Raw genomic sequence first — 72,089 nt, forward strand, 5'->3', positions numbered from 1 at the left:
TGCCATCCACTTACCTTCATCAGCTTGTCTATTGGGATATTATGGGAAAAAGTGTTAGAAGATTTACTTAAGTTAGAGTCGAGTAAATCATCTCATTATAGAAGACAACAGAGTTGGTCAAGCATGCTGACTTCTAATCCATGCTGACTTCAGTCAGTCGCTTTCTTATCCTTAATGTTTCCAGAAGGATTTGCTACATCACCTTCCAAGGATTAAGTGAAGCTGACCAGCTTGTATTCCCTGGGTTCTTCTTCTTGCCCTTCTTGAAGATAAGGGTAACAGGAGGGGGAAAAAAAGCCAACAAAAAGAGACAAAAAAACCCCACAAAATGACACCCTCCTCCCAAAAAACAACAACAACAAAAAACAAGCTAAGAAACAAAACCAAAACACTTCCTTGGACCTCTGTTCTTTCCAGCCAGTTCTCTGATAGGATTCTTCCAAGCAGCTCCCTGAACAGGCCAGGAATACCCAGATAAATGAGCAGCAAGGGGGAAATAGTACAAAGGCTGGGAATGCCTAGGTAGTCTCACCAGAGCATTCCAGATCCAAGCCTCCAAGCAGTAGAAGACAGACCTAGAGAACAAGTCAGGTTAGCAAACAGGGCCTCTGTCCCCTGCAACACGGAGGCTCCCACCACTACCACTCATTGTTTCCTCCTGGTGCTTTTGCAGGGAGCAGGCTCAGCCAGCTCAGATGCTTTATTGACAAGAACTCACTAACCTTATTCTGCCACCAAGGTACTGACCTAATCATTTTGCAGTTGCCAATCTGAAGTGTGGAGCAAGAGCCACCCATCTGGTTTCAGAAGTCCCAGCCTTCACCACTACAGAAGTTTTTGTTTCTCAACCTGACAAGCAGACACTCTGGCTGCCTCTCCTTCATTACAGCTGGGGGTTCAAGCTACTGAAGCTGCACAGCCTCAGAGAAGATCCCATCACTCCTTTTCTCACCACCTTTGATGTTGTGTAGTCTGCTGGCCTCTATCAGCACACACCTCCTGCAGGCAAGGAGCCCACCTACCCCAAGCTCCAGGCACATGCAGCCTCAGGTTTGAAGAGCTGCATACTACTTTAAGAGTTGGGCTGGGTCAAACCCTCCAAGATTACCAGGATAGTGAGCCCATATAGGACATTACTACCATATCTAGATAGATCTCTACTGCTTCAAGCCCCCACCCACAAAACCTGCATCCTCTATGAGCTGCACCCTAGGCTGGCACTTAAATCTAAGACTCTCCCCAGCACCTACTGTGAGGGTGTCTGACCCACCCCAACCTGGAGTCAGCTGGGACAGATGCTTCGAGCACCCTTTAATGAAGAACAGCTGACAGCACTTATTAAAAGCTGCTGGAAGTTATAGAAAGTCACAACCTCCTGCTATTCTTTCCCAGTAGGAGCAAGATGCTTGTGTTCCTTGAAGAGGTTTGTGATGATCCCAGAAGACTTAAGAAGATCTAGGAGATTTCAAGGTAGAGCCTAGAAATGGTGAATATGTTGGCCATGCTCTAGTGAAGGAGGACTTTGGTGTTAACCTGTAACTAAGGCTGTCATCCCTGTAATAGGAGCTGGGCTGGGGACATCTTAAACTGGAACTGAACTACCTTTAGCCATGCTGGTAGCTGCTTGTCTACATTCTAAAGCAACCACAAATTTGCTTGACACAGATTTGCTTCTTTTCAGGCCAAAAACTAGGATTTGCTAAAAGATAGTATCTTGCAAAATTTATGCCCAAACTCACAGTGGTGTTAGTCACTTCTTTATAGAAGTTTCAGAACTTGCCACATCATAAATAATGTGTCTCACCTGACAGCCAGGCAAAACTGGTCTGACAGATTGGAGGCAGTCAGAGGGCAGCAAAGGTAATTACATAGATAAGCAATTACAGAAGAAATGAAGCAACAAAGCCAACCTTGTGAGGCATAATTCCCCAAACAACAAGACAGTGGAAAAAGCTAGCAAAAATACTGGGATAAGAACAATCAGAAAGTAAACTTGGCCATCTTTTGCCTCGGAAGTCCACGTAAGGTTTGTAGTATTCCCATGGTAAGGAGTATTCTTCAGGTATTACTTGTGCTAGATACCAACTTGGTTGCAGAAATTTAATGAGCTGCTTCAAACCTGCCATGTGTTTGCCCAATATTCTGAGACTTCATCATGCTGTGTGAGTTAGTCTGCCATACTGTGAGAGCTGTGCTGTAATTGCAAACCACTTTTTCCACTGGGAAAAGTGAATCTGGCAATGCACAAACATTAGATTTCAGCCTACCTTGCAGAGCCGTGAGAGATTTCCACACACCACACATGTAGCAGCACATATGTGGGAGAGCAGCAATCATCTAGTTTGGTTTTGTGGATTTATTCCACTGTTAATGCTGATTTGTGTGTTCAGGTCTAGTGCAGAAGAAAAATGCCAAACATTGTGTACTGTGTAAAAACCAGTCCTACGTGGTGTTAAACATGAAAACAGTGTCAAACATCTTCCCCAATCTGACTTGCAAGTCAGAAAAGCTAAAAGGATTTTCTGCAATAAAACTATCGGAACCGCCATTGCTCATCTCTTACGGTAATTCTAAGAGAAACCAAGCAAAAATGAGGAGGGTAAGAAGCAATTGAAACTATAAATGATTATTTATAGTTCCTTAGCATGTATGTGAAATCCAGATTGTCAGAATGGTTGAATTATGCTTGGTTTTGGCTGTTATGAACTGGAATAAATTCAATAAATAAATAAATTAAAAAAGTAGTATTTTTCCTTTTGAATTCTATGCTGTCAGACATACAATATATGCATCTTTTATGCTCCTCAGTCCTTACAGGAATTCTGTTTACATTATGGTTGGAAGGCTTGACATGATTTCTGGATGAATGGCTCAGGGGCAGCGTGCCCCTTGCTCAGCCGTGCGGCTGCAGCAGCAGGCTGGGGTGTCTGGGGGTGACGAGCCCCTGGCAGCCTGCGGGGTGCATGGGGGGGCTGGGGCCAGCGAGAGAGCAGTTGCTGCTGAGGGAGTGCTAAAAACGACTGAGTGCTTGCTATCTGATGAGGGAAAAGCTTCATCCCTGTTTTCTGTGGATGGCTATGTGACATAATTGCCTCCAGACTGAGGGGGTTTGACAGCAGTAGCTATCAGCTTTTTCAGGCTGTACCTGAACTGAGCTCCTGCAGTGCTAAGGAACACAAAGTAGGTTTAAACAAATGAGACTGGTCTCAGAGTCAGTCTGCTGAGATAGAGCCTGCAGTACAGACACAGATTTAGATTAATGTTCTGCCTCTCAAACAGATGTAATCATTGTGCTGTGCTGGCAAACTGGGTAAGTCATCGATGTATCTTTGTATCAGTTATCCATCTTCAAAGAAGTGTGTAGGGCTTTATGCCACATCCCAGGCAGAGATGGCTGCCCCTCAGTGCATACAAAGGCTAATCCTTATATGGGATACTAGCTACTACCACAATACAAATACAAATACAAATACAATACAAATTACTACTAAGTGCTGAGTACTCACTCAGTCTACTGTTAACATCATTAGAAATACCAGCAACATCATTTAGCCATGATAAGTTTCCCAACAGAAGGCCAGGCTTGGAAATTGTTGGCTAGCTTTTGTATCTATTTTTATTTGCTGAGGAAGACAGGTTTCTCCCAAACACAGGTTGTTAGATCATCTGAGCTACTGATCTCCATACGATGCCCACAATTCTTGTCCTAGGCTGTTGTGCTGGGGTCATTGTAACAGAATGCATTCAGCCTGAGGAAGAAATAAGGATGAGCAAAGCCTGAGAGGAAATAAGGATGAATATGCAAAATGTGCTTCTGAGCATAAACAACTTGCTGTACGCCAAAGCCCAATGCAAATATCCCTTGTGACCAACAGCCGTGTTAAGCAACTGGGTAACAGAGAGTGTATTCAAGAGAAGGAAAACAGCTGCAAGAATCAAAAGTTATGGAGGATCCATTAGTGAAATCTAGTCCATTAGTGAAATCTAGATATAAGTCTAGAGGTACTTGGTATAAACATATCTTACAGTTTGTATAAATCTAAAAGGCGTACAAAAAGCAGCTCTGTCCATTAATGTTTGAAGAATCAGGAGCATGTAGGTTGTCTACGGAAAAAAAAGAGTGTCATGATTCGAAAGGAGTTGTTTAGGATGACCTCCCTCCTCTTGGGACCAACAACCGTGTTCGTGATTCCCTTGGACTGAATAAGGTGAAACAACATCAACTATCCACTTTTATCATTGATTAATGCAAAATACCAGACGTGGTTAGATACAGTAACTCAGTGGTAACTACTTTGCATAAGCAAGTCCCATGCCACGTGTTTTTACTTAGATCTGGTCACTATTCAATAAAAAGAAAGAGAGGAGACGAGATATCACCACCCGTGGATCCAGCAGTATCCCATTGGCCCTCTTCACCCTGGGTGTCTTGGTGGTGAGGGTCCCACCTGAGCTTTCATCAATTCCAGTTTTATGCTGTCAAAAGAACGCCTCATTTACAAACAGAGCGATGGTGGGTGCAGTCTGTACACAAGCTCAGCGTGTGAGCAGTGGTCGCAGGGGGTCCTCATCAGTGGGTGGTCGTGAGGGGTTTAAGCAGCCCCTGCTGTGCACATCAGCAGTTGCCTTATGTTACCGCAGCAGTTTTTGCCAGGAAACGCTCTCTAGGTCTCGCCTTTGCAAGACCTGGCACCATTCCACCCTGTACCACTTTGTGGTTACAGAGTTAGGAAAACTGTGGCTCACTGTGCAGCTACAGCTCATTACAGTTCCTCTCCAATCTGAGCAGAACAGCTTTTTTTTTTTTTTTTTTTTTTCTTTTCTTTTCAGCAACTCTGCTTGAATTTGTGCACTAAGCCATGTTTAAGGCAATTATCAATATATCAGTTCCTTACAAGAGGCACTCACCAAGGACAGTTGAATGAGATTATATGAGACATTTTGCCTTCTTTATTTCCCCTGCTCAGTTTTTTAACAAGAATTAGGCAAAAGTTTTGTGTGTGTGTATATGTGCATATATATATATATGAAAGAAAAACCCTCATGGCAATCATTACCTTCTGCTGCTGCTATCAGGCAATCACTTCAAAGCCCTGGGGCTTTCAATCACCTGGTCATCCTTATCCATCTCAGTACATTTGTTTGTTAAGATCACTCCAGAAGTGAGGCAAACAGAGGCTAAAATGTAGTTTCAAAGTTAAAGAAAGTGTCAAACTATCATCTTTCTAGGACGACGCTAAATTAAGAGCTGAGATGAAACTACATATCCTTAAATTTCTTTCATTCTATTGCTACAGATTTGCCTATTTTTTGCCTTCTCCCCAGGTACAAACTGATGTGTTTATGGCCTAACCATGATCTTCCTTTCCACATTCAGCAAATTCTGAACTACTGCAAGTCTACTGTCATGTTATTTTCAGAGGGAGGGATAAGTACTTCTCATCATGTCTGTGAAGTCCTCTGTAATTACAGATGCATAGATACTCATCTTTACATCAAATGTAAGCAAGTTCTTACATATATTCCTTTATTAGGTGTCTAAAATACACTTTAGTTATTTCAAATCAAACAGCTAAGGGAAAAATTATGAGAACTATGGATAAAGTTGAGTTTTCAGGTGAAAATTAGTCCAGTGATCAAGGAAATCTACTGTTGATTTACAAAGCTCCGGATAAATTGCTACATCCGTATCTGAGAGCTTCAAAATAATTGCAAGTACTGATATTCTGGCAATCACAGCAATACTAAGGATTATCAAGTGCTACTGAAAGTGGTAGAAGTTGTAGGAAATCCTTCAAGAACAAGGTCTTATCTTCACCTAGATTGCACCTGCAGTCTTGTAGATAGTATGCTGGGGTTTTCTGCCTATTGCTAAAAACTGCAGGAAACTCAGAGCCTGATTTTTCCAGCTAAGCAAGTGCTGGAGATTTCCAATTGACCTCAAGCTCTATGCTGACATAATACAGCTTGTAGTTAACTGTCAAATTCTTTAGAGACTTGTATATATTTTTAAAATGTGTTTTATGGTATAAGTGGCTAAATATATAGGTTTTAATAGGAGTACGTGTGTGTATAACCTGGTTAGTCTATTATAGAATATACTGAACTAAAAATTTATGCTTATATATTGGCTTAGAAGTACATTCAAATTTCTTTTCAACCATTACCTCCTCCAGATGTTATTTTCTCTGACATTTTTAAATAAATGTATAAGACTTTTCTAAGCTATTCCTTAATACAGAAAGTTGGAACTCTTTTTTCCTAATGCAGGAATTTTTAATAATTTCTGTTTGACCAATTTGTGTCTTCTGGGTTGAGGCCTAAGTTTTGAAAATCTTATTTGGAATAAACTTTCTTTTAAGTTAGCATGAGATCAAAGTGAATTTCTAAAATAATTTATTGTGATGTATTTTAATATAATTATCATTCTCTTTCCCCTTATTCCTCCAGATTTTTGCTGAACAAATTAATTTTCTAGGGACCTAAATTAACGCCAAAACCCCATTCTCCTTTAGCACCCAATTTTCTGTCATGTATATGCCTTCCATTCAGAGCTTCCAATGCTTTTATTCCAAACATAGTTTCTGAGATTCTGCTGTCTCATAATGACCGATAGCTAGGAATAAGGAATACTCAAATCAGTAATACCATCCTGTCCAGACTATGCGTACCAGACCAGTATTATCTTTCTTTTTCTTTTTTTCTATAAGCACGATGACTGTGTCAGCATTAGAACAGATAAGGCACAGACTGGCACCAGAGCCAGGCAAGGCAAAAGCAGCCGCATTGCCATGTTGGCTCCATGTCAGCAGCATTGGCAGCAGCAGCCAGGAGCTCAAGGAGACCCAATGTCCTGGAGCGAATATCTCAAAAGTTAGAACTTTCTGTATGAGTGTGCAAACCAGGGGGAATTCATCCTGAGCATGGTATCATACCAGTACTGTTGGCAGGGCTTCCATGCCACAGCTGGCTTAAGCTAATCAGTCAGCCAAAGCGGAATTACCTCTCTGCCTCCCTTGTGCCAGCACTCACATGGCCTGGTGGTGAGCCAAGGCAGTTCTAGCTAGAGACTGTCTGCATCAGGAACACAACCCAGCAAAACAAGGGAAAAAAAAACAAACCAAAAAACAAAAACCAAAGAAAAAAAAGATGGGTTGTTTGCAGCTTCAGCTCTGCTGCCACAGGAGCTGTAGAGGCAAGAGGAAGAATCAGGCTATCCTCAACCTATAGACAAGCTTCTGCTTACTGGATCTCATGTGTGGAGGACATTGCCACCTCTTGCTTTTTTGTGAAGAGGGAAAAGCTGTTTCCAGGCTTCCCATACACTAAGTGCTTTCCTTTCTCCTTCTATTAGCTATCCGTGACCTCTATGTGGAGACTGCAGTGCAGAGGGGAATCCGGGTTAAATTCAGCACCAGAATGGTTTGAAATAAAACAAAGTGAAATTGCTTTAACTGAGACATTTAGGAAAAGAGTGAGAGCAGTCAGAAGCCAAGAGCTTGATGAAGGTAACCACTAACCAGTCAGACAGGCAGAAGATTTAATTCCAGTTTTATATCTGGCTGTCATGTGCTAGGTTTCCTGAGATAAAAAGGAATTATTTTGATCTATAGCTGTGTGAGTCAGTATAACTGTGCTGTTGAAAGGGAAAGGAAGTGCGGTTTCTTTTCACAATGTAAATGTAAGGCTCTGGCAAATTCATATGGTTGCCCAAATGGGTTGTTTTGCACGCTTGTGTAAATCCAAACTTTTGGCTTCAAAATGAGAGTTATAACAAATTTTCCCACAGTGGCTTCCAAAGTGTGTAGAAATTTGTTTGGGTTGGACTGATGCTATAGGGGATCCAAGCGACATAAGGATAAAAGGATTATCATGGATTACACAGTAAATAGAAAATGAACAAAGAGTTTCATGCTCTTTGGATCCCCTGAATTTTTTTTTTCCTCCTTTTTTTAATAAACTTAAAGGTTTGTTTTTTGGTGGGTTTTTTTTTTAATAATTTCTCTTTCAAGTACATAAAATACAAAGAAGAATGGAAAATGTCACAAGTTAAAAGAAAGATTTTGAAGATGGATACAATTTTATACAGAAAGTCCTTGATGTAGTGACAAATGTCTCTCCTTAAATGAAGAAGCAGTTTTGATTGTTCAAAGAGCCAAACAATGAGAGAACTGAGGAGTATGCTATTTGCTCAGAGAATTTTCATATCTTCAGTCTGGATCTGATCTGAGACTACTGGCAACAAAAAACAAAAACCGAAACAAAACAAAAAAGCTACCCAAACCCCAAAAGAAAACAAAAAAGCCCCTTTCCCTGCTCTTGCCCACCTTCCCACCCCGCCATTATTCCATGTATATTCCTTTCAGCGTCTTGACAGTGGATGTTAACTGCTATAGTTGAGTCCACTACATGATGAAAAATATTTTCCCTCCTGTTCTTTTAAGTAAGGTGTGTATCAGTGTGGACATGCTTGATAGCTAAAATCAAAATCACAATCTGAAAAAAGAAAAAAGGTTCCATTTTGTACTACTTGATTAGTATCGTGGTCCAAATCCCCCTCTCCCTTTCAGCTGCAGAGTGAATTCAGAACAGAATTTGGCCTAGTGTGGGTTACGTATAAGCCATCGTGTTAAGAAAAACATTTTCAGGAAAATCAGGTATCAAATCTTCAGTAACTATATATATATATATATAAACATTTGGGATTCATGAAAATGCAATTTTGGGTTAAAAAACTGCTTGGGAAGGGAAATATGCTGACTTTAGGCTCTCTTCAGTCAGAAGAGCCATCATTTGTTCATGTCTGTGCATCTGTTTAAAATTTAGCCATTACTAACTCCTGAATTTTCAGGGCCTTCCCTTTCACAGGATGGTTTAGAGATTTCCACATGCACAAGGCTATTAACCGGCTGGCAGTTTCTTGCTTGACTTGAATGGCCCATTTACCTAAGAGGGTCTTTTTGATCCAAGGTGGGAGAACTGCCCAGAAAAAAGATTCAAGATCTAATGAAATTAAATGTATACATGGATGACCCCTTCCCAACAATTTGAAGCAAAATGTCAGAAGGTCATGCAGAAGAGCAGAATTTAATGAGATTAAACCCAGAATCACTAAAGCTATTAAGGACAAAGAGATTCAAAGCTTCTCTTGCTGTGTTCAGCCATGGCAAGCAATGTTAGTAAGGACTCAGACCCATTATATATGTAAAAATGTAATCAGATTTCATAAAAGTTAGACGGTTTACCCCTGTTTCCACAGAAATAAAGAAAATCCAACAAAACACACAAAGAAAACAATACCAAAAAACCTTTCCTTTTTTTCATAAAGGTCTGATTCAGACTTTTACAAACTACCCATAAAAATTTGCCTTTCTTTTTAAGGGCACAATATGAAATAAAAATAGTTTATTTGAAGCATTACCTTGAGCCATCATTCAAGTTTCTTAGATTTCTTACACACCTGTAAAGGTCAATTTATCTCCATTACTTGGAAAGGAAAATAGTTTCCAAAAGGCTCTTGTGAGCTGGAAAGATGAGGTGTCACCACATTGTAAGTGGCAAGATGAAAAGATGTCTTTGGTTTCTTTTGATATGTATCCCTGACCTGCAATGTAGTATTTCAACATTTTTAAAGCTGTATTTTGAATTGTCAGCTCAAGTGTGCATGTTGTTGATCTCTCAAAAACATTTTTCCCCTTGTTTGGCACTAGATATACCTTCCCACATTCCTTCTGTAACCTGAAAAACATTGTATGATATTGTCCGAAGCAAAACTTTTTATAATTAGAGTAACCTTCACAGATAAAACCTACCAAGCAAGTTCAGACCTGCCACAGAGCCAGCTGTATTTATTATATATAATTATATTATAACTGATAAGATAAATTTCTTGTATAGATGGATCACAGCAGATAGACAAGGTAAAGAAGAGTGCAAAGAAATGCACATGTCCCAGGTAACCACAAACAGGGGCAGTTTGGAAGCACAGATTTTTTTGGTGATTATTTAAACATAACTTGTCTAGGCTAATTTTTGATTTAAATTGGGATGAAAATTTCAGAAAGCATTCCCGCTATAGACAGTTTTGGAACTTTTAGTAGGTTTTTTTAGTAGGTGAACAGGACAGAAATATGATAAAATGAAAGGAAAACATGAATAAACATGTGTTTTTCACCTTTAAATAAAACACCTAGGTCTGATTTAAATTTGTGATTGTAAGTTTATGGAGTTTTCATTTTAGCCAGACTACTAGAAGTGGCAGATAAGGTTTTTTTAGATAAATTAGATACAAGATTTGTTAAATACATGAAAGTATGGCCTTCACCAGCTTAATACTCAAAGTAGATTAAGTTCTGTCTACATCATGTAAAAGGAACAAATGCCTTGAAGTCACCTCAGGGATTGATTGTTTATATGATTTATTTTCTGAGAGAGATTACAGAATTAAGGGAATACCCAAGTAAACCACTGCATTTTTTTAAAGCAGTGCTGCAATATATGCCATAGGTTAGTGAACAATATTTATTTTCTGGAAAATCAGGAAGATCTGAGGTCTACTAATATTACTGCAAATGTCAAAATTTTCCACTTCATTCAGAAGGGGAAAAAAAAGAAGAAAAAAAAAAAAGAAAAGAAAAGAAAAAAAAAAGCCAAATAGCAGAGTATTTTCTCAAGGCCTGTCTAATCAGCATTTGGTAAGACTAGATATTTTAGCGTTTCTGTTGGTTAGCTATTGGTTTACATTGTAAATGACAGTTGCTGCTTGTTTAAATATTACTTTTGCAGGGCCTGGGAAAGAAAACTTCAGGGATGCCATATTTCTGCAGAGTTTACAGATATTGAAATACTGGTGGTTGAGCTGATTAATGAACACATCTGTAAGTTAAATTCTCAGAGGCTGTTTTCAGGCTGGCTGAAACCAGAAAGTGTTGGGAATCTATTGAGAAGGTTTAAGATTCCCAGCTCAAAATCCAAAGCACACAATTTGCCTAAGGATCTGAATGGAAATATTTGAAACCAGATTGCTGCTACCAGTCTATTCATGTTCAGCGTTATAGAATTTGGAGATTAAGATAGACTTAATTTATAAGATAGAGTCACATTGTGTTCTGTTCAGCCCAAACCACATGATAAGCATATGGGAAAGGTTTTTTTCATTTGTATGTCTTTTTTTCTCCCGCCTCTAATTTACCCATAGTTTTCTTTCATTTTGTGTGCCATCTCATCACTTAAAACAATCAACAAATACAAAAACACTTCCAGTAGAATAAGGCAGTGGGTGATTGCAGCATCAGATTATATTCCTGATGCTTAAAGTAAAAGGAGTAATTGAAATTCCAAGTGATACCCATATCTGAGTAGGGCTGAAAAATAGTACTCTACCGCAAAGCAGGAGGATGAAGAGCTAACATAATTTCATTAGATAAAATGAAGTTAAGAGTATATTCTTTTGCATTTTCGGTAATGATTTCCTGGTTTGAATGACTTTAGAAATGTTGTAATAAAGTTATTTTCCTTTTCAAATATACTTTTGGAATACTTACAAGACTGATCTAGTTTAATTGATCTTGTTCCCTTGCTACACCTAATGGCTTTAGAAGGCAAAGACAATCTGATGGGAAGGTGGCACACAGGAATTAAAGAATATTTTCCTACAACTGAATGCCTTTTGAATCCTAGGTTATCTTATCAAGCACCATTCTGCTTTTGAGTCCAACTCAAGTTCAAGATATGAACAGCTCAGAAGCCATGAAAATCACAGAGAACGTTCTCTCCAGAAGCTCTACTGTGTCTTTGTTTGAACTAGACCTTTTAAAGTTTCATTTGTTTCCAGCTTTGCTCTTGCTACAAAAATCATGAAAATGCCTTCAGATCTTAGGCTGAATGAATTATTGAAGCAAGACTTATTTATATTTTTTTTTCTTCTGAGTGCTACCTAGTTTGTCCAGTGGCTACATAAATCCAAAGAAACTGATAAATTAACTAACCACATACTTTCCAGTGAGATACTTACCTTAACCTACTTTTCATTCAAAACCTGTTTTCACAATCTCTTTCAAGCTTTGATGACAATCTCTAAAACTGAAAAAAACCAAACAACCCTGTTTCTTATTCCCTTTCTGAGTTAAAGGTGATCCTTACCTGCACAATGATGTCAGAGAGAGACATTGATTTATCTAAACCATAAAATGAATCTGAGCAAAAAAATATACATTATTTTATTAGAGAAAGGTTCACACAGGAAGCAAGCAGCATGTCATGGGTCTGAAAGCCTCTGCTCTAGGACAGGAAATTTATAGGAAATAAGGAGCAGCTATACCTAATAAAACTTGGCCTTAGACTGAAATTCAGACCTTGATCTTTGCAATTGAAAGGCAATTCTACAAGATCATTTGCTGATAATGTTGCTTATTGGATTTAAAAATATAGGATTCTTTTTTGTAGAACAGTACTTTGAAGGTCAGGTCGCTATTCCCCCTGGTTCACTTTCATTTTCAACAAATGACAATGGCTGATAACTTTGAGACTCTTATGCGAAGAATTTACTATTTTTTATGTTTGGGACTACCAAAAAATAAAAAGGAGTTTACGAAAGTATATATATTTAGGAAAAGAAAGCAGTGATCATAACTACTTACTACGTTAGTTGTATATTCTGTAAAATTCTTCTATTTTCTTAGAGTTTTTTTCAGTATGATGAAGAGTTAATAGCAAAAGAATTCCTACACTGAAACCACTCACAAAAATACATGCTTAATTCCAATGTTTCAATCAAATCATGTTTGTGCTTTGAGGATATGGTTCAAATTCAGAACTGATTTAACATTACTGGTTTCTTCAGCAGTATGGCAGCATTAAGTTACTAATTTCATTTATTAAGTGGCATATCTAGTTACTGTACTGCCAGATCCTGAAAACAATCCAGAATCTTATACCAGAAGATACTGAGATGAACATTAATTTGGGGACTGGTGCTGATCATTAATAGCCTGGCTCCGATCCCTTTATTGTTGATGATAGAAATAAATGATTTAAACAGATACGAAATACAGGCTTTTATGCTGTATCAGCCTTCAGTGTTATGAATTCCCTCCACCCCACCACTGGGACAACAGACAAGGCATTCCTCTTGAAAACATATTTTCTTTGTTTCTTTTAAGTGGTTTGGGTTTTTTTTTTAATATTTTATTTGCTGAACATGAAATACAAAGTAAAGGATGAATGTTCTTTTTTTCATGCAGTTGAGAGAATTGGTTTCCTTTCAACAAACTGGGTTTATATGGGAAATAATTTACATTTTTCATAAATGCTTTTCCCTATTTTCTTCAAACTACTGCTTCCAGGAGTGATATTAGAGTTTGAGATTAGAGCAATTCACTACAAAAGTTGAAGACAATGGAGAGAACATCTTTAGAAAGACAATCTAGGTCTATGTATATTATGAAGTATGATTAAGTTATCAAGGTAATGCAATAGATGCAGCTGAAGGAAAAGCTAAGATAAAAACAATATCACAGGAATGTGAATGTTTCTATTGTAGGGTGTATTAAGTAAGCCTAGTGTATTGTAAAACTATTTAACTAGAGAAAATACAATAAACATGTACTTAAACAGGGATGTCTCCTATATACTAAAATAATGTGGAACACAAAAACATTTTCTGCATTTAATGTTACAGTGGAGGAGATTCAGAGTAAATTTTCACACAAATACAAAATTTTCTTTCCTTCATCATATCCCAGAAATTTCCCTGGAAGGATGACTGTGCTCAGTCAGCAGAAGCTGACCTGTTCTAGGTCCTGGAATGGATGTGCTAGCATGAGAAGTAGTACAGTGAAATAGTTTGTGAAAAACAGTATTCCCAGATAATGAGAGAAAATACGCTAACTCAGAGACACTTTAGTCACCTCTTGCAGGTATGCATTGTACTCTGTAGATATGCCACCATTTTACTATAACGCAAAACAAATCGTACCAAAGACTTGGATAAAAAAATTCTATAATGCAAAGCTACTAATCAAAACTAGTTCTCTTGACTCTGCCAAACCACCTTTTTTACCTGGTCTGTGTTACTAAGGGTTCAAAATCTAAAACACAAGTCATGTGACAGCAAAAGTAAGCAAAATACCCACACAGAAAGGATATGCTGGGAATAGCCAGTATAACCGTGATGTTTGGTGTGTAGTGGCTGAATGGAGGAAGGGAATTATTTTACCAGCTGGAAAGAAATGGAGGGAAGTTGAAAAGTATGAAAGAGTTCAGGGATGAAAGAGAGAAGAGTTAAAAGAGAGGGAAGTGTGGATTGAAACTCAGTTGAAAAATCTGTAGTCAAAAGAGAAAAGCTCTTGGATCAGATGACTAAAGAAGGCAGAGGAGTAGTAGTTAAGGTATAAAAAAGCATTAACATCAAACAATCAGGTTTGTTTCTAAAATTGAAATTTAGGTAGATAAGGTTAATAAGCCTAAAAGTCCAAAGGAAAACCTAGCCACAAATGGTGTCAGAGAGTCTACAAGGCTCCTGTTGAATCATGAAGACAGGAATCCTCATTCCCAAATTCTTCACTGTCAGGACAAAGTAATGCCGGCTGCATAGTACTATCATAGATAGTTCAAAATAAATGTCTAGTTCTGTAAGTTTCCTGGAAAATGAGAACAGAGAATGAACTCTGAAAGTTGCTCTAGAAGTAAGAAAGTAATGTGGTTTTTTTTCTGATTTTTGTTGTTGTTGCCTTAATTCCATGTACATACTTTAATGCATGAAAGTGTTTTATTTGTAGTTTATACTGGCTTTGTTTCTTCCTTTTTTTTTTTTTTTTTTTTTTTTTTTTTTCTTTTCTTTTCTTTTTCTTGCCCTTTATTTCATCAGCATTACGGAAGAGAACAAATCCCTTAAAATAAAGAAATCATTCTCTGAAGTGCAAAGCAATATTTGGCTCACATTGGAGCTCACTATTCATGAACCATAGACACCTTCCAAGATACTTGCCCCAGCTGACTCCCTTTTTAGGCATTAAGCATAGTCTATAAATTCTGTTTCAAAGTTTAAATTTACAATAGGCTCCATTCATAAAACTATCATGGAAGGTTTTCTGCACTGATGTGCAGAATGCTTCCAAACTGAGTAAAAGCTGAGTGGTTCATACATATCAAAGCTTTCTCCTTCATAGACAGATGGTCAACTCACCATTGGACTCTTGGAGAGAAGGCGGGTGGAGAAGTGTTAGCTCAGAAGTGCCAGACTGCAATGAAATTTGTTCATAAAGAGCTGATCTCTGCTCTTTGCTCTCTGTTCAGAACACATTTTAAGAACATGACCTAACTCCTATCAAATCTAATAGGCTTCAGTAGGAACTGGAACATGCCATATGTCTGAAAAGGAGCGCTTCTCTAGCATGAAGCAAAACAACTTGTGTGTGGGAGTTAAGAGTGCATGGCAGAAGGAGAGACATTTCAGTCCTATTAAATTTCCTCTTTGCTATTGTATTGAAAAATATAACTCATTTCATGCCTTGAAAAGTGCTCATGTTAGACTAATTATTAGCCAATAGAAACTGCTGCAATTGCGACTTTTGTAGATCTACAGTGAATTTATTTGTACCATGATCCTTTATATGATGTTTAGTGTATAGATGCAGTAAAGATCATCACAAAATGGCAGCATTTCAGTTCTTCTTCTGCACTGAATTTCTTGGGTTTTATTGTTTTTCTATATATTTCCAGTCACATTCCTGAAGTTGTTTTAATGTTTCTTTTGTCTTTTTTGGGGGGAGGTGAAAATTTTACACACAAAAAAATGTTAGAAACAAAAGATGCTAGACCATAATTGTAGAAATTGCAATTGAAAAAGGCATGCAAATGTGTCCATTAGAATCCAGGTTTCTACTCATGTAATCACAGTGGAAATAAAAGACTTGTATAATGTGGTTTACCAAATACTATCAACATAACATAACTTCAGAAATTCTAGTGTAGATCAAGATTGTTATTTTTCATCTTCCCTCTGACTAAGTGAAAATAAAGTTCCTCCTTTGAATAGACTACCCACATTGTTAGTCACAAGCACAGCTGCGGAAAAGCTTGACTTAAACCAGTGTAAATATACTATGATAAAAAACAGTAACTTTATACATTTTGTGGGGTTTTCTTTAAGATACCGACTGTAGACTCTATCATTATAGTTTTATGAGGATTTGATAAGTATAAGAGATTTCATAAACTATGGCTGTGCTAAATTATCTTAAAAGAAGGAGAACTTCACAAGAATGCATTTCTGGGATTGAGCTGTAGGAGTCTGCAGGGTACCATTCCCTTGCCAGACCGGTTGCATGTGAAAAATGACACCAGGGCCATCCATTTGTAAGGGAATGATTGTCTCAAATTGAATATTTATTTTTTTTATTTGGGGCTACTAAAATCAACACTCCTTAAACACTTCTTGACTTCTTTCTAAAGCCTGTAATAAAATCTGCTTTAATTTAGCATATAGAAGACTCCTGTCTCCAGTGTTGAGTCCTACAGGAACACAAGCTAGACAGTGCTCACACTAGCGTACTTAACACTCATGTTTCTTGGGTTTTTTCCCCCTTTAGACAATTCTAGATTATCCTTTTTATAAATTCTACTTCTGATAGGAAAATTTTGGTCCTCAATTAGTTGAATAGAGATATTGGGTTTTATCTGACACATTAAGAAAAACAGGATCAATTTTCTTTTTCCCTTCCCTTCCCTTCCCTTCCCTTCCCTTCCCTTCCCTTCCCTTCCCTTCCCTTCCCTTCCCTTCCCTTCCCTTCCCTTCCCTTCCCTTCCCTTCCCTTCCCTTCCCTTCCCTTCCCTTCCCTTCCCTTCCCTTCCCTTCCCTTCCCTTCCCTTCCCTTCTTTGTTCTGTTCCATTTTATGTAAGAAAACTTTCATAATCTTTTTCCTAATACATCTTGTAAGTGCTACTGCTGAATCCAGGAGGAAAATTACCTTAATAGTAAAGAGAATCATTTTGATGGTGCTCTGTCTATATAATAGACAAGGGAACTGGTAGAAAGATGCAAAATGACAGGATGAAAGCTATGTGCTGGAAGAAGTATTGATGAAGATGTTTTCTGTAACACATTCAGCAATGTATGTGTACTAGAGAAGAAGGAAAAATACACCTTCTTAAATTGGTAGTGGCATTTCTCATGGTCTTCAGAGAGTTTTGAGACATAAATCTCTGTAACAGTGCACAGAGAATTATTATTCTTAGTTTCAGACTCGGAAGACCTGAAATCTGTCTGTCCCTATACTCAATATTTGATTTCACTAACACAATGGCTTCAAGCAACTTCATTTTTTCTAAAAGCATCTTTTCCTGATCTTAATCTTTTTACATTCTATAAAATTTATAGTGTCTATCACATAGTCAGCATATAGAAATAATGCTGCAGCTTAAGCTGTAGGGAGAAATATGGAAATGTTGGGAATTCTTTCCTGTTTTTAATGCATATGAGTAAGTGTACTTGTATAGGCATATGTGTTTTATTTACTGTATTGAATTAAAATGACACTATTACAGCAGTAAGAGGGAGAGATCTATTCTCTTCAAGCCCTCTTCCCTAAAAGGCAATGTATTGTCTCCCAAACACAGGATAGGATAGACAGAAAGTTATTACATTCCATCTGAACAAAAAAACTCTTGCAGATTTTCTCATACAAAATGCCATTCCTGCTTTTCCTAAAGATCCGTTTGGTTGAGACTCAATACACAGTCATCTGTAATTTTAATGCATAAACTCTTTGCAGATGATTTTATGTGCATGGAGTATGTCATAGATTTTGTTTTTCAAATTAGTTCATTGACACCTTAGTGTTTTGCTGGCAGACTACCTTTAAATTCTACATTTTTTTCATTGATCACAATGGCTTTGCCTGTCAGGCATGGATTTTCCAGGGCCATTGACAGACGTTTTCATGTGCAATATGCACAGTTGCTTTTTCAATAGCTTCACCATAACCATTACATGACCATTTTTCATCTGATCCATCTACAAAACCAGTCTAAACTTCTGAAGTGTTCCTGACTTAACACGGCATGTGAGTGCATGCTCAGTTTAAAGCAGAGGCTTTCACTATATTATTTCTATTTATCCTTAAACATAGGCTTCAACAGAACAATGAATGCTGAGTATAAGCTCTCTGCTGGTCCTAGGGTAGGGAGTTGAGTTCTGCTCTGTTTCATCTTCTTAAATCTAAGAGGAAATATTCAGCTGAACCAGATGCACTGATTTGTTTGTTTCTAAATGGTCTCTGGATTTTCCCTGTGACAAGTCTTAATAAAAGGATAGGGATAAAAAAATTACATCAAAATACAATGGTAATTTTTACTTTAAAATACAAAATCCTATGGATGCAAAACAGGTGTAACTTACACATTTGGGAGGTTGCTTGAAAAGTAATGCATTGCCAGCTTATTCTGAAATAAAGCACAGAATATAATACTCTGCTCCATATAATTTTTCAACCAAGAATTCCAAAGTGCCAACCTGTAGTTTAGCTTATGATGCTGCTCTTGTGAAATCTACTGTTTCACTCAGTCAAATGCAAAACTCCTCTCCTGAGACCAATATTCTACATAAATACAGACTCCCCTATGAAAGCAAATGACAGAACTAGTTTCCATTCAGCACTGCAATAAAGTGAACAGATGTAAATTAATGGTTAATTGGTCCAAAATGGAGCAGTATTTCAAAATTATTATTTTTTGAACTTTTCATTCCACAAAAGTGCTTTCTATTTTCTATTTTTTTTTTTTTTTTCCTCCTACCCTTCAGGAAACTAATTTTGAAACCCAAGTGAACATCTCACTTCATCCTGAGCTATAATTTTCATTCTTTACTGATAAAGGTAGATCTTGTGCAGGAGTTTTCCCTCACCAGCCTTCCTCATCCATCATTAACTGCAGAAAATATGGAAGCAAATTATAACTCAAATACCACAGTCATCAATTACAGTCTAAGTCTTAATCAGACACACATTTTGACACCTTAAGAAATAGATGGATTAAAAAAATATCAGAAATATGATTGAAAGCTACAGATTGAAAACGCTTTGGCCCAGTAATAGGATTTCACACAATGTGTGTCTTTTAACTTCTTTAGAATTATTCTCAATTTTCCTTCTTACAAATGGAATAAAAAGACTAATGAGAAATGACTGTACACTTAACAGAAATTTAAAGATCTATGAGAAGAATAAAAAGAGAGAATATTGAAACATGTTTCTCTACAAGATTTGTTACTAAAGATTTCACTGAAGAGTTTTAAAAAATTATTCTATTAGCAGTTATTATGATGATTTTGGAGACCAAATTCAGTCAGTAAAATGTTAATGGATGATTTCAGCCCTCCTTTCTGTGTAGACCAGAATGCAACCTTAAATACTGGTGCCTACATAATTTTTTAAGGATACAAACCCCACGGCTGCCTTTACACTGGGTCTTCGTCCTTCTCCTAAATTGGTGGGGTGACTGAATAATAGTCTGATTCTCTTTGCCATCACATATCTTGCCCTGAATTGGCTGTGGATTGTTTTGATAAAAATGTTCATCTTAAGAACAATGTTTTCTAGTCCATTTACTTTGGCTGCCTCTTTATTGATTTATAGCCTTCCTTACTGAATTTACACCAAAGATATAGGTAATTTCATGATTTCAAGGCATATAATTAAGGCTGTGACATAAAGTATTCTAAAATGAGACAAAACTTCTGTATTTATGTTTTACTTGGATCACCTGTTGTCTCTTGGGAGCCTAGTAAGAAAACAACTTAAACACTGTTTTGACCTAAGTATCACTACTATGTATAGGATAAATTTTATTTTAACTTAAGCTGTAACAAATCCCCTAGCTCACTCATTTGCTAAAATGTTGAGGTTTGTTAATAAAATTCAGCTGGAAAGAGTGAACTCCCTTCCTTATCTAAGAGCCTGGAGCCATGTTCTTCATTATTTATATTCCAATAGCACTTGTAATACCATATAGGCCCTAAGCCTCACGTGCTAGAGTGCACGAACCCACTAGTAGATAGGGGCTACATCCCAGCAGTTTAGCCTTTATTTTAAGAGCTGGTGGAATAAATTTAATTTTAAAAGTCCTGTAGTTAGAAACATAAGAATAATGTTCAAAGATTAGGGAGTGGAAGATTTTTCAAGTTCACAACACTGGATTAAATCTGTATTTAAGGGAACTCTCTTCAAGTACTACAGAAATGGAAGATACTGGCTCAGTAGGTGGCACTATTCCCTCAAAATCAATAAGCTTTTTCTTGAACAGGTATTTTGGGCGCTAAGGTAGTAAAGGTTTTCTGTTGATAATCTGCAGAATTCTGCATCCAGTCACTGTGATAATTAAAGATATTGCGCTTTTACACAAAAGACAGATAATTTTCCTTTGCCAAGTAGTTAGCAAAGCAGGGGAAGAGAATAGCATGCAATTTTGTTCTTTTTGTACATATGGTATTGGTTCTCATTTCTTGTCCTTAATTTTTTATGCATCATAGTGAGTTGCTTTAATTAAATAGCTTAATTGAGCGCAGAATATCAAATCTATTTTTTTGCTAAAACTTGATATTCCATTATTTGGTTAATAATAATAACATATATAAAATTAAGACCTTTTTGAGGTCAGGCAAAAAAAAAAAATATTTTGAAACAACTTACACAGCCTAATAGGGCTTTGTGAAAAAATGACTTGTGTCACAGAATTTTAAAAAACATATCAATATAAATTAGAATAAGCTATTACATTTCTGAATATGTAACTTTCCAAAGCTTAACACACACAAAGTACTTCAAAAACTGAAATAGCTAAGGAAGCAAGGTAGGTGTTAATAACTGGTGAAAATATGTGTGCCTGAATACATCACCAATAGATTCCACTGCTCCAGTACTGCAGAATTTGCCCAGTTAAACTTTCATCAGGTATCTGCATTCAGAATTAAGAGTTTGATTTACAAATCAAAGAGTTGGAAGCACCTTTTGTAGACTTCTATGCAATACCACTGCACAATACCCTTTCATGGTATAATCAAATAAATATTTCTAATGTTGAAAATAGCATCTCCAACAAGATCTGCATGAACTTCACAATCAGTGTACAATTTAATATAAACTTAAGATAACTGTTATCTCTATACTTAATTTCATAGATGCTTTCAAAACCTAGAAAAGCTTAATAAAAAACTTACCGAATTTAATTTGTAATAGCTGTCTTAGGCTAAAATTCAATGCATACAATGCACTCTTAGTTGAAGCGAACTATGAAAGATGTTTAACTTCCTTTAGAAAATGAAATAATGAATAATTAAACTAGACAGGTGATTTCAATAGCTAAACTTCTGTTTGAAGCTTACAAACGACTCAGAAAAAATTTCCTAGAAAATGCTTTCTATAGTCAATATGTTAATGCTGCTTTTTCTACTAGAATATCCACATATTATTGATCATCTTGGAAGAGATTAAGGTTCATAATTTGGCAGGATATTTCTCTGAAGTGCTTTTAGAAAAATAAAATCATATGATATAATAGGAGCAATATTGGAATGCTTGATCCCTTAATTGCAGTTGTTTATTTTTCCATTTTGTAATCCAAGCATTCAGGCACTTTACAGCTTACATGCAGATTTTGCTTGTAAAATAAACCATCACATGTGTAACCTATCACACTGAAAGTGAATGAAGCTTTATGGTAACTTTGAGGGTCTTTTATGACATAGAGAAAAGCCCACAGCTACCCTGGTGTTACAGATTGTTAACAGTTGCTATTTGAATTCTTCTTAATGGATAACACCCAATAATTGTTTTGCTTTCCACTGTGCCTGCAATCTGATATCTGTAAGAAATCTTAAATCTAAGAGTCAGCTTAAAATCTTTGCTAAAAAGAAGAGAATGAATAATAAAGCATCTAGTGTTTCTAAAAGCCATATGCCCTTATTTTTAATGTCCCAAAGTTCAAGCTATCCCCAGTTTACAATAACATTAACTGCTTGAGCTCAACTTTGGCTTCACCGTATAAGGAAAGTAAGAAATGGAGTATCCACACACTAACAAGGGTGATGGTGACTATTTGGGCAACAGTTTCAGCTTCAACTCTGAGAAAACTATGGCACATTTCTTCATATATCAAGTCCATTGGATTCATGGATATTTATTTTCGTTTATGACACACAGCAAACTTGAAATTTTTGAAGTTTTTCAGATCTGGCCTACTCTCTTCCCCTTCTGTGCCTAACGCTTGCTAAAGAAAAGCATAAATTTCATAGCAATGAAATTGGACAAGTACAGCTTAATGATTGTAATTGATTTTTACTTTTCATATTATTGTTCTGAGGCTTAGGAAGCTTTCTGAAAAAAATCAATCATTTTACAGTTGAAAGGGGAAATTCGCCATCAATCACAATCTTCCAAACCCAGGGGAAACTGATAGTGTTTAGAATTCCACAAAATCTCACAGTGTCTTTAGCAATGCATATGTACTCTTTAAAATATGTAAGGTTGATCTAGTTTGAAATCCCCAGAAAACCTTTATTAAAACAAAAACAAAAACAAAACCAAAATCCAGTAACATGCATCAAAAGGGTATATGTTTGAGGCCTAGAATATTCTGTCAAACTTTTTATTCTCACCATTTTGAGTTTACTTATTATGCTCATTTACTATTAAATAAAGTCTCTCCTTTCTTATGTTTTTCTCTATTTTTACTTATCACTTTCTGTGACAAGTTATTGTTCGTTGCTGTTTTACTGCCACCTACCTACCAGCCAAGCTCCTCATGGTAATATTTGTTGCCTTTTTCTCAAAGTGCTGAAGTAGTTGTTTTCATAGCAGTAACGGGCTCATCCATGATTGCTGAGGGATGCTGAGTACTGAGGGAGCTGGTGGCAGTGTCACTGAGCCACTTTCAACCATTTATCATCAGTCCTGCCTAACCAGGGAGATCCCAGTAGACTGGAGGTTAGCCAGTGTGATGCTCGTCTACAAGAAGGACCAGAGGAGGATCCAGGAAACTACAGGCCTGTCAGCCTGACTTCAGTGCCAGGGAAGGTTATGGAGCAGGTCGCCTTGAGTGTCATCATGGGGAATATACAGGACAACCAGGGGATCAGGCCCAGCCAGCATGGGTTGATGAAAGGCAGGTCTGGCTACATTAACCTGATCTCCTTATTTGAAAACATGACCCACCTAGTGGATGAGGGAAAGTCTGTGGATGTTGCCTAGCTAGACATTAGTAAAGTCTTTGATACTGTTCCCCACAGCATTCTCCTGAAGGAACTGGCTGCTCATGGCTTGGATGGGTGTACTTTTTGCTGGATAAAAAACTGGATGGATGGCCAGGCCCAAAGAGTGGTGGTTAATGGAGTTAAATTCAGTTGGTGGCTGGTCACAACCAGTGGTCACTGGGGCTCCGTGCTGGGGCCAGCCTTGTTTAATATCTTTAGCAATGATCTGGACAAGGGGATTGCGTGCACCCTCAGTAAATTTCCAGACGACACCAAGCTGTGGGGAAGTGTTGATCTGCTGGAGGGCAGGAGGCTCTGCAGAGGGGGCTGGGCAGGTTGGATCAATGAGCCAGGGCCAATTGTATGAGAATCAAGAAGAAGAACTGCTGGGTCTTTCACTTTTGTCACAACAACCCCACACAGCATTACAGGCTTGGGGCAGAGTGGCTGGAAAGCTGCCTGGTAGAAAAGAACCTGGGGGTGTTTGTCGGCAGCCGGCTGAACATGAGCCAGCAGTGTGCCTAGGTGGCCAAGAGGGCCAACAGCATCCTGGCTTGTATCATAAATGGTGTGGCCAGTAGAACCAGGGCAGTGATGGTCCATCCCCCTGTACTACCTGAAAGAAGGTTGTAGCAAGGTGGAGGTTGATGTCTTTTCCCAAGTAACAAGTCATGAAAGGAAACAGCCTCAAGTTGCATGAAGGGAGGTGTGGATTGGATATTAGGACAAATTTATTCCCTTGAAAGGGTGGTCAAGCATTGGAACAGACTGCAAAGGGAAGCGGTTGAGTCACCATCCCTAGAGGTTATTGTGGTTAAATTATTATTATTAAAAGACATGTAGATATGGTGCTTAGGGACATGGTTTAGTGGTGGACTTGGCAGTGTTAGGTTAACAATTGAACTTGATGATCTTAAAGGTCTTTTCCGACCTAGGTGGTTCTATGATTGTACAATAGGAAAAACTAGGTTTTCCTCCTCTGCCAGAAGCACATGACATCTGGAAGAAAGCTATGCTTCATGCCAACACATTATGCAACATTATCACATTAAAGTTTTTAAATATCCCATACTGCTTGAGCATGCTTCCTCATAGTTTGAGAACCACTTGGGATCAAATTGTAGATGCACTGACCCAGTGTGATGAAACACCAGGACCCTGGGGATGAGACATGAAACAGTAACCTCCATTTGGGAAGTCTTATCCAGGAAATGTTGAAAAGGCAATTCCTGTGTGTACAGCTGTTCAAAATGTTCTCAGAAAGCAATAATATTAGCAATAAAAGAAAACACTCTTCCCCCCCCACCCCCCCCAATAAAGCCAGCTTCTGAATGTGCAAATACTTATGTCAACAAAGATAAGCTAGGCAAAGAAGTTAGTTTTTTTCTGCTCTGTCATGTGAAAAGCCAAATGGAATAAAGGAATGTTACAGGGAGTGAAAATTCACTTTGCGCTATGTACATCCAATTCTTGTAGGAACTTTGATTTTCTCTGTAAAGAATTAATTTTACTTATTGAAGGTTTTAGAAATCTAGCAATCAGAAAAGTAGTCAACAGCGATTGGAAGTATATGATGTCTTCAAAACTAACACTTTTACCATTTGACCCACTCCATTCCATGTTACCTCCAGGAATGACAGAGTTAGTTTTCAGGCAAACTAAGAGATGCCTTTTTTTTTTTCTTCTTCTTTTTTTCGTTGTTTACTCTAAAGGAGAAAAAGTTTACAAGATAAGGATTACTCCTTATCTTGGACTTCAGTATTCAGCTTCTGCATCATCCCTCTCAAAACTCTATAAGGTCCCATTGGTAAAACTGAAAGCTCTATAAAGGCAATTCCTCTGCTGGTACAAAACTACTCAGCAACTGGGTCATCTCAGCAGTTCCCAATGGCTGGCCTTGGCAAAGGAGAAAAATGGATTCAGTCTAGATTTCATATCCAAAACAGTAACTAAAAGTGCAGGTTCAAAAAGCACTTAATGGAGAACACTTTGTTGAAGCTCAGTGCTTTCCTACTCCAATTCTTGCACATTAAGTGATTTCAGACATTTGAAGAGGAAGACATCTGATACTGTAAGAAAGTATAACAAAAATGTGTTATTTTTTTCATCTCATTTAACATAATTAAATTAAATTTACATGGGGTTTCCAGAATTTGCTAAATGTAAATATTGTCTTACTAAGAAGATGTAGACAGTGGCCTACACAATCCCCTTGTATTTGCAGATTCTTTTGAATCTCATTGCTTAATAATTGTTCTGAGATTTCACTGTCAAAACAGAAATAACTTTGCTTCTATACATGGTTGATAGAACAGACTTCTAAGTTAGCTCATTGGTATCTGGATAATCTGTCAGTATCACAGGATTCTTTTCAACAGACTATTCAGGGAAGAGTTATTTCACAATCTGGTCCCAGTAATTTTGCCATTTCTTCCAAATTAGAAATTAAAAACAATCACAGTATGAAACACTAATAGAAGTATATTTATAAGCACTGATTTTTTTTTAATAGAATAATCAGGAATGTTAGATATTTTATTGTTTGGAGCTACCATATAAACAGGTATGCAATATTGTTCTATTTAAACCAAAATGCCATTCATATCTGACTGAAAGTATGTGTTGTTTAGTTTGCACACTATGAATGCTATCTTCTATTACAAAGCTCATTTCTCAATTTGCAAATACAGGGTTAGTTTCTTATGAAGGAGAGGGAGACATAAATTTTTCCACCTGGTAAAGTGATTGATCCAGCTCTGATACTAAACCTTTAGTTTCCATTAACCTTGAACACTAAAACTTTTTTCTTCCAGGAATGAAAAAGGTGGTAAGCACCTTTTTTTTTTTTTTTTTTTTTTTTGTGAGTGAGAGACACTTGCAGTAATCTACTTGGGATTTTAAGTAGAAAGATGCCTAATTTTTCCAATTTTTGAACATGCATATTATAAGAACTGATAAGCTGTTGGACTGCAAAGCATAGCCATACAATGAGCCTCAGAAAATACTTTAAAACATTATTGATAATGATAAAAAATCAGGAGGAAAGAGCTCCAGTTGAAAATATCATCTTGTTGAAAACACACATCTCATTTTATAACTGAGGATAAAGACCTTTGCTAAAGTGTACATAATTTATGCACTGATTGTTACAAATAGCATGTGTAATTCCATATGCTGTGCTTCATAAAACTTATGCAAACTACCCTCTATAGCAGACAGTGGAAACTCTGTTAGAATGAAATGTGCTATGAATGGAGTCCAGTGTTGGAAGGCAGTTCAAAGAAACTTTATCTAAGCAAACTGGAGTCGGTGATTTCCTTGTGTTTTACAGGAACTATTAGACATATGCCAAGCTGATCAGGGAAACCTGTAGTACCTTTGAAATGAGGTAACACAAATATCAGTCTCCTTTATTTGGGAAAGTTTAGTAGTATGATTATTATTTTTTTTTTGCATGCCGAACCTTTCTCTGAAAACTCTTTGCACATAATTACTCTTTTCCTATAGGCAGAAACTTTGAATAGTCCTAAATTTAAACACTCTAGCTGGCCTGTTAACAACAACACAAGTGTATCAAGTACCCATTATGAATAAATCTTACACAATTATGTACTTCAAAGTCTTAATTCCAAGTATAAGAATGAAAACCTGCACCAATTGGATTAAATGAAGAAAAACTAAGGAATTCTCAGCTAAGCCATTATGAGTCATAACCAAATTAATATCTATGTGCTATTTAAACACTTTTATGTAATAATTCATGTTCAAATATACCATAAAAATTAGCCAATTCCCAAAGCAGCCTTGTAAGGAAAAAAAACAATAGTAATATTTTAATTTCTCCATTGTGGTGATGGCAGAATGGAGGTGATTTATCCAGTCCCATGCCAGGGCCAATGGCAAAGCTTTATTTGGAAACATGGAATCTAATTCTGCACTCCATCAACATGTTGAATTCCCTAAAACTTAAGAGCCTATCAGAGCCTCTCAGCTCTTCACAGGATCTACAAGACATATTGCCACTTTTGGAGTGCCTGCACATCTCTTCTAGAGTGACTAGAAACAAACTACAGCAATTTCAAAAGCAGTTTTGCACTTTTATCACCTGATCAAAGAAGAGCAGTTTGGTCAGAGATGTTTAATGTGTACAGGAATCACTACCAACCAAGAGACCAGAAAAAAGAAATTAGTACCTCCGTCCAACCTTAACTGCAAGATTTCAGTGCTACATCTCAGATGAGTTGGGTATTCCAAACATTTACAAACATAAAATATTTAAGAACATGTTTTAAAGAAGCTGTTTCTTAGGCTAAGGGTATGGAATCAGTTGCACATGTCTCAGGATCTCATGTCATATCTTAACTCAAAACAGGGAGGAACTTGTGGGTGCATGGAGGGGGGGGGGGGGCGGGGAACAAAAGAGAGAAAACATTGACACCTAAGTTCCATAAATCAGTAAGTAAAGCTTCCAGTCTAAGTAAGCGGGACTCATCTAATCTAGTTGTGAATGCCTACAGCTGAACACAAGAAGTCTAAGTTACAGCAGTCTCTTTTTATAGTCTGTAGAGGGAAATCTGTATCTTACAGTCTAATTTAAACACATTGGGGTAGAATAATTCCTTTTTTTAAGTTGTCCTTTTCGTCTCCATTGACCACAAAAGACGCACATGATACCTAGCTCAGACTTAGCATCTTGTTTCTGAATGCTCAAGCTGAGTCCCAGGCAGGTGAAGCACTATGCAAACCATCCATAGATGTCTCCATAACCTCTCTGCTTCCTGAAGTGAATTGTTCTGTCTCTGACAGTCACCCAGCAACTGCTAGCAATAAATCTGGTTTAAATCTGTGATAGAGCCATGAAAGAATGATTAACGTCTAAAGCAGTCTGTAAACATAAGAAACATTTTCCTGTAGTCTTCAGATATCAGGTGCTTTCAACACAAGAGTATTTCAGTGGAGGAGTCTCTTTATGGTATTGTGGTAGGAAGATGCTTGCTTACCCTTCCTTTCTTGCATGAAGAGCAAGTAACCTGGAATGTTTTCCAAATGTGTTCCACAGGATTTAGATTCATGCTATAAAATAATCCTTTCTCATGATAAAACAATTCCAGCATGAGCAGACTCAGCATTTCTATATATTCCATTACTTTCTCTTTCCTGATACATTATTTGATTTTTGGAAAACCTTTTCTTATAGCTTTTATAATATTTTTTGTAATAGAAAGCATAAGAAACTCTATCATGATTTTTATATTCTTATATTGTATTGCATTTTCTAATTAAGAAACACATTGTGTGATGGTAACAGTAGGCAGAACTCTGAAGTCAGTAGCATCAATTCATCTCTGCATAGAATTTGGCCTCACAGTCCTAACAAAAGCTTTGTAAATCACAGTGAGTAAAACCATACTGTTTGACATGGTAGTGTTGTGTCTTCTTAGTAGTTACATTGTTTTTAATGTAGATGTTCTTGTTCTTAGAATTTAATACCAGCTACAGTTTGCTCTGATTTATTCAGGCCTTTCAACTGTAATGTAGCACAGCCCAACTGCAAATGCACACACGTCAGATAGTATATAAAAGACATTTTATTAAGTCGCATAATGTTTGTAGGCAAGCAAGCCAGTCTCTTTAAGAGCCTTGTACCTGATAATTCACACAGCCTGCACACATGCAACATCTGCTTCTATAAAGATTTAATATTACATCCATACAGACTTCAGATATCATTGTTCCTAACAGAAGTTAAAAGCAGAGAAATAGAAAACTGCATAAGTGCAGAAAATAAAAGCATGTGGGTTTTACAAATAATAGATCTTTGTTGGTAACCTTAATGCAGACAGGATTTTAATTAGACCAGTCAGAGTTACAAAGCCAAAGTAACTTTTGTATAGAATTCTTATGGAGAAGACAGAAACTCCATGAAGTTTCTCTCTTGATGTATTCCCTTCAGATTTTTCTACTTGTGAAGAAAAAAATTCACATTGCTCTATATGAGGTTTTCCATTGCTGTAAAAGGCAGAAAAATCAGAATAGAGACCTTGTACCTATAAATTGTTTACTGACTTTTTTTTTTTTTGCCACATTCATATAGCTGAAAATGTCTCTGCTAAAATAGGCGCCTCTGGAACTTTCTCCTTTAGAGATTGTTTCACAACATGTAGACAGATACATCCCAACCTACACCAATTTCAAAAGCATCAGTTTGCATGACAGGAGAAGGCACAAGAGTCAAGAAAGTGGGGTAAATATTTCCTCTGAGGACAGCTGTTCCCACTTTGTCCTTTCCCGAAAAGGATGCTGGAGGTTTAGAGAAATCAGAATAACTGATTCAGTAGAACTATCACTACTTTCAAGGCCCAGCTTCTTGGATTTTTACCATCTCCTACTATTCCTCCTAACTCTAGGTAAAGACTGATGTCAAATTCCTTCTCGTAGAAGTGAAATTGAAATGGACTGCCAGCAATTCCATTTAAATAAAGTAATGGGCAATCACTAAAGCTGAAGACCTCTTGTTGAATTCATAGAGTCACAGCAGATGAAATATGGAAAACATGAAACATATTTTGATGAGTTTTCTAAAGTTAAAATTCCTCACAAACAACTTTTCAGACTTTGCAGAACATGTTTGCTCACTAAAAAGAATTGTAATGGAAAGCCTAATTACACAATAAAAACTATCTCAGGTCGGTAAGATTCCTCATTCTGAATTCCCTTTCTTCATCACCCCCACTTCTGACAAGTTTTTGCAAGACAAGAAACCTACAATATGACACTGTATTGCAAACATCTCTGGGCTCCATGAAACCAATACATGGCTTGTTGATGAAATGTTATGTCAGTAGATTCATTATCAGTGAATCGCTAAAGGATAAAATACAACAACCTATAGTGATTTGAGCATTTGTACGTGTGAAGGACCCTGGATTTGGTTGAACCTAGCTCTTATTTTTATCTGTTTCTGCTCTCACTTCAAAAGTTAGTGTTGTCCTACATTTCTGTTTTATCAATGGCTTAGTCTCTTGCTATGTAAACACTGCTATGCAGTTATTTTGGATAGCTCTGCAGAGGTAAGTGGTTTGACATTCTAAAACAGAATTTAATCAGAACATGTGGACTGGAGATTTCAGAAAGTATTCTAGGACCTCTGGAAAAAAAAAAAAAAGTCAGGACAAATTGTTTCTATGTTTCATCTAAAACACAGCAAACTGAGATCACCAGCTAATGTAAATCAGCAGAACCCTACTGAATTCATTAGAGCTCTTCTGATTCACATCTGTAGACAATCTGCATAATCATATTGTCACATGTAATAGTTATATTATGTTCTCATGATTCCTCCTTAGCTGGATAGAAATAGCTTTTGTGTCCCACAAAAATGTTAATACATTTAGAAATGTCCCATTCCATGGTAGGGCAAGCCTAAGACTAGGCTTATATATACAATATCTTTAAATTGTTTGGTTCAGATAGAAGTGGCAAAGGAAACTAATTTTTGTGGCATTTTCAATCATAATTATTTTGTCTGGTTGAATGAAAAGTTTTATTTAACTTGTTGAGAACAAATTGTTCTGTTCGGTTATAAGCCATTTTAGATAAAAGTAAATGGAAGCAAAGAGGGTGTTTTAAGACATCAGAGGGCTATATTCCCTATCCAGCTCTGTCAGACAGAATGGGGAGAAGTACTCACATGTCCCAGTTCCCCCTGGGGAATCCAAGTAATTTTCTATGACAGGTGATACCCAGCTCAGCAAAAAGTTTTATATAACATAAAATGGCTTCAGAGTTTCACTGCTTTCCTCCCTTACTCCTCAAACACTTCCTAAAAAAAGCAGAAGACCTGAATTTTATCCCATACTCCAAGCTCGACTGAGGCAGCATATGAACATTGGTTTCCTGCATCTTTTGAGTTCCCTAAAAACTGAGAAACTTCTCTCTTAATAAATGGACTATGTTTTTTAAAGAGTATACAAAATAATTTGGGATCATTCAGAGGTATCTTGTAACCTTTAAATTTCAGACTACTTACACTATGTAACAACCATCCTCCAAAGCGAAGGAAATGGCTCAGTAAATCACAGCACTTGCCTGTGGTAGAGATTCAGGTTCAGGTCTTTGCTGTAATGCTGTTTTTTTCATTGTTGTAGAAAGGGGAATAGCTCAATTAAAAGAGCCCTTTTTAAAAACAGCTTTATTAAAGTAGCCTGAGCACATTATCAGCAGCATAGACTTTATTGGATAAACATACTTAGTGATCTGCTAGCACTTCCATAATTTGGAATAAGTGGGTTTTTTTTTACAGTATTAATACACATAGCTAAAACCAGAATTAGAATATCAATACCATTCCTGCTCAGCCAGACCACTCCAAAATCCTCTGTTATTTTCTACATATTGGATTAAATCGGACTATTTCAAATCCCTCCGTTATTTCCTACACATTGCATTAAATCAAAGTCTTGTGCAGCTGGAAACTCTTCAAGGTCTGGTATGCTAGACAATAACTGGCTGTCCCATGTTTTTTTCCAGCAATAAAAGTAATTGCCAAACCAGGCTGGCAAGCTTTCAGATCCTGACTGCTACCCCTAAAGAATCAGTGATCCTCACGCCTGTGCTCCCAGAAAGACAGGATACATTTACTGCAAAATTTCAAATATCTGTGAATATTTTATGGCAACTCTCAGACATCTCAGAGCTGTCTCTTGAAACAGTCCTCTCAGCTGACACTTTACTGTTTCCTGTCAGTGATTTTCTACAGTGTAAATCAACACTCCGCGGTTAATGAAGTATAACAAACAGAGAAAAATAATGCTCTTTTTCTAAATCTGGTTAATGAAATTAGATTACCTGTATAAGAACTCTTATTTTAGAAGAAGAAAACAAACTGGATAGAAAAAAATTATATATATATAGATATGTATAGATGTGTGTGTATATATGTGTGTGTGTATATAGTTAAGCAAACAAATTAGACAATGGAGGGAAAACCCAAAGTTTAGGATGTCCAGTTTATATTGTTCCCTGATTGTTATGCTGTTATCTCTTAATTCACTACAAAATTGTGCCAGAAGGCAGTGCTGAGCATGCAGGGTGTTAAGACATGTTGCAGTGACTGTGAGCTAGTAGCCTGGCTCTCTGTAAGGCCAAGTGGCCCTTTTCAAAGCAATGACGCATTCAAGCTAGCCACACCGAGATCGCCAGCAAACACATACCTTTCTGCTACAGCCATGACTTGATTGTAACAGGAAAAAAGAGTATACAATTTTTAGAGAAATCTTGATATGTCTTATGGATTTCCCTTCTCTTTATTATGATAATACTTTGACTGAACACCCAATTCTCACAGCTATTCCTTTCCCTCAATGAAATTCCATCAGTGCTGCGATATCTACCAGGATTTTCTTTACTGACAGAGGGGTGACTTGTCTGCTAGAAGAACTTTGTGAAACTGATTTAGTTTTGATAGAATCATAGACTAGTTTGGGTTGTAAAGGATCTTTAAAAGCCATCTAGTCCAACGCCCCCTTCAACTAGACCAGGCTGCTCAGAGCCCTGTCCAGCCTGGCCTTGAATGTTTCCAGGGATGGGGCATCTACTGATCTCTGGGCAACACTCTGGGAGATTCTGGAGCTTCATGGTTTGATAAAGGTTTTCTTTCTGAATCTTGATTCTCCTGTTTGCCTCCTCACTCAAAGCCTGTTTGGTTTTTTTTGAAGCATAACATCACATGGATATTTTCTAAGCTGTAAAGAGAGGAAGTACATAGAGGCCTGTGCTGAAGAGGGAAGGAAACAATGCTTTAGGACTGGGGTTAGATTCATATTATAAAATTTTATCTTTTTAAATTCTAAGCTGATTGTCTAGGTTTCCTGAAGTCAGTAGAGCAAAAGATGGCCCTATTGCGAATGGTTTGTCCTCCGTGTATCATACCACTTATTTTAAAGAACTGCTTTTTAGGCAAGTATGGCTTGATGCTTTTGGTGATTTACTTGCACTTTGTATTTTAAACACTTGTTACCTTCAAAAGAGGCTCATAGAAATACCGATTTTTTTTTTCTATAAATATTCTGATTTATAGAAAGATTATATTAAGAATGTATTAAGAAGCCTGAGACAATGCTGTGGATAACTAAACTGAGGTCAGTAAAATATTTGTAGTGAGTCATTAACTTCTGAGAATTTTATGCATATTTGTATTCTTAAAGTTTGTTTTAATTTTACAGTTGTCACATCATAACTAAGTTGATTTTGATTTGATTTTGATGTTTAATGAAATACAAAATCTGAGAAGTTGCTTATTTAATCAGCAGCTGGAACTCAGATACTTTGCATGTATGTGTGTCTTTTTGCACCTGTAGCCCACTATACACTCTCCCATGATACACATCTTACATTGACAAGAAACAATAGTCACCACTTTTCCTTGATTCTAACTGCTGCAGAAATTTGGAAAAAAGATTAATTTCTGGTTGCTATCCCTAATGTTGTGATCCACCACTCCAACATCACTTATATGAAGTGGAAAGCAACATCATGTATTACATACTGTAGATTTTCTTTGGTAGTGGCTTTCAGATTGAGCTCAGGAAAAATTTATTGCCTCACAGTGTGTTACAAGAGCTTTAATTTTAAGAACACTCTGGATGCATGGTATGCTAAGATTATAAGGACTGTAATACAGTCATATCACTTATGCCTTCTTACTATGTTTACTTAGCTATGTGATGCTTAAGGAGTGTGGTCCTCGGGAGGAATTTGCTGGTATCAGTAATTGCTGTTCTTTTGAATTCTGACTGTGTAGGAATAAGTGAATCTGAATTGTGAAAACAATGACTAGTTCTAGCAGAGCTGATAACTTTGTGACTTGAAAATAACCGTAATGTTCCAGACTTCGAGTTAGTAATACAAAAGTTGATTACAGCCACCCAGTGATGTCTTCGCCTCTCCGCTATTTAGGCCAAAAGGATAGTGAGAAATAGATTGTGAAAAGTAGTTATTTCAAACTGGTTACTTAGAAATCTTTTAGATGAGAAAAAGTACAGATGTAATTATTTCTTGGAAAACCAAAATTTGAAAAAAAACCAACCCCAAATTCTATTCACTTCTGAGTGTTTTCAGCTTTGAAAGAAATTAATTTTGTCTTGGGCATTTTGACCTGTAATTTTACACAGCCAGCACTCCTATTTGAGCATAATTTATGAAGGAAATTAAAGCAGGGTGATTTTCAGTCTGGTTTTCTGTCATGCTGTAGTCTACGACTCCATCTTCATCTTTTAGAAATGAAAACTGTGTAGTACCATTTGTTACCTTGGATATTCTTTGGTAATTGGCTCTGAAACTCAGCTCAGAATAGCTGCATGGTGTTCACTGTGTGAACTGTGTTTCTTATTTGCTATACACATGTAGTCTTTGAATCTATGTATTATAAAATTAGATTTTAATATGGTGAGAGAGAATTAGAAACAAAATGCAAAATAAATAATAAACCATCATATGTTCAGAAATTTAATCATTTTTTCCTAAGATATATTTTTCTAGAGTTCTATGATCCACGCATTTCTTCTAGTTAAGTGTATTATTTTGTTTTGGAAATAAAAAGAAATATTGAAATGTACCCTTTGGGTTTATTCATAAAATTAAAGGATTCTGATCTGCATCCCATATTCTTCTAAACAGTATTAGGAACCAAAAGGAAAAACATTTTCTTTCTATAATTATTTTCACTCTGCTGAGACCTAACAATATACAGGTAAGAGTTCTACACCTCACTCAGTACTCTTATATCTATGTTGACCAGTATTTTTTAACTTGTTTTCCTAGATCTTTATTTTTATTCTATATACATTTCCGTTGCTGCACAAAACCATCACCATCTATTCATGCTCCCTTACACTCCTATTTTAACATAGTGTCTCAATTAAAAAAAAAATAAATAACCCCCCCCAAATCATGGATCAAATATTTTAAAAGGTTAGACCACGCTGTCAGTTTGTGCTGTCCACCAGCACCATCAGATCTGAATGGAAGAGACACAGTGCATCCTATATCAGATCTAATGCACATACACCTCACAGCTGATCTTCCTTTACATAGCCCGTAAAATCGGCTCCTGTAGCAAAGGGCAACCAGTGCCTGTCAAAGGTAACACTGTTGGCAGGAATGCAGCCAATACAGTGCTTTTGACTTAAACACATGTTTCATCAGGCTGTAATTATTTAATCTTATTGATTAAACATATAGCCTATGCATCCTCACTGAGACTTGAATTGTACCCTCGACTGCAGTGCTGGGTGTATTAGATTACGTTTTCGATAAGGCAGAAAAATTAGGCTATTATTTAGAAAAGGAAGACCAAATAAACTGCTAGGCCTATTAAACTGGTCAACAACACTCATCATAACTGTACAGAGACTGTAGAAAATGAAGTCATGGTTATCCATGTCAGCAAAAACTCTGTCAATCTTTAACCGTGTCCTGGAGTAGATTGTCTCCCGGCACAAAGATGGAGAAAGTGTCAGGAAACTTGATTCTGTTTAATTTAAAATATTTTGAAGCAGTATCCCTTGAACAGTTTGCTGTGTCACACATAGCCATCTAGGTGTCAGCTCTTCATGAACTCCATGGCAGAACAGGGCTGCAAATTGTAAGAAACTTAAATTTCTAGCAATTTTGCTGGTTAGATAATTTGTCAAGGATGGAACCCAAGTACCTGTTTCTATTTCATAGGCTAATAGGAATGCACAAGAGTGCAATAGAAATGGAAGCCAGTACTTACATTAAATTTATTTGTAGTTTAACATACTGTAATAATTTCTTTGTCGTTCCTAAATATTTTCCTTCAAGAAGTAGTAGATTTGCCCTCAGCTAGGAATAATTCCCTCAGAAGTTTATGATCCATGTTGAAAATTATAAACTAGTCAATATTCAACCCTTTTTAGTCTTTACAGTTAGAAGTGCATTCTTTATGAAAGGATCTCAGTGGGGGAGGAACGCTGGAATTTTCTACTGAAGTGCTCTTAAAGCAAATATGCCTTGAGCTGTTATGGATGAAAGATGTTTGTTAAATTACTTGATGTTACAAATATCTGAAATTGAGTGGATGATTGATTTAATTGCAGTTGTCAGACTGGTTTTAAAAGCATATTTTCCTTTTTGTTCTGTGTTTCAGATCTGCAGAACAGTTAGATTCTGAACATAAAGAAAAGAAAGTGTCTGAATACACTAATCACAAAATGTAGCTTCTGGCTAAGCCAAGGCATATTGTCAAGTAGTGCTGCTTAATTTTCAAAACACTCAGTTTGGCCAATGCATTCCATTTCTGAACAGCAGTACCCCTGTTGTTCTAGTCCCTGCTATTTTCTGTATAGAAACATCCAATAATTGTGGTACTGTGTTGCTTTCATATATACATAAGGCTAATGAAAATAGGAAAATTAGGGAATGGCTTGGTGCTGTAAATTTGAGCTGAGCATCCTCTCATCAGTTGCCAAATCCTATCAGCAACAGGGCGGCCGTCAAACGCGCTGCCTCACTGTTGCATTGAAGGTTGCTATTCTAGAAGAAAAACATTTAGGGCAGCATTTGGCATATGATTTGCTTAAACCTGATTCTGTGTTTCTATGTTGAGGTGTTCAAACCAGTGCTGATAGGTCATTAGCGTGCTGTGCTCCTGCAGATCCCACTGGTTTAAACCTGCGACATTCCGGGTTAGCTGCACAAGAAGGGCTTTAGTCAGGCAATACTAAGACTCACAGTGCCACTCTGCTAAGCATACACATAAAAGCCAGGCAGCTACAGAGAGATTTCTGCTAGCAAAACATGCCAGATATTGAACTTTCTGCTCAAAGATATCTAGTATACATCTAGGCACATTTTCCACTGTTTGAACTTCTCAATCTCTTAGTTGAAGCTGTGTCATTTCTATATTGTGTACAATAATCACAGATTTAATGGGCTAAAGAAAACTTTAGGCAATTTACCATGACAAGTCCTGTTCTGTCCTCTTTCCAGTGAATGCTGTGGCACTTCAAAGAAAGCGGAGCAGCTGTAATGGGAGAAACTGTGAAAAAGCCTACCCTGGCAGCACAGAATGCTCTTCATCTTGAATCTCAGTCTTTTAGAATGTTAGAGTAGGTGAGGTGAATCCCTAGATGAAGTGTTCTGGATAAATGATCTTGCAGAAACCATTGAGTCATGATGGCTAAAAGGGAATTAAATTAGCATTTTCTTGTGAATTCATAATAAATTAGGACTATGCATGCTGTCAGTCACTGTGGTTCTGCTGAGTGGCAAGTCATTAACTGAAGAGTTATTTAGTTGTTTTTTATCACTGCCCATGTTCTAAATTTCTTCCTGACACCTTTGAAGATGTTGGCCTTGCACCACAAATCACCTAAAACCTGTTTTGAAACATTTATGAATACGAGAATTCCTCATTGATTTTAATGGGCTTTGGATCAGCCCCATGAATAATAGGGAAAAGCTATAATTTCTTTCATATAGTTTATCACTGGGAAGCAAAGACAACTGCCTTCATGCACAGTGTGCTTGTATTGCTTGGTCTTTAGCCCTCAGTTAGATGATATTATTGTCTGGCATCAAAGCAGAGTTCAGAAGAAAAGAAACAAAACAAAATTAAAAAGCCCATAGGAAAACATTTATCGAAGTACAGGATAATATTAGATTCATTTTTTTGTTTCACCACATAGACTTGTATGTCCAGGAATGTGTGTATTGGCCAATCCCTGAGCTGACATGTCTTTCTAGGTTTTACATAAAATGACAGAGAGATGCTAGGAAGCATTAGAGACCTCCACCACTTTTAACAGCATTGTTTGAAGTGTGTATGGCTCACAACCTGCCTTGGATTAGCTCTCCCAGGAGGGAAAACAGTTTGCCTTGTTTTTCAGGGGTCTGCACCAAAACGTACTGCAGAACTCTTTCTGCTTTCAGTGAAATCTGGGTTAAGCCTGTGAGAAACAGTTTAAACTGTACGAAACCAGCTAGAACAGATTCAGTGCAAGGGCTGGAAATAGCCTTATGTACATGCCCTGCTGTCACTCCTTAAATACAGTTACAACACAACAGACATGGAACTTTGCCTTTAATATTAGATTGAAGGTACGTAGAGATACCAAACCAGCTATGGTGATGTACTGTTGTAATTTCTGAGTCTGTCTTTTAAGAGACATGAAAAATGATGTTAATTGATAAGGAAAATATGGTAAATGCGTGCAAAAATACAGTAATTCATTATAACCCTAGAGAAGCTCCAACAAAAGAAAGAGAAAAAAATACATATTTCACTCAAAAGCATGAGTTAAAAATTCAGACAGCCTTTTATTTACAGTATTCTTTATTTCTGTTTAAAAGCTTTTCTATTTAACAAAAATTAAAACCAGGGCTTTATGTACCATTAGTCAGAGTATTGCAATTTAATTAGCATCACAAAGTGGTGTAGTGTGTTTCTGACATCACTGGTTATTCCTGACTTCTACCTGGATCTTTCTGAGGTTTTCAAACCTGAATGGAAAATTCCTATTTAAAGTCCTTTTTTTTTTTTTTTTAAATCAAGATATTTTAAGGTGCAATATCTCTCCACTCTAAATAACTACTCATTTATAACCGAACAAGCATATGGTAGGGTGGAAAAGCTAAAGGCTGTTGAGCTCTCCCGGTGGCAGTGATGCTGGCTTCCCTCTCCCCTCACACAGGTGGTTCTCTAATCCTGGACACTGACCCTGAAACCCAAATTGTTTTGTGTAATGTGCCCATTGCTGCAGGTATAGAAGCCAGTAACCAGCCTCACCAGCTGTTCGCCTGGGGGCAAACTGTGCTTTGCCTTCAAAGGCACATGGGTGAGTATATATACAGAGCAATTTTGCAAACAGCGAGAAAAGGAAATTAAATCCTTCTGGAAAAATTTGCTTCTGGCTGCGGCAGTACACTTGAGGTGTTCCCCCGTGTGGTGCAGTTGCCAGATTGCTGGGGAGCAGTAACGCCATGCTCTGGGCTGGGCCTGTTGACAGCCTGCACACGCGCTGGCTGCCCCGGACATGTGCTAACAGCCCTTCCCGGTGCACCGCCAGGAAAACTCAGCACGCGCCGATGGAGGATTCCCAGGATAAAACTGACGGTGGATGGTCCTGCGGCTGATGCGATTGCTGAGACCTACGGAAGCTCAGGGCCTGAGGGAAGCCAGACTTGCACTCCTGTGGAGGGGGAATGGGACTTTCAGTCTGCAATAATCCAGCATTTTACTTTCTTTCTTACCCTTGCTTTATTAGCTTTAAAATGTACAGGTGTTTGATGACATGTTGTGTTAAGCTCTCCATCTGGACCCTTCCACAACATTCAAATAGGGGTCCAACACAGCAGACACAGGTGTTGGCTTTCTGAGGCTGAGTAAAAAGCAATCACATCTTTCTTTAGCATCTTTGGCCCTTTTGAGATGCTCGTTTCCCTCAGCAGAAAGGAGGTTATCCAGCTCAGCACCCTGCACATGTGAAACCAGCCCTGAGCTGCCTAAACCAGAGAGAGCATGCTTGCTCAGTGCTTTGACCCCTTAATTTCTTTTATGGATTTGCACGTCATCTTTAACAAGGAAGTAAGTAAAGCGATGTAGGTAAAAAGATATGTTGAACATATCTAAATAAAGAGGACCAAAGCATAGGCACATGACCTGGCCTGGGAAAAGCTAACCTCATAAATTGTTAGAAAGTCCCAAGCATGGTGTTTGTCTCCAGCCCACCTTCCCGAGCAATGTCTGAGTGTGATTTAGGGGGTAGCATCAGACTGAGACTATTCCCAGTAGCCTCTCTTTTGCAGGGCAAGGGTATTCCTCCATGTGGGCCAGAGCCATGCCACATCCAAGTAATGAATGTCTCACATTATTTACTAGCATTGAGGTAGACACAAGTACATTATCTCTTCTTTAGCTTTCTCACTTGATTCCTAGTCAGCCTTCTCAATTAGTCAGTCTATGGTGCAACTCCAGGAAATTTGTTAAAAAGGTTAAACAAAAAAGTACAAAATAAGGGGGGAAAGTGTGTGTGGGGGTGGGGGTGTGTGTATGTGTGTGTGGGGGTGTGTGTGTGTCTGTGTCCCAGAGAAGCTTAAAAGTAGAGGTGCACTACAGAAGAACCCAGTCCCTAGCAGCTCACCTGGCGTCTGGTGAAGTTGCACCCAAACAAAATTAATAGATACATGTTGCCTGTAACAAATACAGTGGAGCCCCTATAATCCTGATATTTTCATTAAAATTAGTACTAAAAGTATTTTTTACTTATCTATGTACTAAACATCACTATCCTAATAGTTATCTACACTTGAAGATAGCTATGTTAGGGTCCAAGGCTGTCTGTGTAGTCAGAGGGGGGAGACACGCTTTGAGGAACTAATCAGCAGAGCCTGAATTAGGAGCCTAATAATTGCCAAAATGAGATATAATAACCATCTTCTACATAGCCTTACAAAGTCCTCTACAAACTGGGAATTCTTCCCTACTTTGTCTCTTCATGAGGGGCTTTTTTTTTTTTTTTTTTTCCAAAATCTTGTGTGATTTGAATATACCTAGTAAATAAGGTTTCAACTTTTGGCCCAGATCTTGGGTTTGCTTCATTTAGGCTGTAGACAGAAAGAGTTTTAAGAAATGACATTTCTGTACAGTTTTTGTGGAATTAACTACACAAATCAAGGCAGTACAGCTTCAGGTGAGGAAAGGAACCTGAAAAAGAGACAATGAATAACATTTATTGAAACATTATTATTATATTTGTAGTGAAATGTTCAAGAAGTAGTAAAGACAAAACCCCAAAAAGAATCCTACTCAAAAACTCTGGTTGTAGTATTGGGATCTTGTAATCTACAGTGTATGTTCCTAAATAACAAAGACATCTTTATGCAGTTAAAGGTTAAGAGCTTTGATAGACCAAAAAGTTCATGGCTAGACTACATGCAATATCATTTTTTTTATGTCTGAATTTTCTCATGAATGGGACTGCAATGTCTTATGCAATGGAAACAGAATATTAACAGAGAATTTGTATTCAAAGAACGTTATGAAATTTCATGTTTTCTACCTTTTGTTGTTTATTTTTGGTTTGTTTTGTTTGTTTATTTTTGGTTGGTTGGTTTGTTGTTGTTATTTTTTAGTGGGGCTTTATAATTCTAGCCATAATGCAAACACAGATAAAATACTTGGCTACTTGTTTTGGCCAGGAGACAGAGATATGAGTCATGGGAAGCAAGATTTATTGGTCTACCAGAAACTTTTAGTTTAAATTTTCTCCTGTCAAATTCTTTCAAAGAAACTGAATCTGCATGTAATTGCACATAACCATGAAAAGTGCAGCTTACTCTTTGACTAATTTAATTCACTGCCTTTTTGCTGAGGTTCTGGCCTGTGGCTTTGCTCTAATAGACACAAATCTTGTGTTGACTTATCCAAGTCTCTTGTGTTTGATTTACTATTTTAATGTATCAATGATAAATAGCTATAACATATTCCTTGCAGGACTTGAATATACTGTCCAATTATTGACATATTGCCTGGAAGTGTGAATTGACATATAACCTCTTCTAAAAAATGTGTATTGAACCAGCCATTTGAACAAGATGTGTTTGAGAACCACAAGAAAATAAGACTTAAATAAGGAAATGGGTGGCTGGTCTGTGAAATTGGCATTCAGCTCAGTGGAGCTTGAAGGGACAATAACACCAGTGTCACAGAGCAGCAAGAGAAACTCCTAAGATCTGGCTCTCTGCCAAGGGGACAACCCCACAGCCATGTACACTTGGAGCTTTGAAAGCTCTGACATCAAGAGGTCAGCCAGGAGCGGCTTGTTTGTAATGGGGGAGCCCATCTGCAGGGTCAGGAGCTAAACCCCAGCTGGAGTCAGTCTCTCCCTGTTCCACGGAAAAATCCTGAACACTCCAGGGAGCTCTGGAGCTACAGATCTCATAGTACCTGGTCCCTGGCTGCAGGACAGATAGATTGATTATTTTGGCTGGGGACTGTCCCCATTTTCCAGGTAGATCTGCCAAACAGACTAGGCATTTCAGTGCTACAGCTTTATGGGAGATTAGCTTGCTGAATGAGGCTTTGTCTACATTTAACAGCATCTAGCAATATGATGCCTTCTGTGGAGGTATTCCAGGGAAGCATTCATTTAAGCGCAGAAACTAGGTGAATTTAGACACTAATGTATGAGAACGTAGTTTAGGAAAAGCTTGTCTAACCTCTTTAATTAATCAACAAGGCTTTAGATTTCAGAAGGAAAAAATAAATAAATAAAAAAGGCTTCCTCAGCAACCTAAAGCTGTGTTAATGAATGTCTTCAACAGTGTCTTCAATGACATAAGTACACAGAGGTCTTTCTTCTGTCACATTCCTAACAGAATCCTTGTTGGGAGCACAATATTGCTAAGCATATTAGGAGCATAACTCACCAGCTCTGCTGCATGTTTGCAGTCGTGGCACTTATACGGCCAGAAGGTTTCCTCAGAAGTAAAAGATCTGAATTCAAGACTTTCCTAAACCTGTGGGGGTTTCAATCCTATTTATTCACATGGAAAATTGTTATAATCACCAGACTACAAAGTACAGTGTTTAAGAGGTTACTGTACCCTTACACTGACACCAAGTCATACACTCAAAAGGAGAGCATGGTTAAATATGCCTGGATCTGCTACAGAGCTTAGAGCACTATGCTGGGAGTGAAGCAACTGTCAAGATTAATTATGGATTTTATCCAAGAGTTGTCCAAAATAAAATCTATAAATGGCATGTAAAACATAATTTCTGAACCCTGTACTCAGAAATGAGTACCTGAAGCTCAGTGCTAGTGAGCTTGTGATCCCTCTAGGTTACTTTCTCTCCTTCATAGTCCTTTGTACCAAAAAAATATTAAAAAATAAATAAAATGTTGTTGATTGACTGTCCTAATTGGAGTAGATCATATTTTAAAAGGCCTTTTCGCTTAGCATAATAACCACTTCACTTAGACTTTTGATGAAGAAATTGGAATAAAAAAAAAAAAAAAAAAGATTAGAATTCTGCCCAGTATAGCAATGTTATAAGAAAACATGATTTGAGGAATCTCCAAATTTTGCTTGGTTTTGGATTTTTTTGTTGGGTGGTGTTTTTTTGTTATTCTTATTACTGCTTTTTTTATTTAAGGTACTGTGTTCTCTCTCATTTGGATCCTTAACCTTAAAAGGACTTAAAAAAACCCCCTGCTGTTCAAATATTCACACACATACCTGTTTGCCTGAGTGTTTGCCACTTTTTCACATTCTGGAGATACTCTTGTGAACAAATGTTTGCTTGTACAACACTTCTCTAAAGGTGAATAAAAGAACTTATGAACATTATCAAAGCAAATACATGTGGCGCCTGGTGTATGAACATTTATGATCACATTTATGCAGGACAGTGCCAATGCTAACAGGGTTTCAGGACAACGTTCAAAAGTGCACTTCTGCAGAAAGATAGGCATTGCTTCAGCAAACAGCAGAATAGCATTGTTCTTGGAGAGTGCCCTGGGTGATATCCTAGCCCTGCTAAATTCAGGGGCAATGCTCCTGCTTTCTACCATCAACAGTAATTACACATGTGCAGTAATTATTCTATTCTTTACTTTCACCTCGTTCTCAGGACGTACCTTCTCTTGTTTGCTTGGAGCGTTTATTGAAAACAAACAACAGAAATTAAAAGTAATGTAAACTTTGCACAACAGTCCAGCGCAAAGCTGCTGAAGTCAAGAGGACAACTTGTCTGCATTCAGAAGGCTCTCAGCCAGCTGCTGACAGCCTGCATGTATCTGAAATAGATTAGCAGTACAATTTATAGTGTAAGAACTAGTCCAGTTTTATTTCTTTTAATAAAGTTGAATGCTCCAGAGGAAATGTTCAAATTCAGATATTAAGTTTCATCAAGACCAAAGGTAAGAGCTGAGACTTTGCCCTTGGAGACTGAGTACCTAGCCAGTACAGTTAGAAATACACTTAATGGATCATGATATTGTCTATCCCCAGTAATGTTTGCAGCATTAGGATCAAACCTACCGCTACTGACACTCGCCTTTGACAGCAGAGGGAGTGTTTCCTCCAGTAACTCATTTGTTCTCTTATGTTCTCATGAAGATCTTGGTAATCGTTAATAAATACATTACCAAACGCAAATATCTCTAATCAGACAAGTAGCTTGTGGTCAGATAACTGGAAAACACAGCACAGTAGCTGGAAAATCACACAAGGTAGGAAAATAAGAAGGTGTTAATGGTGCAGAACAGAAACTATTCTTTTTTTCATTTTTTCTCTTGAGAGAGAATTTCCAGAAAAGTCAGAAACCAAATTAGTGAGAGAAAATATGTTTTCCCCTACTGGAAAAAGAAGCGTGAGGGGTAAAGCGATTGGCGAATATTAAAAAAGAAAAAGGAAGGGGGGGGTGGGGGGTGGGGGGGTGGGGGAACCAAACGCAAAAACCTAGTAAGGAAACTCTCCAAAGCTCAAATTTACTCTCTAAATTTTATTATGGTCTGGCTCCTCAAAGCTCCCCGTGAGTTTTCTTTCAGACATGTCTGTGCTGAGGGCCCAAACTATTTTGTTACTGAATCTAGGCCTTCAGCTGATGTGGCGGTAGGGGAGAACTGGCAATAATGTCAAACTTAATGTGGAATAGGGAGCACATCACTGATTTAGTCTCAGCCTGTGTTAGTCAACAGGTAAAAAGGGCATTGACAGAAACTATATTTTAATAGCTCTGGTCAAATGATAACATGAAATAGTAGTAGTTACTTAAAAAGATGTTTCTCACTTTTTCAACGTCATATCCCTGTCTCCAGCCATATCTGTTTAGAAAAATAATTACCGAGTACGTTAGCAAATGTACCCTGTACATTGCAGCCACAGTACTGTCTGTACTAGCTTTTCCATGAGCTGTCTTGACTGGAGAGATTATTGATCACCTGGGTGACGCTTGTTTCATTGAATACTCTTTTTATTTTTCCCTTAGTCTTTACTCAAGCAGACTGTGATACTTCAAAAGAAATTTTATTGAATGAAGAACATTTGCCTCCAGGTGAAACTAATAACTTTGGTTCAACTGCCCTATGGCCTGATTGAAACCAGGCTGCATTCATATGTTAGGTTAAACCATGAGATTAAAAAATGAAGGACTATAATCAGTGGGAATTTTGCCTGTTCAAAGGGGTGATCACAAACATGAAAAAAGTTTTAGCTGTTTGTTAACACAGTCTTCAGACCTGAGTGAAAGACAACATTTTGAGCAGAACTTGCAATACTGCCTATCTTCAATGGAAATGTAATGTTTCTGATTACATGGAGTATAGGGTATAATAGGTGATAAAATAATTTTTTAGGGTTTTAAAAACTCCACACTGTTCAGAGACAAGCCCAAAGCAATGTCTAAGCTGAAACCTGCTCTCTAGAAATAAATTGTTACAGTTTTGTTAGAAATTTCATTTAGGGCTCAGGAACTTGAACCCATGACTTACTTTTTGTAAGCAGGCTGCTTGATCACCAAAGCTAAGGCTGAGGTTGTAGATGGGCCTGGTACCTCAGTGTTACCTCCAAATCTCTCAAATTTTATATTCACTCCTCTTTATTTTATCAGATTTTTTTTCTGTTCTTTTTCTCACCCTGCTCTTTTTAAATGAATATTTTCTCCCTGTCCCTCTTTCTGTTTGAATCAACATTTCCTATTTGGGTTGGCCAGGAACACATTTGAAATGAGGTGAAGATATCCCTGTAAGCATTGTAAGTAGGCTCAGCAGGTCTCACAGAATGTTGCAATGCTTGAAAAGCGGTGTGATTTCTGAAGGGATACCTTTTTTTCTACATCATTAATATAGAAGTTTTCTAGATTAACTAGCCTACATGCTCAAGATTTTGCGTCAAGTCAGTTTTCTAAGCAGAAATAACTATGTTCCTGACAGCCACTTGAACGACCAGAACAAGCTGAATATTAAAAACCTCCTAAAAAATAAAGAAGAAAAATTGTTTGTACATTTGTTACTTGAATTTTGCAGGCACTTGTAGGGCCCCTGTGGCTAGTCTTTAATTCCATATTTGTTCATCTCTACTCAAAATGAAGTGTGGAGAGGAGCTGTTTTATTTTGAGTTGGTGATATGCAGAGCCTGAAATTTGTGGCAGGCACATGCTGGGCTATTTTTATTAAAGAAACTCCAGAATCCACGGCATGTTATGATAAATGCTTATCCTTGCACATTCTTAGAGCTGAAATCAAAAGAAATGGGACAATAAAGCCAACAGCTAAGATACCTGTCTAGAAACGAGACAGCTTTCAGCAAGTGGTAGGAACAGGTCCAAGTCCTCTCCTAGCTTATACCTATTTGAGTTCATGGGATTGCACTTGTGTAAATGAGAGAACTTGTCTTGTAAACTTCAAAAGGTTCACAATAGCAAACAGGGGAAAAAAAGAAGAAATGAAAAAGCAAACAACACCATGTGGAATGAATCTGAGACATCTCATCCCAGTAAGAACACTCAGCAGTCCATTTTATTTCTTCAGATCAAATGCAGACTGTGAGATATATAGACTATGTGAGGATAGGGTGGGAAAGCGAAAATGTTCAAATAAAAGCATTACTTTGGCACTACTGCTGAGATTAATGTGGGTTATGAAAAGAGTGCATCTGAGAATATCACTTAAACTCTCAATAACTACGCAGGTTCAGAGAGATGAACTTATTATGACAACCCTAATACTGAGGGAAAGAAAATACAAAATCAGGACTTATATTTTCATATAAAGTAGTCCCATGTTTTACTGAAAGGGTTTAATTTAGACAGAACAAGGAGTTCTGAAAGTGACAGGAATCTGGTTTGTTGTTTTTTAAAAATAATAATAATAATAACTGAAAAAGCAAAGCACAAAAATAGCAAGAGAAAAAAACTTGGCTTTTCAGTTACTTTTCAACTTTAAAAGTACTTCATGGATACTAGGCACTTAAGTTCTACATCACCTATGCAGAACTGGGAAGTATAAGTAGTCCATACTCACGCACATATTACCTTTTAGTTACAAAAGCTATGGCTCTCTAAGACTTCTCAAAGCATAACCGAATTTGTAGGTTAAACCTGCAGAAAATCTTCTGCTTGCTCAGTACATTGCTGCTCTGTAATCCCAGGATTACTCCCTCCTTTTCTGATTGTTGAAGACCAACTTCTGCTTCTGCAAACCTCCTCAGAGGCACAGGAGCTCTCCCATTTCTTTTTCATTGCTTAAATTGTACAAATCGGTTACTGGTATGAAGAGGAGAGTTCAAAGGGGAAGGTGTCCAAGACAGAATTATATTCAAGGCAGACTCAGCTCCACTGCAGGGTACAGCGATCCCATGACCATTAGCAGTATGCTGCCAATGAAGCCTTTCGATGTTCGCCTTCTGTTTTTCAGCTGGTTCCTGTATTAGTTTTGAGTTAATGGAGAGAAATATGCCCTTTCAGAGAGGTACTCATCACATCTGTAGCAACATCTTCACAGGTCAGATGATTCACCTTCTGAGGTTCATATTTCCTGTGTGTTGATTACAGAGGCAGTCCGGGGTGACTGGTTCAGACACAAATATCTCTGACATTTTAAGTGGGAGGAATGCTCAGTTTTGACCTCAGGTACTGAAAACTACCTCTCTGAAACGTACTTAAAACTTACTATGTTGCCCTTCTTTTCCAAGAAAAGTAAACAGAACAGTAGCTGACCTGTTATTTAGTAATATATGCACAGATTTGAGTGTATTTTCCTACTTCTCATTAATTTCTATGCATGAAACTAATCTAGATGAAGTAGATAATAACCACAGACCAAAAGGGAGGTGAAATTACGTCATGAAGTTTATAGCAATCCTGAAGAGAGAAGAACCTCCAAAGAGACTATATAGATAAAACCTCCTTATGACTCACAAGAAAGTTGCTTAATCTGAGGAAATATATAGCATATGTAGAACTTATTTATAATAGGATCATCCTGTAAATATTTTAAAAGTTGTTTCAGCTAACTGAACTTTAAAACCATTTAGACTCTCCCTGCCAAACTGAAGCATTAGAACAAAGTTATGTTTGCTTGAAAGGAAAAAATAATAATAAATAAATAAGTTATCATCCTGAATTTTAGCTCTACCATCAGAATATAATTTTGCTAGTCCATCAAAACTAGGACTTCATGTTGGCAACTTGAAATATGGCTGTCTTTCTGTAAGCTGTGATTCATTATTGAAAAAGCATGACATAACCTGGTTTTACTGTCACAAGTTTGTAAAGGAGGGTTGGATATAAAAATTCAATACAAAACATTTGCAGAAGAGCTGGATACAGAATTTTTAATGGCTGTGGGCATGCAAGCAGTTTTAAACTGGTTGGATGTGTTTTATTCATATATATAAATATATAAATGAATTAAATATTATGATTTACACATATAAATGAATTTTATATATATATATATATATAAAAATAAATTGAACATTGGCTTTGCCACATTGACCACTGGTATTTTTGTACCTAATTCTGTAAGATGAACTGTTTTGGCAAACAATCTTTGTCTTTAATAGAATTCCAGAATGACAAATTCTCATACATTTCTCAGCCCATCAGAACATGAACTTCACTGAAATCAGTCCCATCCTTTCCTTCTAGAGCTGTACTAGCTCCAAAGCACGTATTACTGGGAATATTTGAATTATCTTAAGGTTGTAGAGAAGCTCCTTTTGCAACATTTTGATTTGGAAACACTTTATTCTTTATGCTTTGTTAAACATTCTTCCAGATGGTAGTAAAAGTGTTTTTCTTTATGCCTCATACTCAAAAAATCTTTCTGCTTCTGTTACTATAGTAAAAGTATCTTTTCCTTAAATTAAGCAGCTACTACACTTGACAAAGCACTGCTGTGGGTAACTATTTGGAAAACCTTAGGTAAAAGTTACATGTGGTATAATTTGAACATGTTTTGTAAGGTAATGTAAGTTACATTAATTTAGTTTCCCTATATTTTTACTTCAGAATGTGGGTAAAAGTTAGAGATAGCCCAAAGGGAATATTCTTATTTAGGGGCTATCTGGCAGATTAAATTTAAGCAGGAGGGAAGGTTTAGCTAAGCCTAGAATTTTAATAAATTGTTTAAATATATATTCTCTACTGAAAAACTGAAATAAATATAATCAGTGAAATTAAATGTCCTTCCTGCAAGAGTCTCAAAATTAGTCTTTAAATGAAGTAAGATTAGACATACCACCCATCACCTTAACATGACTTAGAAGAATATTTGTAAGATATTGAGTCTTAACCATTAATAAAAATATAGTTGTTTCATAATGCTACTAGACACCTTTTCAGTAGGTCACATTTTCTATATTAGTCTATAGATTTATACAACTATCCATGACTTTGAAGACAAGAGGCACTGCTGTTATATTTCTTCTGTATTGCTTAATTTTTCCAGATGTACACAAAGGCTTTTTTTTTTTTTTTTTTTTTTTTGCTAGGTAATATGTGCATACAATGACCTAAATGGTATTTGCATTTGTTGTGATTTAACCCCAACCAGAAATTAAGTACCACACAGCTGCTCACTCACTCCCAGCCCCCCAGCAGGATGGGGAGGAGAACTGGAAAAAAAGGTAAAACTCATGGGTTGAAATAAGAACAATAACTGAATTAAAATAAAACATAACACAACAATAACAATAACAACAACGACAACAATAATACTACAAAGGAGAGAGGAGAGAGGAATAAAATCCAAAGAAAATTGAAACAAGTGATGCACAATACAATTGCTCACCACCCACTGACCGATGCCCAGCCAGTCCCTGAGCAGCGAACCCCGAGGCACCGCCAGTTCCCCCCAGTTTATATGCTGAGCATGACATTTTATGGCATGGAATATCCCTTTGGCTAGTTCAGGTCATCTGTCCTGCTCCCTCCCAGCTCCTTGTGCACTTGCTCGCTGGCAGAACATGGGAAACTTGAAAAGTCCTTAATTTAGAGTGAGCACTGCTTAGCAACAACTAAAACATCAGTATGTTATAAATATTATTTTCATATTAAATCCAAAACACAACACTGTACTAGCTACTAGGAAGAAAATTAACTCTATCCCAGCCAAAACCAGGATAACATCATAAATGTATCATTAACTCTTCATTTGCTGACTTTTTGTGTTTTTTTCTCAATTTTACATTTTTTATTAACAATTTAATGTGCAACATTTGTCATTTTTATCTCTTTTTAAATTAGATCTAGAAACAGTTTTCTGAAAGTGTGGGAGAGACAACATATGAAAAGTATCTTTCTTCCTGCAAGTACTCAATTTTACCGCAAGCAGATAGTAGTAACACCTACTGATGATATAGTTGAGGAGGAAAAAACATTCCTCTATAAATAATTTTGAATTGTTTTTGTTCCTAAAACTAAAGTAATTCGGTAAACATTGTAAAATTAATTAGGATTTTTAGATCTAGTGTCTCATCCAGACATCTACCTATTTTTTAAGGTTACAGCTTCATTAGGATTAAGAAAAATTGAAATATATCACATTGCCATCCTGGAAAGGAAAAAATGCCATTCTTGACTTAAAGAATAAATGTTACAACGCTCATTATTGTAAGGCCTATACTAGTCATCATGAAAGGAATGTCATCTTCCAGCACTTCAAAATCATTAAGATCATTATTATTTTTACATTTGGTCATGCTATAACAGTATGAATAAACTCATGCTGATTTTGACCATTTCAGACTGCTTCAAACACATTAGTATTCATGGTCTTCCTAGATCTTTACTGCTTTTCCTTCTTTTAACATTGAAGGGGAAAAGAAATCAGTATATTTGAAAAATGCATTCAAAGTCAGGCATAGAAGAAGAGGTTTGATTACTGTAAGAATCAAAACACATTTTGAACTCAAGTCTGAGTGGAAAAATACTTAAGTATTTGGTGAAAGTCTCGGAAAAGAGGCACAAAGATTATCTGAAGTATTTTTGTCTCTGACACACAATGGTCTTGCCCTCCTTGAATCGAAATAGCTTGGATACCTTGCTTGTTACTTCAGTGAGAGTGACAAGCAAGAAAATAGCATTCAGGAATGAGGTTACTTTCAAACTCTATTTTAATATTCAATTAAGGTAGTTGCATTCATATTGTACATCCAGTTTGAACACTTCAGTGTCAGCATGCATTTTACCTACCAGAGGAGGCTGCTAAAGTTTAAAGCATCCTCACAAGCAGGAAGCCCTTTGAGGCAGGCAGCTGTTCAAGTAGCATGGAGTTCAGTTTGTAGCCACGTTTGACCCATGCAAACACCTATACTGAAGATGACCACAGTGAGTCAGAGAAAAAGATGGGAATAGAACAAAGATATCCCAGTTCTCCATCTATATCTGGGTATCTGGTATAGGTGTTGTATTAGTAAATGTTTAAAATATTTAAATGACTTAATATTTAATGTACTGTTATAATTACATTTTAGAAGGATATTGACATAAAATTAACTCAGATACAAAGATTTCTTCTTTGGCTTCTTTCTTTAATGTAAATGAAAGTGACTATTTAAAAAAAACTGTTGACAAATGTTATAGTGATATATGTGCATTTTCTGGGGTTTATAGTCTGAACATTATCAGGAAAGTAAAAAAGTGGCAATAAAAATGGATTTTAAACATGGGCATAGTTAATGGCAGACACTTCTATTCTGAAATGATTGAAAGCAGTCATGCTGACCTCAGAAGTCAGGTGCCAGGTGTGATTTTTGCTTTCCTAGGTGACCATTTGGTGGCTGAAAGCTGCAATTTGAAAACAGCAGAGAGTGAGCTGCAAACAATGAACACTGCCGACATTCAAGTAATCAGATCTGGAGTCGGCATATTTCCATTGATCTGTCTAGCCAAATACCTGGGAAACTATCTTTTATAGCCAGAAATGTCACAGAATGGTTTGGCAAAATACTCAAAACCTGTCAAAAGTATGTATTGCAGAAGTTAAATATTTGTCATGGAGTACCACAGATTTTGTTGTTGTAATGTTAAATAAAAAGGTCATAAAGGAAAAGTATGTCTTCCAGGAATCAATATGATTAACTCACCTTGAGCTGACATTCATTAGACCATAAAACTCTCTACTGTGAGGACAGGGGAAAATAGATGTTTCATCAAATGCCATGATCAGTGAAATAAACATCTTTGTTTCAAACCCATACTTACATTCTTCAAACAAGTTTGAGCACCAATATATAAGTAGATTGAAAGAATCCAATAAAAATGATATCTATGTCATATCAGAAATATTTCAGAATATGCTGGAAATTATTCTCATTTTGTAATCATGGCTTTATCCAGACTTTGCAGTTTTAATGACTGCAAATGAGTTGACTTCTGTCGTACTTACTAGGCCCAGCTGGCAGAAAAAAGACAGAGAAAAAAGCCTATAATATTAATTTTTATGCATTTAAGATCAGATCTCTGAAATACAGTGCGATTAGTACATCACTCATTGATCAAATTGAAACACAATTTCTCCTTTAAAGGAAGCTAAGAACTAAGTTAGATATGTATGTCTTTTTCTGTGGTATTTGTGGGCTTGCTAATAAAAAAGACCTTTGTAGCCTGCATGTGCTGAAGGTAACAGTCTTGGTTTGATTAATGACATCAGTGAAATTTTGGGAGTGCAAACCAGAAGCACAGGTAGCTTGGAACAAAGTTCTTTTGTGTGCATGGCTAGGGCAGAGGGAATGTATGCCAATAAAAGCTTTTAGTTTGTCCCATGATCTCAGTCAGACCAGAGCAGGTCGCACACAGCTCGGGTGTGCAGTCAGATTTTGGCATTTCAAAATCGAAATAATCTTCCCAATAGTCCTATACTGGCACCATTGAAGTGTATTCAGGGACCTGCTATAAGTCAAAATGATGCAGTGTCTCACAAAGGAGGTAGATGCTGTACCTTCTTAAATGTTACTAAAGGTAATAGGTTTTTTTTTGTACTAACAGACTTTAGTAGTAGATTATTTTGATACATAGCTGCAAAACTAATTATGACCACATCAAACAGGACAGGAATATAGCTTATAACCTGGAAGACTGCGTGGTCTTCCTCCAGTCAGATTTGGTCCCCTGCTGTGGCAGGGAACAGCAGCCCCTCTGGTTCTCTGTGCTTTTTTACCTCCATGTTATAACTAAGAATTTTAACCACACAGCTGTGACCAAAAATAAAAGGCCCTTTTAGACATTATAACACTTTCTTCTTACTACATCCTTTCGCTTGTGCCAGTGTCGGCTTATCTTAAATAATTCTCCTAATACCATCATCTATTCTTTTTTTTTTTTTTTTTAATATTTAAGAGTAGAAATTATTTCCTTTATTCTCTTTTCCTGTTAAGAATCTCAGCTCCTTATCTCCTCATCCTTCACAGGTTCTCTTTTTTTCCCTGATATCCCAGTAGGCATTCTTTGCATCTCCTTTGTTTTGAATTCATTTTCCTAAAGAGAGAACTGTCCACAGAGACTTTTTGGTCATCATAGTCATGCAGATGTTGGATCATACTTCTAATCTTCCTCTGTAATGATGTTGATTCCTGGTACCTTTATGTTTACATTAATGTGCTCTTAATCAGGTTTGAAGTTTCTCATAAGAACTTTAAATCACATTCTTCTGAAGAATATAAACTGAGAAATTCCCTTAAAAGCCTTTTTCTAGCCAGATACTATCTTCCTCAATCACTGTCTTCCTAGAGTCATCCCTTTGTTGAGCACTCAGTTCCTCTGCTAATCCCTATCTTCTCCAGTTTCACAAGGAATTTCCTTTGTGCTATTGCATGAAATCCCTTACCAATGCAGAGAGAGAGAGACAAAAGCTGCAATGTTTCTTTTGGTTTGGAAATGGGTTTCCTTATCAAAGAATTGACTTTTAAAAGATCTCCAAGAAATTCTGTCTTTGAGAAAGACATGTTGAAGTTTACTTCATTTATTACTTTCTGATGTCTTTAATTATTCCCTTCACCCACAGCTCGTTCTAATATCTGCATGCAATTAAGGAATATATCTAAATGGCTCTTCTTTTCTCTTTCACTACTGCCATTAGACACTATAATTTCTGATATGACCACTTCATTAAATAGTCCTTACTGAATCTGTGATTTCATGTGCCAGTTGTTTTAGACTTCTGGAATGATTTTATTCTGGCTTCCCAGTTTGAGAACATTTTACTTCTTTAGATTTTGTTCTACTCAAGTGTTGTTTTCCTTTTCACATTCTCATTTTTATTTGCCTTTGATTCCATACACAAACATAATTATTCTCCCTGGAAACTGACATTCAGTATTCATTTATCTTTGGGTCTGTAACTGGGTTACACTAGTGTTCAAAGTCAATATGCTGTATACTTCTCCCTTTCTGCTTCTCCATTCTTTGTACAGCTGAAAAATATAAGTTGTTTCAATTTACTGTAGCAATATGGAAATTCAATGAAGTACAGGCTAATCTCTGATTAGTGCTGGCTATGAATAATGAGGCATTTTGAATTACATCTCATTCTTTTCTTCTTTGTTAATTCCAGTAATTACCATTCTTTGTCACACAGATATTCAGCCTCGGGATCAACTTCAGACCTTTTCTCCTTCGTTCTTGCTGAGTTCTGACAGATTTACTGCTGTCTGAAAGATTTTATCTATTACTATTAAAACCTTTTTTTTTTCACAGTTTAATTTTCTGTCACTGCTATTTCCATCTCCTCTTCCCTGTTTATCCTGATGGATCTCCCTATGATCTGAATCAACCTAAAGGAAAGGTATATTCTAATTCCCTATAGCTACATTTCACATTGCTCTTGCCATCATCTCTACCTAATTCACCAATCATCTCTGCATCTCATCTCCTTTTCTTTGACCTGTTCTCTCCACTTTTGTTTTTCCATCTGTTCTCTTTACAGGTTAGTTTATTTTTAACCCTTCCTTCCCCCCATCTTTTCCTCTGCAAATCCATATCTTCCCCCCCCCCCCCTTTTTTCTTGACAAATCTCTTCTCTTTCAGGTCACTGTCTTAACTGTAGCCAAAAGATATCAACCGCTTTTTCAGTGGCAATAATAAAAGTGAAACTACAATAGCATGAGTTTCAATACAGGTTAGTTGCCTTAGAGCATGTCTGAAATCACTGGTGGGCTTAAGATGCCTGCACTAGAGCCTGTGTTTTTATACCTGATTTTAGAGCCTCTATGGATAGACTTCTCTACACTTACATCAGACCAAAAATAAATTTCTGTTTTCTTCATACTTTATAGACAAAGGAAGCACATAACACAATTTCTCTTAACAGTACATTTCCTTCCTCTTCTTTTTCACGTGTTGGTAAATATCACTCATCAAATTACAACACTGAGTCAGATGGTGTGAAATATTAGAGCATGACTTCACAAGAACTGGGTGGGAAACTGCCTCTGTACATAATTCTAAATTTAAAAAAATATCCTTCAAAATTTACAAATGGGCATACAGACCTTTTCAAAAGAAAAGCTAGCTCTCAAGCCTCAGATAGGTGCAGGGATTAGGAATATCACTGGGAGTCAAAGGTTTGTATCTCCACTCTGCACAACATATGTGAGACACTTGAATATGAAGCACCCATAGACCAGGTGAGTAAAGTATCCACCAGGTAATAGATTAGGGACCACTACATTTTATTCTTACATTGAAAAATGGAGAACAAACTTTTGAATAGCATTGCATAAGCACTACCCATTCATTCCTGAATCTAATTTTCCACAGTCCAGATGAATGCCCTTATCACATGTCTATGTCTATACACATAGAGTGAATATTTACTTCTTCTCTCTCCCTCCCTCTCTCTGCCTTTGGGGATATTAAATTATTTTCAAATCGTAGAAGAGCACCACCAACATAAACTACACTAAACTCATCCAAGAAAAGTCCCAAATCATACTCATACAGTGATTCAAGACCTTGGTCTGAAATATGCCAGACAATCTTCCACGTAAGTCCTTACTCACTTAACCAAGAGATCATTGGCAAGCCCTTCTCAGTTTCTCTCGCCTTCACTTCCTCCTCTCGTACTTTACTCCAGTACTTGTTTTGAAAGACATTACCTCTTAGGTCAAGGAAGACTTTCCTGAAAAAAACTTATTATTGGCATCATTATGATTCCTTGGGAAAGTTCAGATTTAAGTGTTTTCTGGTATTTTCTGTCAAATTTTTTCTGGTGGAAAATCACTGGCCAGAAATAGTGTGAATAACAGAATGGGACTATTGTGAATTAAATCTACTTACATGATTTAGGATTGGCAAAATGGGGATGTTTGGTGTTTGATGACTTCAGACAATTCTCTGAAAAATATTCATATTAGGTTATTATTAACTAAATCAATTACTTAACTGAACATCACTAATTTTTAAAAAAACTTAAGGTGATATTGTAAAGCACTCAGCTTACAACTACAGTTGCACTTGTTATTTTATTCTGTCTGTCCTATACGTATTCATCACTGTGTAGTCTTTAATTACATAATTACATATTATTAATTCCATGTCTTTCTTTGGGCAAAGCATGAGGAGTGCTCAGTTACTGAGCCACTAATCGACATTGTGTATAAAGTGTTCAGTGTTTACTATGTAGCCCAAGTTTGCTGCACAGAATGTAGGAGTTGGAATAAACTATTAAATTCAGTATGTGCTTTGTCATGGCATTCCACACTACGGCATCTAAGTCTTTTGCATTTGTTTACTGATTTTGACAACATCCCTGGTGAGTCTGATGGCTGAAGGAAAACGGGAAAAAGCTGGAAATCTTAAAGCTGATGCACATGATAAATCAAGCAAATCTATTAACTTGACCTGTCTATTACCTGGGGTTTTTAAAGTATATATCATGGTACAGCACTATCACTGTTCAGGACGCACTAGATGTATCTGCAGATTTCATAGCAGAAAATAAAGGATGAACACACAGAAATAAATGTAAAACCCACACAGCTAGTGACATCTGAGCCAAACCTTACTGAAGTAGGATTCTAACATTGATGTCTCCAAGGCAAATGCAGGCAACAGGTTCTCAAGACAAAGTTCAACTATACTTTGTTTTCCCACATTTAACCTTTGTCCTTCATTACTCATCTTCCACATCTGGGGGAAGCAAAGCTGGGTTGCAACATCAGTGCAAATGTCTGGCTGATTTTGTAGTGAACTTGATTCAATGCTGTGACCAACAAATGACAATTTGGAAAACTTAAATATGTGATTACATGCAAGACTCTGTCATATTGAGACTGCACAGGAAATACAAACACTGGAATTTCCTAAGTTGGTATTCCTTTATTTTGAAGCCCTAATTCTGGTCAATGGGACAAGACGTATGGTCTTTATATTAATGATGGACTGCCTAGATGATGGAAAACTAGTGGTCACTTTTCACAATAATAGGACACAAGGAAATCCTTCAAAGACCTGTGAAAGAGACTGTGCTGTTCAACATAAATGATTTGAAATGGAGGACAAATGGCAAGTTGACAAAATCTGCAGATGTTTGGGACACTTAAAGTGAAAGCTGACTGCATAGTTTTGCAGAAAAACCTTCAACCCTAGGTATCTGGGGAAGAATGTAAGTAAACACAGTTAAAAAAGTAGTCCCAACTTTACTTGTGTCAAGAGCAGCTCTGATCTAACTGTAAGGGTGCTGAAAGGAGATACTGAATTATAACAGGTAAGAGATATCTTGTCATTAACAGGAGGAAATCAAAACAAAGAGCCTTTGTTATGCCTCTGTAAAGGTCCTTGGTGTATCAACTCCAATACTGTGTGAACAAGGAAAATGTAGCAAAACAGGGAAAAGTACAGGTAGTAGAGAATAGCTTCTGGATGAGGGGGATGGTACAGACACCTATCAAAAGCCTGCTTAAAGACAAAAACAAAGCCAGGATATAGAAAAGAACCCTTTATCCTTACAAGGAGATAACTGAAGGAATTATGATGGAATTACAATAAAAGTATGTAAAACTATTCATAGAAGAGATGATGAGCTGGAAACATCCATTCACTGCCTCTTCAACTTCAAGGACCAAAGATTATCAAATTAAACTGAGATGGAAAGGGGGCTTCTTTCCATTCAAGACAGATTTATCCCTATGGATATTTATCCATATGACATAAATTTAAGTACTGGAATTTGTGAGCTCTGTGAATGTTAAAAGCTTATACAGCTTTAAGGTAAATTTACATTAAGTTCATGGAAGAAAAATCCCTTGAAAGCGACACCAGAGTTCAGAATCATCAGTTCTGGCACAGAAAATCCCCAAAACTTATTAGAGAGTCCTGGAGGGAAGTGTGATACGTACTTCCTCTGTTCTTATACTCTCTCATGCCTATGACCTACTTTGAGTGATAGAATACTGGACTAGAGAAACTGCAAATATTGTATTTCTTTTGTTCCCGACATGCTTTTTTTGTGTGAGTTTATGTATATATATAAAAGAGAACATGCAGACACGTTAAATGTTTGCATATATAAAAAATGGGTAAGCTTTTTTGAAAAGTCTTTAGGTAACTAACTGACTTGGAAAAAAAAACAGTTTATTAATCTAAGCATATTGTGTAGCTGAAGCTTGTCTTCATTGTTCACTCTAAGAGGTAGTTTCAAGACCAAAAATACTCCATTCCCTTCCGTCAGTCAAACAAGGCATCCTGTGTAGAGATGTACATACTGGTACAACTGCATAGTTTCTATGTGACCTCCTCAGATTCAGCTTTCAGCTGTATTCAGCCTTTGACATAATTTTTGACCTCTCAGCTGCCTGTTAGCTCCTAAATTTGTGCCATCTGCCCATTTCTGGCCCTTCATCTAGTTCACCTGTATTGTCATGAATTATAGGATGGCATTCACAAATTTTAAAACAAGCAAAGAAGCTGGAAGTAGCTTCCACCAGCATGATTCCTGAAAGCAGCTCTGCTGTATTTTGTCACTAATAGAAGAAATGGGAGTTGGACTGGATATTGTAGCATATGTTTTGGCAAACAAATGCAGTGGTCCATTGTGATTATCCCAGCAGGTGCCAAAAGAAACAAAAATTAAACGTCTTTGAATCTTGTTCTTTGTGAAAAAAACAAAAGAGTTCAAACACCTCTGGGACAAGAAAAGTCATAGATAAGATCCTTGGTACATGTAAGTTAGTGGATATACTCTGCAGAAAGATTATTTCCAGTTCTAGCAGCTGACAAACTGACCATTTCAATTTATAGCAACAACTTCCAGTTCTATAATAGAAGCTTAATTTAATGAGGCTCTGAGGCTGTTTTCCTGCCTCTGATTTCAAAGTCCAGTGGGGAGATGAGATACTATTCTCCAGATGCTTTTAGAGAAGGCAAGAAGTAACTAGGCTAGAAGTAACTGAATCATGAGCTTTAATTCTGTACATTCACATCAGCAGGATCCTGCCCAAGAGGAAGCTGTGATTTCCTCTCTTTAAGAGGTCACCTTAAATGTAGCTCTGAACTAGTACTGTGAGATGGTTATTGCATAGTCTTTTGGAAATATTATTTTACATGAAAAAATAGCTTCGACATGTAGCAACACTTAAATTCACACAGATTTTTGGTCACCTAAAATCTTCCATACAGTTCAAACCTGAAATCCTATTTAAGGAAACCATTTTCTTTTTTAGCCCTACTTCAGGGCTGAAATTCAACAGAGTTTGTACCTCTGCAAAGGCACAAAATGCAAAGATTTGTGCTAGCAAATAATTGTATGTAATAAGTAAAGACCTTATAGTTGCTGGGAATTTTAGTTTTGATGGATATGAACATGCCAACTTGCAAATCTTTTCCTCAGAGATTCCCTTTTAAAAAATGTATACAAATCCTATACATTTTGCTTGCATTTTTTACTTTATTCTTAATTTTCATTTCATTTTTTATGTTTTATTGTTTAAACGAAAAAAGAAAACAAATGAAAATGTGTCTGCTGCAATAACATGGAAACTGAGATTGTGATTTCTGCAATAAGAAGTAAAATGCATCATGTGCATTTTATGAAAAAATAATTACCGTTTAAAGATCCACACTAAAACCGAAATAAATTTATTTGAAACATTCCATACATACCATGTAAGGAAAAAGAACTGTTAGTGATAAACTCATTTTAATATCTATTTCTTCTGTCAACTTGGTATAAAGCTCAGTTTACAAGTAATCTTTCTTGAGTCCTTTCATTCTTCTTCTAGCTCACAGGTTTTCAGTATTGTAACCTCTTTTTATTTAGTGAAGTATATCTGTAAATTCAATGCATAAGCAGGTTGACTATAGAACATTGTATGTTTAAACTGTCACGTAAGGAATTCTACAAGGTTGTTTGACCTTCCAGAATGTATAACATCACATAGCACCAGAGACCATGATGGAATTTTGTGAGCCTGATATACCTAGCATTTAGTATTCTTTCATTAATATAAAGTCACCACACTGCAAGTCCAGGAGTCTCTGGGCTGTTACCCAAGCTCTCTGCAGACTCCTCTGAGATCTATGGATGGTCAAGAGGTGAACAGAACTGGAAGCAGGGCAGCGTGTTAACCATACTTACAAAAAAATCGTAAATAGCAGAAATTATCCATTCACATGTTATTTTTTCACCCTTAAAAATCACTTTATGGTGTCATAATGTTAAGATAATAATGTTCTTTGATGACTTAGTGCTGCAGTTTTTAGGTGGATGGATGTACAGTAAGGCTTTTCAATCTATTAATGCATGGCCATTATTTGAAAATGTATATTGCTATACAGTTGCTCAATACTACAGGCCAAGACCTCTGCACCAGTGACATAGTTTATATGTTTAGATTTAAAGGCAGATTAAGTTGTCATTTGTGGTGCCTATGCCAGAAAATAATTCCTGTGTGATATAGTCAGTATATACTCCTCCATCTGCTGCAATCTTACTGGCCAGCAAGTACAGAACTGTCAGTGTAGCAGACCACCAGCTCTGCATTAAGCTAAGGAATACTTCAAGCCTGGGCCCATCAGACATGCTTTATTTGGACTTTGCTTGCTTTGCTCCAACTTGTTTACCTTTAACAGCAACTGATTAATGACCAGGTGGCTGTTAAATCTAGTTTGTTTAGCATGGCATAGTTACGTGTTGCAACACCTATTGTTAATGATATAGATAGGACAGACAAGTAGCTATGTTATACAGGAGAGAACTACTTCTGTAGTGTAACTGATGCAACTTAAAGGAGGACAGATGTAGGGTGACAGCAGAGGCCTCAAAGATTTGGGCACAGTATGATACCAGTTGTCCCAGGGTTATCAATAACTCACCATGAATCAGTTACTGAAAAAAGTGGAAATTTAGGACAACACTGGATTTAGGGGGAGAAAAGGAGAAGGAACAAGTATCCAACGTATGCAAAGTGACGAAAAAGCAGGGTGTAAAGCATGCAAGGAAACATAAAAATGGCAACAAGGGGACAGGAGAAAACCATCAGCATTGTGCTCCCTCTGTAAAAGAGAAGGAATTAACCCCCATCATTAACATTGTGCTCTCCCAGCAAAGACTTCAAGGAGCTCACGAATCCCTGTAATTGCCCTGAGATTGAACTGTGCGCCTTAGGATCCAGAGAGCAGTGGAAAAGTGAGCCTAACAATAGAGATAAAAAAGAGGTTTGTAATAGAAGGTTTATATATTAACAACTTTTGAAATATTGTATTCTTAACAAGATTTGTTTTTTATTTAGTATCAGTGTATCTGGACTAATAATAATAAATTTTTGTTTCAGTTTTGTTATAGTGTTAAAGCTTTCCATCTGATTAACAATAAAATCTTGGCTTTACATAGAAGGTATGGTCCCCTTTTAGCCATAACGAGATTTGAGCGTAACACTGCTGAGACATAGGATATTGACAACTGGTTTTATACTGCCAGTCCCTGGCTTCTGGAAAGCCAGCTGGGAACTCATGCAGCTGTTGCAATTGAGAATAGCTTTATCAGACCAGACCAGCAGTGCTCATTGACAAATCCTGGAATCACCAAACCAGTCCTGGATTATTTTGGAGCTACTTCATTGCCTCATGCTGCAGATTAGTCTTCAGGCTAACCAGTCCTAAAACATATAAGGTGAAACACAGAACGTCTAAAGCAAGTTTTGATAAAGAACATCCTCCTTCCTTTCCTGTTCCTTTAAAACTGCAAGCTCTAAATGAGAAAAGGGTAGTTGAACCGTAACTTCTCCTAAAAAGAAGAGGATGTAAAGAACGTTTTGCATGCTATTATTTTCATCACCTGAATAGTTTCCAATTATACTGGCTTGACTTCTGGTTTACAATCCACAAATCATTCACTGTATGAGGCATCAAAAAAGGGCTGAAGTATATAAAACCAAACAAAGAATCCTAGGAGAACCAGGTTTAAATCTGGGTACTTCAGTTGAATGCTTGAAGTTAGGTAGGATGGCTTCATGACAAAACATGGGATCCTAATATTGGTCATAAGTTTTATTTTCACACATTCACCATAAAATTTCCTTATTTCAGACACTGACTTGACATACCACTTTTCTTTCCAATCACTCTATCCAAAATTTGCTATGTATTGAGAAAATTACCTGCCATTTGCGTAAAGCACACAAATGCATATAAAACCCCACTAGTCTGCAACACTAAAATTTACCAAATCCTGTGTGAATAATTTTTACTGAAGTAAAAGCCCAGAAGATAAGAAGAAATTATATTATAATAAATAATAAATAAGTTTCTTTAAAAAAATCCACAAAATATCCAAACAAAGTTGACCTCAAAAAAAGCTGTTCTCTCTGCAGACTGGTTATTGTAGAATTTACAGTACCCTGACACAATTTGTTGCAACATTGGAATCTATTAATTTTGAAATATTGCCCGTACCATGAAATTGGTTTGAGGAGCTTTCCAGATTATCCTGGGGAAAAAAAAAAAAACAGACTAACCCAACAACAGACTTTTTTCAGTCTTCCTGTAGTATTACAAATATTTTTGTTTTCAAAATAGAAATGCATAATTGCACATGTATTTTACATTTGAAATCATTATAAGATGCTGTGGTCGGAACAGTATTACACCTTCTTCATAACCAATTGTACTGAACACTTATAATACCTAAACACACTTGCAGTCATTTCAAGACATAATACAAAAGTGATAGGGCATGATCAGTCTCTCAGTTAATAATACAATCATGCTTTCTCAGCATCTTAGTAATTTTCTTTCAAACAAAACAGTTAAATTACAGCCTAGGGACTTTTGCAGGTCAGTGGCTTTTCTAAGAACTTTTCATTAGGGAACTGTTTTTAAAAGCAGCAACAATGACTTCAATGGATTTTGAAAAAAAATTATTGCCCATGTTATTTGATAAACATCTTACAGTGGTTTATTTTCCTCTAAAGGTGTTCTTTTACTTAAACACAGATTCTGTGGGCAATTTTCAGTGATTATTGACTCCAGCACTTGATATAATTTGACTTTATAATAAATGCTCTTCAAAGTTATATATGCTGCCAGATAAATGCAATAGTTATGACCCTAACCTCACAATGCTGAAATTTGTCTATTGACTTGAATAAGCTCATATCAGTCACAAAATTCACAAAGAATACATTCATGATGTATGTATATGGGTTTATTCGTATGAGTCTAAAATCAATATATCTGAATTTTCCTTACAACTTGAAGGAGTAAGAAAGGAAAACAATACAATTGCAGAGCACAACCAAAACACCAGAAGTGTCAAGTTATTTGCAAAAATTGAAGAAAAAGAAATTAAGTGGAGAAATTACTTCCGTTACCATCAGAATCTTAAGCTGGCTCAGTAGCCCCCCTCTAGAAAAAAGCTGCCCTTGGAGAAATTCGGCTTTACTTGACATAATAAAAAGTAATGAGGTAAAAATAAAGTAAAACTCTAGACTGAATATCAAAAATCAAATTCCTTCACAACAGACTTGAGGCTTGCACTATGTGGCACTATTATTTGCTTTTTAAAGTTTCTTAGGGGAAGCTCTGACAACAGCAAGTTAGTTTTGAGTTAAGAAAGAGCAAATTACAGCTGCCTTGGTCCACACCATGTTTGCACGTGGGAAAAACAAAAGTCAGCAATGTTTTCCAGCCTATAAACTGCCTCTTTATGGTAAAGAAAATAGATTGGTATGTGGTTTTAAGTGCTTTCAAGTGTAGCCCCTCAACTTTCATTTTGAGATAGATTCCTATTGACTACGGTAAGCAGTGCTAAGATGACTGTGTACTCTGCATAAGCAAGAAGGGTATTAATAGTGCAGGCTCACGGAATTATTGCAAAATAAGTATTTTGATATGGTCTTTGTCCAGTATTAAGGATACCTTTTGGAAAGTTTAGCTAGATATGAGGAAATATATGATGACTACTGGGTGCCGTTCTCTGTGCTAATTCCATTTTGAGACTAGGTATAAAGAGCACAACAAAATTCAGTTTCTTTGTAAACATCAAGGTGAAACTGATTGGGTTTGGTTGTGATTCACACAACAGAATTTTCTGCTTGTTTATAAGCAAATAATGATTGTGTTCCCTGCAATAAAATAAAACAGACTAGTAAATTAAAGGTTTCTCTGGAACTCATGGGCATACATCAAAGATCCCCTGTTAAGTTCAGTAAGGTGTAGAGACATTTTTTTTACTTTATTGATAAAAAGGTAAATACACAGTAGGATGTTTTCTGACATAAATTTCTGCATGTGTATTAAGAGTTACATTTCCTAGATTGAGCATAACCCCCCAGAAAGAGAAAAATGCAAAAATATAACTTCACAGTTGTAGTGGACAAATTGTTCAGCCATCCCTATTATACTCTTCATATTATACTCTTCAATACTTATTTCTTGGTTTGGTTTCTTGTAGTGTTTTACTTACTTTTTTTCCCAACTTCCCCCCACGTGTCATCCCCCTGCCCCACCAAAAAAAAAAAAAAAAAAAAAAAAAAAAAAAGCAGGTCAGTGAAACACAAATCTTGGTAGGAAAATCTGAAGAGGAGCCAAATAAGTTGGTGAAACCACTGATTTTTAAAACATCAAAATAGAAGCTTAGGCAACTATAATCTTGAATATTCTGACTACCCTGCAGAAAGGGACTCAGACCAAAATCAGGCTTTAGACCTAATGCACCTCCACATAAATCTGTGAACTCTGAATACTGAAAGGTTACTGTAACTGGAATTAGTGGTTGACACAAGTTGTAGCTTGTGTTCTTAAACTTCTGCTGCCTAATCAACCCAACCAGTGGTTGATCTGTTGAATACATATAATCTAGGTGTGTTTGGTTTAGATTTGTAATATGTTTTTATTGCAATGGATTGTAAGAATATAAAATAAGAGAGGTATGCAAAATGGTCTCTCTAATACTACTTTGTTATATTATCCTTTGAACACAGTGAAAGGTCACCAAGGAACATGATGGAAAAGAGGCCCACAGTACACAGAGAGCATGATTGATGTATCACGTTTAGAATGTAATCTGAAGTACAAGAGATTTAATTTATTCCATGACATAACAGCCTAAAGTTTGTTTTCAATTTGATCCAAAATAATGAAAATAATGTTTCCCTTTCCAGCTGCCATTGATTACTGTAATCCACAATGAAATTAAAACACAGTGGATCACATCAAGGTATTGGAAAGATAGCTCGTTTACAGTACAGGAGTACAGGCTAGCATATGCATGAGAAATATGTTAACTATGTTGACTTTTTCCCCCATGCTGCTAGAAAAGAGAGGTTATGATTAATAGCTTGAATACCAACACTTAGGCCTACTCACCATGCTATCTTATCTCACTGTCTGAAATGGCATCTGGTGTTAATGTGTTAAATATGATATCTTATTTTTCTTGTAACCTGTTTTTTAAGAAGTGACATATGTATGCACATATATATGAAATGTAAGCAGTCTGCTATTTTCTCGTACAAAGCCTAAATACCTTGGGTGGATGAGGTTCTTTTCTTTGAGAACAAAGCTAGCATGTGCATGTAACCTATAATTTTTCATACTCCTCTGGATATTTTTCCTTTAGAAGGTCTCCATCTGTCTGTCATTATAATAGTTTGGACTATGAAATCCACGCCATATCATAAGGTTTTTTGGAGCTGGAAACAATAGGAATAGGGAAGGCTCAAACAAGTTCACTCTCTGCTCTGTCCTGTGAAATGAAAGGAGGTTTTTCTGTATTGAGTTAATGGGAAGAGACATAGGATTAAATATGCTTTTAAATTTCTGGTGAAACACAGTATGTATTTAAAGGTATCATACATAAAGATCAAAGCACATAATTGCTAACCCTTAGTCACACAAATCTGCCACTGAATCCTATTTCTGTAAAGGCAGAAATTCCATGTTGTCATGACCTAAACATTGGACCTTGAATATTATTTGCTACTATTCATTAAGAAATATTCTATGAAACTTCTTCTACACAGTTAGCTTTCTGGTAAAGGCATGTTGCAAAGAACTAGAATACAAAATCTTTAGGAACAGGTAAACTTTGCCTTAGGCTATTGGTGTAGACACAGTGGAGTGATAACCCTGACACTGAGTAAGCTTGGTGAGTTATCTGTTCAAATACCATACATTTGCTTGAAAGTATTGCTTGGTTATATATTAGTTGGTTACCTCACAAATATAATTTCTTCAAATATCAGTTAAAAATGGATTATTTTTTTACAGAATACCTGGTGAGTTTTGTTTTGGTGGGAACAGGACTGACATTTGATGGACAAATGGGCCTAGAGCCTCCCAGCTTGTTCACATCGAGAATGGAGGAACAGAATTAATATCCTGCCACAACTAGCCTGTGTTTCCCAGAACACTCCAGATATACATATGAATGTGGCCTGATCTTCTTCCATGAGGAGACCAGTTCACCTAGCATAGCAGTTTACCTCCACAGAACAGACTTTTCTCATTTCTCTGGGTCCCCAGAAAATGATGCTGATCAAACAGCACTACAGAAGAAAAAACATTACCTGCCCAAATATTCTATAATCCAGTTATTCTCCAAAATCATAGTCAGTCTTAAAACTTGTCATTTTGCATTGGAAATGACCCCCAGAAAAATACTCTCTTAGCTTACTTTCTATTTATTGAACCTTTTGGAACATGTTTTCATGTTCACTACTTCAGTACTGATAGACAGAAACACTGATAGAAACAGCAGTTAAATGGACTGCTGGGTTCAAAAGGCAATTACACGATGGCATCTCAGGGATGTACTCCAGAGCTGATACCGGGGCACATATTCTTCAGCATCTTCATCAACATCCTGGATGATAATTTGGATTGCACCCTCAATTAAAGTTTTGATGATGCCCAATTGTGGTAACAGGTGGTTCAGTCCACAGGGACTTTAAGGACCAAACTAACATAAACTTAATGAAGTTCAACATGAAGAAATGCAAAGCTCCACACCTGGGGCAGAATAATACCACACATCAGTACACTGGAATTTAACCACCCTACTGAAAAGTACTTAAGTGTGGTGGAGGCCAGGTGAATACACAAATGGCAAATGAATAAACAAATCACAAATTATGTGAATTGCATACGGGACCACATTAAAAGAAGCACGGCAAGCAGATTGAGTGAAAATATTTCCTGTAGCAATGTTGAGACCACTGCTGGAATACAGTACCTGGTCTGGGCCCCCCTTATTCCAGAAGGGTGTCAAGAAACTGGAGAGGGTCCAGTGCAGGGCTACAAAGATGTTGAGACTGAACAGCACATGACCTACAAGGTCAAGCTGAGGGATATGTTCATGTTTGGTCTGGTAAAGAAGAAACCAAGTAGCCATCTAAAAGCATGACTATTTGAAGGCTGTTACAAAGATAAGGAACCAAATTCTCGCAGTAGTATCAGAGACTATAACAAGGCCCACAGATTGCAACTTGGGACATTCAGACTGGACATCAGGAATTTTTCACTGGGAACAAGTGACCTAGGGAGGCTGGGAACTCCTGGAGGTTTTCAAGATGTGGTTACGCAAAAGCATGGCTGATCTGCTTTCAGAAGTTCAGAAATTCAAGGACTACTAGATCTACAACATTTCTGTGACTCTGTGGTTTATTTTCAAGACATACTTTGCAGTTCTTGCACAGTCCCATAAACACAGGGTTCAGTGTTCTCTAAGAATTCACCCCAAACCAGACCTGATTGGAAGAAGAGGTAATTTATAAAGTATCACATTGCTAATCAAAATTGTCTAGATGTCAAATACTTCTTGAGTAGCTTTTAGTTTGACAGAAGGTTTATAGAGGCCCAATTTTATAGATGTAATTTCTAAGTCCTGCCAGATCAAGACAAGCTGTAGGAATTCTGGCTTGCAAAGCTCGGTGAAATATGTAAAGATTTAATCTGTCCTAATGCACCCTCATCTGACAGGTCTCTTTGGGCAGTTTTCTGAGGGGAAGGAGTGCAATCAGCTCAAAACAAATTTCTAAGTTCTGTCTGTTACAGTTTAGCACACCCCGCCTCCACACATACATTTTTTGTGGGCCAGAATGCAAAACCAGAGGTGTGGTGATTATAAGAATGTCTCTCTAAGGTATTATAAGGCATAAAGTACAGCCAGAAAACAGTCATCATATAATTATCTCAGTGTTTTGGTTTCCATATTACTTTATAAAATGTGTTTTAAGAAAAAGTGAGATACAATTATTTTTTTAATGCAGGGGTGATTCAGTGCTCAATTGAGAATGTTAAAGCAAACAAACTCTCTAGCTTCTGCCAAAGATCAGTGCTCTCTTTCAAAGATCACCACCAAATGAAGTATTATCTTCATGTTAATACTTGCAACAACATTGGAGTTATTATTCCAATTATTAAAAGTTTAAAAATATTTTTGGAGGGTTTCCCATAAATGTCACACTCAAATTCACTTAGCTAAAGATTCCGCTCTGAACTTTTTTATTTCTTTTCATTTTATTTTGTAAATAACTATTCCGAAAACAATGTGCTTTTCCTGAAACTTTAAAAAAATAGATAAAATGTAAGAAGTGTTCTTTCTGCAAAAATTACCATATACTGACTGCTCATATACTTTCCACAGACCCAATTATAAATGTCAGTGGGCACTAAATGTTAAAGGGTAATGCCATGGTTGAAAGGAGTTTCACTTTAGGAATTACTAGGTGAAGGTTTATGTCCGGTCAAGTCAGATGAAAAGATCATAATGGTCCTGTCTTGTCTGGAATCCCTGACTGAATCAATAGCATGAATGCCATAAAAGACAATGAAAACCATTGTGAGTCAGATGAAAATATGTCTGTTAATGTACATTAAATAGATACTGGGTACTAGATTTTATTTTCTTTTAGTAGAATAATAAAAAAAATAATTTTATAATAAATAATAAAATAAGAATTATAATAAATAATTGGATTTGCCATGATAAAGAATTGAATTTGACATATTTGACATGTAGGCAATTTTGATCAGCAATGTTAGTCCACATCTTCTTCTAATCAGGATTGTTTTGGGATGAATTCTTGGATTCTTATAATAAAATAATAATTTTATTATCAGAATTCTCCACTAAAAATGCCATACTGCCTACTTTAGCTTATTTTAAAGCTTCTTCAATTTATAAACACTAAAATTTCTGACCGGTTTTGTTTATTTGTATTTTATAATCAGACATCACTGAGAGAGGCTGTGCATTCTCAAGGTGGACCTAGTCTGAACCTCATGTCCTATACTCTCATACCCATGTTGTGAGTGCCAGTTGTCACAAGTATCTTATACTCCAATCATCTGACTTCTTCCTTTCCACAGACCCATTTGGGCATGTCTGCATATGTGTTAAGTTGCCCCATGTGAAGGACCGAATGATGTGTATGAACATGAGAGTGATTTCAGAACTGCATACATATAAGGATCTTAAACATGATAGTGACCACACACTGACTGTCTCTCTCTGACAACATTTTTTTTTCAGTATTGGCTCCGGGCATTTGTATTGTGGTGTGACTGCTCATTGTAGCTAAATATTATGCCAAACCAGCACGTCAAAGAGGGGAGAGTATTGAAAGGTTGTGACCTAATTTTCCAAAGCAGTACTTTGGTGCTCAGCAGTGGGTGCTTGAGAAAGAATTAAGAGATTTCAATTGAGAAAGACTATAATATGGAAAATGAAATCCAAAATGGGGAAGGGGTCTGTGTGTGTTAAAAAATGGGGGATGGGAAATGTTGTAGGAATACCTCTAAGATAAATTTTCCAAATGGAAGAATACAATTATATTTCTCTCTTTCTGTAACTAAAAGAACAAGTAAGATGTTGTTTCACTTGTTTACAGCAAATGTGAATGTAAAGATGGACTCTGGAAAAAAGAGTATGGGAAAGACTTTATGAAAATGGCAGTTACCGTATCTGTGGTGGAAAGAAAGCCAAGAAAATCTGATTGTGACAAAGGTGTGAGACTGGATGCTTTGTACTACAGAATTAGGAAAAAATGGGATGTGGAATAGTAGGCTCATAGAAGATGACCTTATGTCAGTGGAAAATTAGGAAATGCTCTACCTATGTACAAGAAAAACAGGATCTGGACATACAAAGATGCTTAATCTTCCACCAGCAGCTCGTAAAACAAATTTTCAGGAAAAGTTTTATCAATCCACTAACATATTTATTGTAGATTAGACAGTCCATAACAGAAAAACTTTGAAGTGAAAAGCAATTTTACTAAATATGTAATATTTAGCAATTTGGAAATAAGTGAGAAATGAGATAAGCTGCAGTATGTGTTTATAAAAGACATTATTCTGGTATGTTTAGTGAAATGATGGTTTTTCTAGACAAAAGAAATGGGCAGGCAATTAACCTACCTCTAATATAGACAATAAACTGTTTAAAAAGTACAGGCAACAGTGAGTTGTGCTGAATTGGACTGGAAAGGTGCCTTATAGACTTCTTGAGGATGTGGTTTTGGGGTGAGATAAGAGTTTCAGTGAAGAATTCCACACAATGGTCAAGTCTACTTGTGAATTTTAGTCACAGAGAATTGAGAAATATTGACAATACTGGAGACAGAGATCACAGGTAGGGATTGGATTTTTTTCTATTTGAACATCTAGATGTCCTTTTGGACTTAAGCAATGGAAATGAAATCATATATTACACACTGTGAAGAAACATGAGACTGTAATATGACACGATAAATGATGGTAAATGAATCAGGACAACAAAGAATTGATTTTACAAAGGAAAATTAAAACTATATGGCTTGTTCTGTTTAAGAGTGTGAGACCTGATAGTAAGATTGGCTGTAAAAATATAGGAAGGAATTATACAGCTTGGTGGGAGAAAGATCATCTAGCTAAAAGGTAGCAACACACAGGAAAAATAATGATGCTGTGTTCCATTAATGAAAGCTCTTAAGTGGTATAGAAGAGAGGTTCTGGAACAGCCCTTTACCATGCATAGTTAGAGGGAAAATGTTAAGAATCTTATCGCATCATTGCCTCTATCTGGAGACCGAACTTGAGGGGTCTTCTCTTGTACTTTTGTGTTCCTAATTCTACTTACTGCTTGTTGTCTTAGCTAGAAAAAACTACAAGTTTTTTACTGACTGAGTGTGGGTCACTACTATCACAACCCTTTCCTGAAGCATGACTCCATGTGGCAAAGCCACTTTGGAACATTGGCTGCAATGACCTGCAACAAGGAGTTACACACTATCATTGTCAGTATACCTGTAATTCTGCTTTCTGGGATATTTTTTTTCTTTTTGTAATCTCCTACTTCTCCTAAATCTCAAATACCCAGCATTTGCAGGTTTTAGAATAGG

At 36.8% G+C, this 72,089-nt stretch overlaps 1 long non-coding RNA gene across 1 annotated transcript; it reads left to right on the forward strand.

Annotated features, from left to right (window-relative positions):
- The first annotated feature begins 16,823 nt into the window (after positions 1 to 16,823).
- Positions 16,824 to 44,696, forward strand: LOC308065936. Its single transcript, XR_013928982.1, has 2 exons — positions 16,824 to 22,977; positions 23,009 to 44,696. It is a non-coding gene; the product is annotated as an uncharacterized lncRNA (long non-coding RNA).
- The last annotated feature ends 27,393 nt before the right edge of the window (positions 44,697 to 72,089 follow it).

The sequence above is a fragment of the Falco punctatus genome (assembly GCF_963210335.1).
Source record: "Falco punctatus genome assembly, chromosome: 6".
NCBI classification, from domain to species: Eukaryota; Metazoa; Chordata; class Aves; order Falconiformes; family Falconidae; genus Falco; species Falco punctatus.